This window comes from Elaeis guineensis, chromosome 11 (genome assembly GCF_000442705.2).
Source record: "Elaeis guineensis isolate ETL-2024a chromosome 11, EG11, whole genome shotgun sequence".
Lineage (NCBI taxonomy): Eukaryota > Viridiplantae > Streptophyta > Magnoliopsida > Arecales > Arecaceae > Elaeis > Elaeis guineensis.
In genome coordinates this window covers 121,913,274-121,980,736 of record NC_026003.2, presented here as the reverse complement: position 1 = coordinate 121,980,736, position 67,463 = coordinate 121,913,274, and the positions used below count along the sequence as shown (strand labels likewise).

General features: G+C 38.4%; 5 protein-coding genes across 10 annotated transcripts in view; 2 read left to right on the top strand and 3 right to left on the bottom strand.

Annotated features, from left to right (window-relative positions):
* The window catches only part of LOC105054475 (histone acetyltransferase HAC1), a 24,273-nt gene extending 21,684 nt beyond the window's left edge, over positions 1-2,589 (top strand). For 2 of the 3 annotated variants that reach the window (XM_073245907.1, XM_010935995.4), the window contains exons 15-16: positions 1,614-1,831; positions 1,944-2,589. In XM_073245907.1, coding sequence (XP_073102008.1) covers positions 1,614-1,831; positions 1,944-2,058 — 333 coding nt within the window. In that variant the 3' untranslated portion in view covers positions 2,059-2,589. Of the gene's footprint in view, positions 1-1,613; positions 1,832-1,943 lie in introns of those variants that run through there. The other variant, XR_012135438.1, reaches the window with a different exon arrangement.
* A 4,400-nt stretch (positions 2,590-6,989) lies between these two features.
* On the bottom strand, positions 6,990-27,326 carry LOC105054474 (casein kinase 1). Of its 3 annotated transcripts, none has more exons than XM_010935993.2 (14): positions 26,380-27,323; positions 26,227-26,267; positions 25,205-25,274; positions 24,970-25,118; positions 24,692-24,787; positions 22,175-22,245; positions 13,072-13,133; positions 12,918-12,981; positions 12,726-12,810; positions 12,452-12,578; positions 12,232-12,305; positions 12,079-12,142; positions 11,846-11,982; positions 6,990-7,706 (listed from the first exon to the last, which is right to left on the bottom strand). In XM_010935993.2, exons 1-14 carry the CDS (start codon positions 26,453-26,455, stop codon positions 7,404-7,406), a joined length of 1,419 nt encoding a protein of 472 aa, XP_010934295.1. In that variant the 5' UTR covers positions 26,456-27,323; the 3' UTR covers positions 6,990-7,403. The 3 variants fall into 3 exon arrangements, with proteins under 3 accessions (XP_010934295.1, XP_010934296.1, XP_073101507.1); XM_010935994.2 differs by having other exon boundaries at positions 12,079-12,139; XM_073245406.1 differs by having other exon boundaries at positions 7,609-9,105; positions 26,380-27,326.
* A 4,563-nt stretch (positions 27,327-31,889) lies between these two features.
* Positions 31,890-46,356, bottom strand: LOC105054473 (uncharacterized). 2 transcript variants are annotated; one of them, XM_029267381.2, is made up of 14 exons: positions 45,233-46,356; positions 43,367-43,541; positions 40,926-41,009; positions 40,616-40,857; positions 40,308-40,527; positions 38,847-38,926; positions 38,666-38,750; positions 37,586-37,717; positions 37,379-37,492; positions 37,238-37,285; positions 36,614-36,698; positions 34,365-34,418; positions 33,113-33,114; positions 31,890-32,402 (listed from the first exon to the last, which is right to left on the bottom strand). In XM_029267381.2, exons 1-14 carry the CDS (start codon positions 45,433-45,435, stop codon positions 32,304-32,306), a joined length of 1,623 nt encoding a protein of 540 aa, XP_029123214.1. In that variant the 5' UTR covers positions 45,436-46,356; the 3' UTR covers positions 31,890-32,303. The 2 variants fall into 2 exon arrangements, with proteins under 2 accessions (XP_029123214.1, XP_010934294.1); XM_010935992.4 differs by lacking the exon at positions 33,113-33,114 and having other exon boundaries at positions 31,890-32,417; positions 45,233-46,355.
* A 4,411-nt stretch (positions 46,357-50,767) lies between these two features.
* On the bottom strand, positions 50,768-62,508 carry LOC105054472 (uncharacterized protein At1g03900). Its single transcript, XM_010935990.4, has 4 exons — positions 62,257-62,508; positions 61,624-62,136; positions 51,727-52,005; positions 50,768-51,178 (listed from the first exon to the last, which is right to left on the bottom strand). Exons 2-4 carry the CDS (start codon positions 62,107-62,109, stop codon positions 51,113-51,115), a joined length of 831 nt encoding a protein of 276 aa, XP_010934292.1. The 5' UTR covers positions 62,110-62,136; positions 62,257-62,508; the 3' UTR covers positions 50,768-51,112.
* Positions 62,509-64,333: 1,825 nt separating this feature from the next.
* Positions 64,334-67,463, top strand: part of LOC105054471 (armadillo repeat-containing protein LFR) — a 7,196-nt gene continuing 4,066 nt past the window's right edge. The window contains exons 1-4 of the mRNA XM_010935989.4: positions 64,334-64,616; positions 65,955-66,124; positions 66,582-66,724; positions 66,828-67,075. Of these exons, the coding sequence (XP_010934291.1) occupies positions 64,442-64,616; positions 65,955-66,124; positions 66,582-66,724; positions 66,828-67,075 (736 nt within the window). The 5' untranslated portion in view covers positions 64,334-64,441. The remainder of the gene's footprint in view (positions 64,617-65,954; positions 66,125-66,581; positions 66,725-66,827; positions 67,076-67,463) is intronic.

The window sequence follows — 67,463 nt, the reverse complement described above, 5'->3', positions numbered from 1 at the left end:
AATGCTACCATATGACTACAAAAGAAGATTCAGCTAGCGATGATGATAGAAGACAATGAATGGTTTTTTGTCTATTGCCCCCACAAGCACAGGCTGCTTTCTTGTTTGCTGTTAATGTTAATTAATTGCTTGTGTTGCTAAAAAGATTTATTACCACACTCTTTATTTGAGAAAGAATATGCTTCAAACTACTTCACTGCAGTATATCTGTAAAACTTGCAGTATATTAGCTACTGATACGAGCTTGCTAATTCAGGCAGATATGCATGTTTTGACTAACACTGTTGAGCGAAAGCCTTCTGGTCCAGGTTCGCAATCTCAGTATTTCGTACCATATCAGTCAAGTACCAGTATGATATGGTACCAAACCGAATCATACCAATGCTGAATACGTAAATGCATACTGATTCAGTATTTTTTGGCTTTTTTTTTTTTAAAAATATGTTGAAGATTATTTTAAGATTTATGGATCTTTAATTTGTGATTTAGAGGATATTTATACTTTTTTTATGTCATATTTGGTCCGGATAGATCATAGGATTACTTAATGGATGCAATTATAATAATCAAACATAGGGAATACATATTTTAAACTTAAATATATGTGTATATATTAATTTGATTTGAATTTCAAAATACAAATCAATATCTAGTCCCCTATGGAATGTCTTTGCCGCTTGTAGGTTTTGGGATCTTGTTCATAGTTAGGGTGTTGGATATGATTCCTTGGTACTATGCATACCCTTGCATCTGGTGACCGGAGCCTCCTAGATAGCTACCCTAATATTGATCTTCTATCCGATACTATATTGGCTATCCCATTCCCATCCATGGGTGATCATGCTAAAAATACAACATTTTGGCATGATTGCTCCTAGTTTTACCAACTTTTTGCCTACTTTAGGCATCAAAATTAAAAAAAAAAAAAAAAAGAGAAAAATGAAGAGAAGGGAAGGGATTATACCTTTATACCTGAGTTGATTTGGATTTAGGCTCAATTGGCAAAAAGGCTGCGTTTCTTGAATTTTTCCTCACAAAATCTATTCCCTATTTGGAAAAAGAGAGAGAAGGGTGGCCTCCTCTCACCTTTATTATGGGGGTCTGAAAGGAGCTCTACTGCCACAAACCACTCTGAACCAAGTGGAACCGGGCTGTTCTGTTCAGTTAAAGACTGGTTCAGACCCTTTGCCAACCCAAACTGCCATTTGACCTGGAGCTACATTGGTTCGGGCTGGTTCTCCCCAAACCAGGTGATTTGGTTTAGTTTGGCATATGTTGGTTCTGGTACTTAAAACTAGATGAACAATGTATGTGTGTTGGCCTAAATCTTTCCCCTGGGTAGATGCACTGTTAGGTCCCGAGCACCTTAGAGGATGTCAGGTAGTCATGTTGCTTAGGTTCCAGTGTTGATGTTGAAGCATTGATTTCAGCTTGTGCAAATGCATATGATATGTGGTCCTTTTTCCATTGCATATTTGTCATCCATTATTTGAAAATTTTTCTGTCAACTGTTATTTTTCAGACTGACTGACATACTTTAGCTTATCATGAATTCTCAATATATATGTCCATGTGTCCCGTCCTCACCAAATTATTGGTGTTATGTGCTTCAGCTACGGAAAATGCTGGATCTTCTTGTGCATGCTTCCCAGTGCCGCTCTTCTAATTGCCCATACCCAAATTGCCGTAAAGTAAAAAGCCTTTTCCGTCATGGTATCCTATGCAAAACACGAGCCTCAGGAGGTTGCCAACTGTGTAAGAAAATGTGGTATCTCTTGCAAATTCATTCCCGAGCTTGTAAAGAATCGAATTGCCATGTGCCCCGGTGCAAGTATGTTGAAAAATTCCTTCATTGATTTCCTTGACATGATTGCATCAGAGTTCTTTTTTTTTTTTAATAAAACCAACTAAAATTCATCAACATGGACGTGTTTTCCATCCAGGGATTTGAAAGAACATATGAGGAGGCTGCAGCAACAGTCAGAATCCAGACGTAGAGCAGCAGTTATGGAGATGATGAGACAACGGGCCGCTGAAGTTTCAGGCAATGCAGGCTAACTTTATGATGCAGTAAGATTTTGTAGGTGAAAAATTGGATAGAGGTTGATGCCTTTGAGACACCGTGAGTAAATGGACCGTTCCATCAGGTGAAAGCTTGAATTGAGGATTCAGCAAATTCAGAGTCAGGCTAGTTGCCTGTTGTGGTTTGTTTGATTTCAAGGGGAGACTGGGATTTCCATCTTTTTGTTCTTGGTGACAGGAATGGAGCAGCCAGTCTGGTAGTTCATTTCGAAGCTAACCATTTTCGGCCAACCTGCAAAGGTTATTGATCAGTCCTGACCTGACAACGGTGATTCTTTGATTAGTCCTACATTATATTGCCATCCATCGGGGGATCGCATTTGTATTATAGATGCCCTAATTTGTTGAAATCTAGGAGGAAAGAAAATTGCTTCTTTATTTCAGTCCATGGTAGGGTGGAAGAAGGGGGTGGACAGCCCCAGCATTTGTCTAAAGTTGACCCCCTTCTGTAAATTTTTTTTTATATATGTGATTAGAAAATAAGTAGCAAGGTTCTCTTTGTGGTAATTTGGAGGACTGGCATTTGGTTGCACAGATGAAATATTTTTTTACAGCCACTTATAGCGCATTTTGCTTCTCAAAAGTGTTTTGGTTTACATCTGGAGTGGAAATTATGTTTCATTCCAACAACCCAACAATGATCGAGATTGAGTTAATCCCACTGATAATGGAGTGGAATTGGATCAAAACTCAAAATTCCAACTGCTAATGCCCGTTCCCTGACCTCTCTCTCTTCCCTTGGCTCCATATTGTCCCTTGTAGCTGCCCAACCATGACAACCATCTCAGCAGGGTCAGTTTGAGTCCCGACCCCTCCCTTCCCCTTTCCCTGCACTTTGTCGGCCGAAGGTACACCCTCTACCGTTAGAGCTACCATGGCAAAGTCAGTCTTAATCGCGTTGTTCGGGTGTTGTTCTTCCCATGCCAAGCAACTGTTGTTAGGCAGACCCTTTCTAGTTCTGATAGCAGGGAATCTCTCTCTCTAAGGAATCACGTAAAATTCTTTTTACAGGGCTTGGAAATTAAGTTTGTTTTTCGCTTTGCCTAGAATGCGTGACCGTAGTAGCAATATCATCATACATGACAGCCATAAAGTGTGCTTTTCCCCACGAAGCACAAGCCCCTCACTGCCGGATCTCCTTATGCGTTCCACGACAGCCAAAAAGTTTCAACACGGTAACTTTCCTCTCCATCGGGAGGCAATGCACTTGGAAGAAATACGTGATTCACGGTCACATCCTTGTCATGGCAAAGAACACGTGCTGACGTTGCCCTAATATCAAGCCCTCTTCAAATTATATATAAGCAATTTTCAGACAACAAAATGATAGGTGCGTGGTAGTCCATCTACTCATTTTTCCAATTCATCTTCTACTTCATCCAGCCTATGATTGCTAGACATGCTGCGAGATTCTTTATTCAATCTGATTGCTTGTAGAGTAGGGTGATGAAGGCTCAGTATGGGATTTGAAATCAGGGGTTTGAGATCCGGAGTGATCGTGGTTGCTTCATCATCTGAAGGGAGATCTATATCCCCACTCTCGAGGTGATGACTCAGGTTAGATGGCAAATTGGTGATGGAACTTCGGTTGATGTGAATCGAGATGTGTGGATTTTCAGGCTGCTCCTATCACGATGGCCGACCTATGTCAGCAGGGAGGTGGATGACCACATATGAGTTTGCGATTTGATTACGGCTGATAGCGGGGTTGGAGAACTCGGGATGTCATCTGTCTTTTTGGAGGCTTGTTGGTAGATAGGATTCTTGCCATTCCACTTCCTATCTATCGGAGCCATGACTTAAGGGTGCGGGGCCGGTCATGTTGCCCTAAGGTTTCTGCTAGAAACTTCGCTACGATAAGCAAACCAATTTCGGAGAGGAGGATTGAGGCTGTTTGAATCTGGCATGCAGTTGTCTCCCTCAGGATTAGACTTTCTCTTTAGAAGGTTGTCTGGGATCGACTACCTATTTGGACACTCCTCAGAGATAGAGACATGGAGCTTCCTACCACCTATCCGATTTGCGGACTGATGGATGAGTCGACTGAACATGCCTTGCTCCGTTGCCCAAGAGATGTCTGATTTGGGGGATGGCTGGGGGCCAGACCTGGGTAGGGCTGGAAGTGGGCCGGGCCAGGCCGGATTATACCTCTGTTCGAATCTGATTTGAAATATTTTTTCGGACTTCTGGCTAGGCTTAGGTCTGAAATTTTCTAAAGGATCCAGGCCCAAGCCCATCTGAGCTAGGTCCGAGCCTAACCCGAACCTAATTGGGCCAACCCACAACCCACACCATCCCTTAAAAAAATTTTGAAAAAAGTTCCTAAGTGACTAAGCCCTAACCTATTCTGGTGGCCAGCCACGACGTCGCCACCACCGCCACCACCTGCTCGATCGGCTCTGACTGTTGCGACCATGCCGAGGCTGATTGATGGCAGTGCTCCAAGATCCTCCACGATCACGTCGAAATCCAGAACAAGGGCCTTAGTGAGCACCACTTCCTGGAGAAATTGGAGGGCCTCGCGAAGGCCGCGACGAAGGAGGTGGTCGAGCGGTGCGGCGAACATGATGAGATCTGCCACAGCGAAGGGAAGTGGTGACGGGGGAGGGAAGCGGTGATGTGAGATCTACCGCAGCGAAGAGAAGCGGCTTGTTGATCTTCTTACTGGCGGCGAACAGATCCTTCTCCTCAGGGGCCTCCTCGACCTGATCCTTCTGCTGTTCATCAACGATGAGGGAAGCGGTGATGGGGGCGATGGTCGCGATGACCTCATCCCCAGCGGTGAGGGTCTCTGATAGGAGCTCGAAGAAGACCTTGAAGAGTCGAGGTGGGCACGACGATCAAGAGAGAGAGCCTTAGCACCGTCAGAGAAGATGAAGACGGCAATGGCCTAAACCGATGAGCATCATCGGAGAAGATGAAGACCATCAAGGGGGCTAGGGCATCGAATGGGGAAGAAGATGGAGTCGGAACTATCGAGCGCTCGAACAGTCGGGCTAACTCACAAAAATTAAGAAGGGTGGGTTGAACCTCGGGCTAGGCTCGGGCCGAAAATAAACGACTGAATTTGGACTGGGCTTGGACCGAGCCTGGGCTGGTTCAAAGGTCTGCCCAAGTCCGATACGAAAGCAAAATGGACCCTATTTTTTGGTCCGAGCTGAACATCGACTCGAAGCCGGCCCAGCCCGATGGGCCTCGGACCGGCCCGAGCCCATTTCCAGCCCTAGACCTGAGAGGCTGATAGTGGCCAATGGCTTTTGTCCTTTTTGGATCTGTCCACCAGAGTATGATCGAAGGGTTGTTCTGGGGTACAGGATGGCTTGCACCACCTATTAGATCTGGTTGTCCAGGAACAACTTGATTTTCAAAATCGAGATCGTGCCTGTACAGCGAGTGGTGGAGAGCTTGTTGCTTAACTGAGTAGTACTGCCGCTTTAATACTATCACCACGTCCCTTGATACCACGAGTTCCTCGGACTCCCTTGCTGTGCCTGCAGCAGCTCAGAGGACTTTTCATTTTCTAAGAGCCCCCACCCTCAAGATTTATCAAGGTCAACTTTGATGGTAGCGTCAGAGATGGCAGGGTGGTGCAAACTATATTATCTAGGGCCTGAACGTTAAGCTTTTGGCTACTGGAGGATCTTATATCTTCGATCCATCTGTTATTGGGACGGAGCTCCGCGCTACTTGGACAGACATCATTTGCACGAGATATGAGTTGCAAGCTGAGAGGATCTTCGTTGAGAGTGACTCGACCACGGTCATCGGTTGGATTCGAAATGAGGCGAAGCACCTAAAAATCCATCCACTACTCTATGATATCTAGAGGTCCCTTCGTCCACCATCGTGTCGTCTGTCCGATATGTATTCCGGAGGTGAAGAGCATCGCGGATTGGACTGCTCTTTTGTTGTCGAGCACATCGAAGATTGGATCTGCGTAAAGACGATGATTATCTTTGACTTTGTATGATATTTTATATTTTAAATTGTACTTATATTAAAATGATATGATGGCTTTTTGTACCTAAAAAAAAAAATCATCTTTTACTCCTTCGGTTGCCCTCTGCTCGCACACTATCGATATCATTGCCCATCACCACTTCATTGCGGGATGAGAGAGGAAGGGAGACATCGAGTTGGCTCCCAGGTTGCTGACGCCGCCACCGTATACCACACAGGTTTCCATGGTCACAGGCGCCGCCAAAAGAGGCTGATCGGATTCTACGATCTTCCGTTTAGCTGGCCCCCGTCCAATCCAACACCATCATTTTTTGTTTTTTTTGAGATTAAGAGGAACTCTCCAACCCCCTCAACTTCGGGCGAAGTTAGTGGGCGGGTTACGGATCGTGTCATGCATGGATAGACGGGCACACCGTTTCGTCAGGTTTGGGCTTCAATCACGGTGGATCACCGGGAACTTATTTCGGAAAATTTTCACTGGCTTCTCAAGATTGGAGAACATGTAATATCCGTAAAGGAGTTTGATGTACCACGCAAGTGGTTTTTGTCATCAAGGGATAACCATTTTGACATGCAAATTGGGCAGAGGCGAGATGAAAGATAGTAAAACAAGGAAATACATGAAGAACAGCCATGCCCCATTGTAAATAGCCGAGCATAGGGACAGAACAATAGTCCTACCAAAAACCAAGCAAAGAATTTAACGACGCAGTCTAGAAAGATAGGTTTAACCTTCAGATTAGAAGCATTAGAGCAAATGGGTTTGAGTCTCTAAGCAAGAAACTGTATTAAGCACAAAAATGTTTCTAAGCACAGCAGAATTTGCAGACCAGAAGCCCCCAGATTATTTGGCATTAAAAGAGAGAGACAAACCCGATCATTTGCACACGTTTCTCCAACAAAAACTCTTGGATATATTAGCTTTTAATGAAAAATAAAAGACCATGGGGCATAAACAGTACTTTATTTGAATAAGTCTCATATAAACAATTATCTTGCAGGAACACGCACATCCCTGTTTTAAGCCTACAACACAAGAAGGCCTGAGCAGCCCAGGATGAGAATATACTGTTCCTTGATCGATCCTTAAGAATAAGTAAGGACAATAGATTGCTAATTGAATTGCTCTTAAGCACCTTACCACCGTCAATTGGGAATTACCAAGGGTTTCAGGCAATGAATATACGCAAATGAGAATGAAATTTTGCCAATTAAGCAGATCTCATCCCAATGGGTAGAAAAGGATATGAACAGAGAATCAATTAGTATAAAATGGTCATGAAAATGTTGACGAAATGGCAAAGAATATCAAATTCTTTAAATGAGCAGCAAAGTTCTTTATCAGTTGACCTCTTTCCTCTTTACTTCCTCCGCTCACCACTGATCGAGAGGAACTCAAAGCTTCGGTGAGGAGGGTCATCACGGGAAACCCTTCCTGAAGAATTTCGAGCAAGTGATGAGACCCTGGCCTCTGGTCCAGAATGATGGAGTCTTTGGGTGGTGGATGGGCGGTTGCTAGTGCTGCTGGAGACCAACCGACATGTGCGACTGAATTGATCACTTGGATCTGCAGAAGAACTGGGCCGGCTACTTGAAATGACGGCCCTTTTTGATGTGCTGCCATTTCGAGAAGATGATGCACGGATTTTATCTGAATCATGGGCCTAATAGCCAAACCATATGTTGTCAATGACACACCCATTAAAAAACAAAATGCATTTAGAAATGACTTCCCTTTGTCATATAAGCAGAAACAGACAAAAAAAAAAAAAATCATGTGATTTCCCAGTAAAGAACTTAAGTCATCCACTAATGTGCTGTGATAATTCAAAGAAGCCTTGCGATAATTGTGAATGCGTTTCTAGACAAAATATCAAATCAACTTTTGATCGTGCCATTACCCAGCAGAAGAATGAAAGGAACAAAAACAGCTGGTTCTTTGAGGATAAAAACACATCAAGACTTGTAATGGAAGTGCTTCGATCCTTCATGATGCAAGAGGAGTTTGTGGATTTACCTGCAAAATTTTTGCAACTTGGCCTCTTAACTATCACTTCCAAACGAAAACTGGAACTCGACCACCTTCATATAGTGTCCATAGTTTACATTGATTAAGCTCCAGAGAATATCTGGACTGTCAGTTGAACTAATTAGAGCCAAGATTGGAGTTGTTTTCTTACTTTTCCTGCTCTTCTTGTTAAAAGTCATTTAAGGATTTCCCAACATACACCTTCTGGCACGTAAGATACAAATGGACATTTCTGTCACTGAATTGTTATACATTATAAGGCTATAGATTGGACATTGGTGTTGAGGGTTATCTTTGTCATCAGTGACATTTATACTTATGTGAGAAAGGGGTCTAATAATCAGCATATTTCCTTGGGAGAAGGCTGGACAAGCCACTGCTACAGTTGTGGTTGGTATTTTATCTCATTTTAAACTACATCATGTTGATGCAAATTGCCATGCTATGAAACGGAGAAACATTCCAGATAACATTATGTTTGAGAAGTAGTTTGAAGCATCTCGTGATAGTACTTGAATGTGACAACCAACACATAACTCTGAACAAATTTCAGCAAAGTTAAGTTTCTCAAAGTGCACCAAAACAACACCAAGCTTGTTCCGAGTCAAACACTGTCACACCTAACAAGTCACCGCTACCGTCCATCAACCACAAACACAAGTGGATTCTTTATAATCAGATTGGGCTTACTTTAGTTCAAGATCTTACAAATTAAGCAAGTCAGCTTGACCCTGACGATTCAAAAAAATTCTTGTGAACAAGGTTCCCACAGCCTTAACAATCCGTTACAACAGAAATGTAAAACAGGGTTCAATTAGAAGAGAAAGCTCATAACTAGATAAACAAAGACTCGAAAGTTCCTTGGTCACTACAATGGCAAGCCAACATTCAATACCCAGTGTACCAAACTTCACCAAGTGAACTTGGAAATCAGCTCAGTCAACTTGACTCAGCAGGTTTTCAAGTGGACCAGAGCCAAAAAACTTCCCCTTCATTAAACTGTCCTTGGGATAGATTTTGGATTATATGACTTGCTGAGCAACAAAAAAGTAAAATGAGTGGAGTGACTCAATGAGTCTCAAAGATAAAACAACCCAAATCTTATTTGATGCCAACTAAATAAATTATCACAAAGCCAAGTTGCCCGACCATCCTCTCTTAATTACTGCCACTCTGACGACCAACCCACCAAGCCAGGTAGGTGCTGACCTTTGCTCTTTCTAAATTGAAAAGAGGAAGAGGATTGACAAGAAAACAATAGATAGTCTTCACCACCAAACTCTTCCAATCCAACCAATGCTCCTCCACTACCATCCACCAGCTTCAGCTCGCCTCCTTGAAAAAAACAACAAGCCTCATTTTCCTCCCTCGTGAGCAAGCCCACCACACCCCCCCACCCACCCAGACCAGACACATTAACCTTGAGAAATCTTGCCAGACACATTAACCTTGACAAACCCTGGCACACAACATGCACATACCCACAAACACCCACACGCATGCACATTCATGCATACACCCACAAACACCCACACACTCAACACATGCCCACATGCACGCACATGCATGCACACACATGCACATGCATGTATATACACATGCATGCACGCAGGGCGACCACACATATACACACGTATGTGTGTATACATATATGGAGAGAGAGCACTAAAACCTAGTAGTGGGCCCAAATGCTTCTATCATGACCAATTCTTAACTCACGAAGAATAGAATAATATACAAAAAATCCTCACACTAATGAGTTCTGCTTAGCATCACGGACTTATTCTGAAAGCTTAAGCTTTTGGACTGAGTCCATGACAAGTGGTATTAGAGCCTAGCCCAATGTGCATCCCAACCCTTATTAGTCTTGTGGGCCCCTCACTGGGGGATACCAAGGTTGAGGAGGACCTGGCAGGGTCATGTAGGACCTATGCCATGGGTGGGGCCCCACTCTCGAGTAGGAGCCAACCATGATGAGGGCATCATGAGGTTAGGTGGGGAAGATTGTCATAACCCTACATAGACTAATAATAGGGGTGCCATATGGGTCTATTATCCCAGGCTGTTCCTCATCCCAACAGCTTAAGCTTTTCAGTTGTAAGTCCATAACATTAGGCATTCTTGTACCTTTTGGTTAAGTTGATACTAAAGTTGCATCAAGTTATTCCATGGGCAAATATAAGATAAACACAAGCCATGTTAGATTGACTGCATGGATTTACAACCCTGGTAATCATATATAAAAACATATATTAACACCTTAAGCATCCAATATTTGAAACTAAATTCCCTGCATGTCACTACAAAGAAAAGAGTCCAGCAGTGAAACATATTGCCAATGTGATCAAGGCAATAAATGGAACGCTGAGCTACATAGTATCATGTCCAAGTCCAAAAGTGCCAATACTTCCACACAACTAAATTTGGAGAGTTTGAAGAGTTAAGATACATATGTATTCATTCCAAGGGATTGAGATTTTTCTCACAAACATACAATAGTAGAAAGGAAAAGGTAGTCACTTGCAATCCATGTAGTATCTTCAAGGACAAAGTCAAAAAAAGGGTAGTTTATTGCATATAAATGTGTTAGTACTTGATACATGAAAAGAGCATGTTGCATAAACATCTTCCCTCAACTGGAAGCGTAAGTTGCACCAAATGACAGTGGAAAGAGTTGTTGCACATCTAGCACAAGAATTCCTAAATAAATATAAGATAGTGCTATCCTATGGCTCATAATTTTAGCAACACTCTTCAAAGAAAGAATCATATACAATCCTCCCATTTGTCGTATTAGATATTCCCTTAAAGATTACAATGAGGGGGAAAATCATACATCTCAAAAAGGTCATCAATAAGGTCAATTTTCAAATCCTATCATTTAATGATTAAAGAACCTTTTCAACATGCCCTAAGAGCATTCTTCAACATGAGATGAAAATAAGTTTCAATATTGTAACTTCATGGATTGCAAGGTTGTCCAAATCGGCTAGGCGATCCAAGGAGTTTAATCCTTTAGAGGCCTAGGCTGAAAACTTAGGTAGCAAAGAAAGCACATGAAAAATAAAAAAAATGAAAAAAAAATAATATGGTTTCATATATAGTCATATGTGGTCCATGAAAAACATATCAATGAAAATCATTTTGATAATGAGGAAGGTCGTCAACTACGTGAGTCGTGGGATAGAGAATTCTTTCACTTTAGTTTTACTTAATATTTTTTTCTATTAAGTGATTTAAAGTATTTAAAGCTTCTTGAGAAAACATAATATGTTTCTGGTATCAATCAGTATCATAAAGCACATGTTAAAATTTTTCCTAGAAACATAACATGGACTCCACTTCTTTCTCTCTTGACATGAACACTTTTTAAAACAAAAGGCAGAAAAAATTTAGTGACTTCAATAAATCAATGAACAAGGCACCAGGCACCTGCCTGGGTGCCAACCAAGTGCTTGGGCAGCAAGCTCACCTAAAGGCCTGGAATGCAATAGGTGCCTAGGTGGTTGGATCGTCAAAGTGCCAAGGTCAGACCACCTAGGCACTTCTGACAATCTTGATGGATTGCACATAAAGATGCTTGTAATAAGCTTAATGTACAACCATGCAGCATCTTTGGAACAAGCAAAAAAAGGAAGAATGAAAAATACCTGGATATTATAACTTTGCACAATAATTCTAGATAATCAAACATGAGGTACATGGGCAATTTTAGATTCAGGGAAGAATGAAAAATCTTAAAAGAAAAAAAAAACTCCAATTAATATGACTTACAGTCTCTTTGGGTGACAACAGTGAATCCTCTAAAGCTTTGTGCTTCGAATGGTCTCCATGACGACCAGAACCTGAACCATGTCTCCTGGCAAATGCTTCAACTGCACCAGAGAACCTATCACGAATCTCTTGCCCTACTGAAAAGCGAAGAAAGAAAGCTTAGTTTGTCAGACATCCCATGATCATCTGCTGGCCCTTCCCAGATAATAACTTTACCAGAATTAGAAAACAACCTGAAGTTCTTTCTGCCCTTTCCACAGATGGTCCAATAGCTCCACCTGTTCTTCCACTGGGCTGCTGAAAGTTAAGAAATTATGGAATATAAGCACATGAGAGCAGCAATATAGGCCAAACTCAGAACATGGAAGGTAACTTATAATACATACTCTCGCTCTAGGATTGGAACCAATCTGTGGATACTTCAATACTGTCCAGTCAAATACATAATCAAATTGATAACCTGTACAGTTCTTTTGTCAGGAGCCACATAGCATATTCTAGAAAAAGGCAGATAGAACTTGCAGTGACATCTTTTGATTTGACTGAGTAGAACTAACATTGGAGAAGGATTACAAAATCAAAACAAAACTTATTGATCAGACCCACCTTCTCGAATAAAGAGGTCACGGAAAAGTCTCTTCAAGTAAGAATAATCTGGCTTGTCCTCAAAACGCAATGACCGACAATAATGGAAGTATGAAATAAACTCTGATGGATATGATTTGCACAGCACCTGCATCACAATGTAGTGCAATATATCTTGTTAATCTCCCTGTAATTGCAACGAAATGTAATCATATGATCATCAAACTTAAGATCTTTAAATGCATTTGCTGTTCAAATTGAAAGATACAGAAAACATGAGAACATTTTAAAGTACCTCAACTGGAGTCAGCATTTTCTTTTCACTAATCTTATCATACTTCTGCTTTTTAGTGCCAGCTTTTAAACCCTGCCAGGGAAGGCTAAAGTGCAAATACCAAAAAAATAAAGAACATAAAATAAGCATAAAACTATAAGCATCCACTATCATGGCCAAAGAAGAAAATGAAACAGAAATTGTAAAACCAACCTTCCTCTTAAGAAATACATAAGCACATAACCAAGAGACTCCAAATCATCTCTCCTGCTTTGTTCTGCAGAAAAATGAGGAACAGACAGTTGCTGGATCAATGAAGGGCATGAAACCAGCAAACAGTTAAAATATGTGAGGCATGACAACTCACCAACTCCAAGATGAGTATTGACACTGGCATATCTTGCTGTTCCTGTAAGATTCTTGTTCTCCCTGTAAAACAGGATGTAATACGTCTTCAGTGAATGAACCAAAAGGCAAACATTTATTAATATGTGTCTCAAGAAAAATGACTTGGACATACAGATGTTTGAATGAAGGCATATTCTCAAAATTATTGTCAATGAGATAAGCACACATTAATTAACATGGTTGCCAGGGTACAACCATATGAAGGAAAAATAAAAACAGAGTTACGAGGAAGCATAAAACATTTTACATGTCCATATACATATACATGGCGTGAAACATATCATAAATATATATGCGCATGCATGCATACTGCGTACATATACACCGATACTTTTGCAAACATGGATTAAAAATACACAATGAGAATATCATAAGTATTAGTTTCCCAATAAAACAATAAAAGATGGCATTGGGACCATTTCAAGTTTTTAGAGAAACAAATTACCAGGAATAAAATGACAGTTTAATATAGTTCCATGCATAAGGGTGGCTATGGCAACGTGGCCCAAAATGAGACTCATACTTAAGGTAGTTATGTACTGGAGGCTCCAATCAAACCAAAGCACATGCAAATTTACTAGCAATAGGCCTGAGCTACCCCCCCTGCATGCAAAGTTTTCAGCCTGGTCCAAGTTGAGATCGTCATATTTAACAATCCAAATCAAGTGAAGCCATTCAAGAAACAAAACTGGGGCATCACTTCATGATTCTTGTGACTGTATATCCATTCAAGAAGCCATATATACAATTCATGCCTGCAGGCATGTGTGTGTGTGTAGAGAGAGAGAGAGAGAGAGAGAGAGATGAACCTAGCGACACACCTACACTTGGGTGTAGCCAAGTCTAGATCCATTTGCCTCACCCACCATTTGATCAACGTGCATCTTGAAAGCCATCAAACTGTCATTAACAGCAGCCAGGTCCAATGCACCAATGGGATGGGATGGGATATGCTGCCCATGCTCAAAGCCACACACCACCCTGGTACCCACTCGCCGCCCCTCTCTCTCTATCTCACTCTCTCTCTTTCTCCCTCTTTGGTCTTCATCTCCACCATCTCCTCTATTTCTTTCTCTGACCACCTCCTTCTTCCCTTGCTTTGAGGCCAAGATCCGATGCTCTGATGCACAGAGACAATGCCTAGAGCCGACACTTCATTCTCCTTCACCTCTCTACCATCTCCTCTGGTTTCTTCTCTAACCTTCTTCACCCACTGCAAGCCCCACGATCCATGGCTCCGATGCAACTCTAGTGCCAATGCCCAAAGCAGATGCTTTGTTCTCCTTCTTTCTATCTTCATCCTTGCCTTGATTTTTTTTTTTTCCTTTGACCTCCTTCCCTTGATGCAAGGCCTAGGATCTGCGACTCTAACGTGCAGAGGTAGCACCCAAAGCCAACAACTAGAGTCGATCATTCAGTCTCTTTCTTCCCCTATCTTTGGATTGGTCTTTAAAAGCATTGATGGATTGATGATATAGCATGATTGTTGTGTAAGGATTGGTCTTTAAAATATTGTTGCTAAATTATGCTATGGCATGGTTGGTCCCCAGTTTTGGTGGATTGAAGATATATGTAGAGCTGAACAAATAACCAAAACCCGAAGAAACCCACCTAATCCGACCCAATAAATATCAGTTTCGATCGGTTAAAAGACCCAAACCGAACCCAACCAATATAGTATTTCACACACTTACTTTTATTTTGGATGGCGTCATTTAGACTTCAATACTTCAATACTTCGTTTAGACTTCATTCTAAAGGTTTAGTCCTTTTTTGCATTAAATTGACAAAAAAAAAAAAGCAAATAAGCTTAAGTGGGCCAATATTGGATTTGAATCAACATTGGATCAACACTGAAGCTCAAACCGACACAGCCCACTTGAACCCACTGCAAACCGTTCACTTCGGTTTCAAACGGTTTATATATGATAAACGGTCGGCAGCGGATTGAATTTTCTTCAACCCGATTGGGTCCGGTCGGATGAAATTTTTCTCTCAACCCGACTAAACCCGACCCGTGCTCAGCCCTAGATATATGTGAGATGGATGTTGATCTTTACAAGTGAGTGATGGTTGTCTACGTTGTTCGTTTTGATTCTTTCCTAGTCAACAATGTGAATCATAGTTTATGATGTATACTGGATGATGTTTAATTTACAATGGGGATATTTTGCTTTTTTGCACTTGATATTTGCTTTTGTTTTGTATTGGATAATGGTGGAAGGGTAATTCAATACTTCCCCAACCAAGACTAAGGGCTTCTATTCTTCAAGTACCTCAAATTGTCCAACAATTCATTGTGCAAAATGAAAACCACACTTTCTATTATCTGTTTTTAATGAAGAGATGAAAATAATTTCTTACACCATCAAAAGATGCACATCAGAGTCTTGATCTTAAACCTGGCAGAAAGCAATCTAGCAATGAGGCAACCCTCATCTAACCGAGTGTGGCCTCGACTGTATCTATTTATTTCTGAGATGCTTGTAATTATTCCTGCAGACTAGGTGTTTATCATCTGCGGTTGAGTGTCTATCGTGGAACGATTGGTGTTTATTTCTACGACATCAGCATTTACCATTATTAGGGAGGCAGAAAATCAAAGAGCAAACCTGGAATTTTCTATTTATCGCCTGCACAGTTCATGTTTACTCCAAACCTGTTAGTGTTTATTTTTGAGCACTAAGTATTTGTTCCCTTTGAACTTTCTGATTATCCTTGTCGGTTGATGTTTGATACAAGGCAACCCTCACTTGACCAAGTGTGGCCAGAACTTTTTCTGTTTATTTCAGTGACATTTCTTTTTATTCCTGTAGAATAGGTGTTTATCATTTTAGGTTAAGCATTTATCATGGATAGATTAGTGTTTATTTCTGCAGCATCAGTGTTTACCATCGTGAGGAGGGCAGGAAGGCAGAGAGTAATCCTACAATTTTCTATTTATCTCTTACATGATGGGTATTTATTACCAACATGACAGTATTTAGTTTTGAGTGCTTACTGTATATTCCCTCCATATTTTCTGTTTATCCCTTTTTGTTGCTATTTACTATAAGGCAGCCCTCAGGTGACCGAGTGTGGCCAGAACATTTTCTACTTATTTCTATGGTTTTTGGCAGAGCTAAGTGTTTATCATTCGGGGTTAAGTATTTATCATGGATGCATTAGTGTTTATCACCATAGAGTTAGTACTTATCATGGTAGAAAAGGTAGAGAGCAATCCTGCAGTTTTCTGTCTATCGCTTACATAGTTTGTGTTTACCTCGGCCGGTTAGCATTTATTCTTAAGCACTTAGTATTTTTTTTCTCCAAACTTTCTGTTCATCCTTCTCCACTGCTGTTTAACTACAAGGCAACCCTCAACTAACCAAGTGTGACCTGAACTTCTTCTATTTTATTTACGTGACATTTGTTTTTATTTCCGCAAGCTAGGTGTTTCTCATTTGGGTTTAAGTGTTTAACATAGGTTAGTCTTATTCCTACACCATTAGTCTTTACCATGATGGGGAAGGCAGGAAGGCAGAGAGCAGAAATCAATTTTTTGTTTATCTCTAGCACTATTAGTGTTTACTCCTAGCCTGTAATTGTTTATTCATGAGCATTTAGCATTTATTCTCTTTAAATTTTCTCTCAATCCTTTTCCATTGCACGACTGCATCTTAAGTGCTTACCTAGGAGTGACACTCAAGAAGACCACAAATGAATTCACAACTTAAGAAGAAACATTAAGCATTGACCATCCAAGACATGATTCAACAAAATTACAATGTATCAATTACTATGCAAGACCCAAAAACATAAAATTTAGAATTACAGAGTGCCAATTGCCAATTTAGACAAGATCCAACGAAATTGGATGCATTTCATCTTGTATAATAGCGTAACTCATAAACAAAAAAATTAATTTTTGCTCTCTGCCTTTCCCACGATGGGAAACACTAATGTTGCAGGAACAAACACTAGCATGTCCATTACAAAAAGCCCAAATGGTCAACACCTAGTCTGTAGGAATAAACACAAATATCATAGAAATAAACATCAAAAGTTCTGGTTGTACTGGATCATGTGAGGACTGCCTTGAAGCAAACAAGAACGGAGAAGGATGAATAGTAAGTATGGAGAAAAAAAATATCAAGTATTTACAAATAAACACTAACCAACTACGAGTAAACACAAAATAAAAGCGATAAATAGAAAACTACAAGATTGTTCCCCACCTTCCTGCCTTTCCCACGATGTTAAACATAAACACTGCAGTAATAAGCACAAACATGTCCATGATCAACACTTAATCTCAAATGATAAACACCTAGTCTACACAAAAGTCTCAAAAATAAACAAAAGAAGTTCTGGCCACACTCCATGAGGTGAGGGTTGCCTGTAGTAAACAACAATAAAGAAGGATTAATTGTGTAAGAGATGAACTGAAACTTGCAGTATTGCTCTCTACTTTCCTGCCTTCCCGGCAATGGTAAACACTAATGCTACGGAAATAAACACTAACCCATTCATGGAAACACTTAACCCCAGATAATAAATGCTTAGTTTGTGTGAACAAACACAAATGTCCTACAAATAAAAAGATACTGGTCACACTCGATCAGGTTAGGGTTGTCTCATGGCAGGATTCCTCTTTACCAAATTTAAGATCAAAACTTTGATATTGTTCAACATACATCTTTTTGGCAATGTAAGAAAATTGTTTCACTTATTTATTATAAAAAAAAGAAAAAAAATTGTTTCCAAGGTTTGCCATCTTGAAACTAAACCCCGTACTGATACCATTCTATTACAATGTCGATACACGGTTCAGTATGGTACAAGACAGCGTACCAAGTGTCAGTACGGTACAAGACACCGTATCCATTTGCTACCAGCATGGTATGGTAGGCTCACTATCAAGCAATATGGCAGATTGTTTCCATTTTGCATGATAAACTACTAGACAATTAGAGTTACTTAAAAGATACAAGTCCTTAATCCTGATTGTGAAAGACTAAATTCTCTTTCCAAAATTATCCAAAACAAAATCAAAACAAATACGAGGTGCAAAAAAGCAAACCATCTAAATTAAACATCATCCAATATATATTATAAATTATGATTCACATCAATTGATAAGGAAAGAACCAAAGTGAAATCATAGACAATCATCACTCGCTTGTAAAGATCAACATCCAACTCACATATATCCTCAATCCACCATCCTTAGGAACAATCATGCCATAGCATAATTTAGCAATAACACTGTAAAGACCATTCCTTGCATACCAATCATGTCATATCCTCAATTTACCAAAGTTTATAAAGACCAATCTAGCGTTAGTTCTAGGTGTCGCCTCCACGCAGCGGATCCTGGGCCTCGCGGCAAGGGAAGGAGGTTGGAGAGAAAAAAAACCAAAGGGGATGGTGGAGATGGGAAGAAGAATGAAGCATCACCTCTGGGTGTTGGCTCTAGGCATTGCCTTTGCGCATGGGAGCCGAAGATCCTAGGCCTCATAACAAGGGAAGAAGGGGGTTAGAGAAAGAACAACAAAGACAATGGAGAGGGGAAGAGGGATAATGAAGCACGACCCTAGGCCTTGTCTTTGTGCATCCGAGTATTAGATCCTGGGTCTCGTAGTAGGCGAAGTCGTAGGAAAAAAAAATCAAGGAAGAGATGATGGAGAAGAAAACCAATGGAAGGCGAGAGATAGTTGGAACTACGATGGGGGATGGCCATTGGCAGGGTGCATCCGCGGGATGGGCGAGGGCGTGGGTGGTGCATCCCATCCCATTAAGTAATGCTTCTCCTTTTCTTTAGATGCAACAGACCTGGCCGCTACTAATAGCGGTTTGCTGGCTTCAGGATGTGAGCAGATCAAATGATGGGAGAGGTGACCAAGTCCGCACTTGGCTACTCTCAAGCGTAGCCAAGTCCATCACCCCCCCTTCCTTCTGTGTAAACATATGTGCATTGTATATACATACATATACATATGCATACACACACATATATGCATGTGAGTGATAGAGGACTCATACATTTTGCTGCTTTGCAGTTTTGCCTTGAACCAAACCAAAGAGGAGACCTGGCTCTAGTTACTGTTGTCAGTTGGTAGGCTCCCACCAGTGCTCTTAGAGGCCGAGGTCCATGTTAGAAGAAAATGCAGAGGTCCATCAATTTACTGAATTTAGGCAACAAAAAATTCAGGCATCAAGTAATTAGTTAGAAAAGGGGTTTGCTGTAAAGTTCTGAACTTTCTTATCATTTTCCTTTTCTGTATTGCATCACTCTAGAGCAAGGATTCAAATCCCATGGGATGGGGTCATCCAGGTTTCCAGTGGAATGGGATGCCCTGCATATTGGAACCTGGACTGTAGATGTCCCATCACATCCCAATCGTTTTCTTATTCCATCCTGGCACTTGGGCAATGCCCCAGTCAAACACTCGGGGCAATGGGATGCCATGTCATCCCACTTGCATTCAAAACCTTGCTCCTAATATATTTTGAGCAAGAAAGAGGCTTGTATTAACATAAGAATGGTATCAGGGGATTCTTTAAAAATAATTGCATTAAATTTTGCCAAGTAATTTACTCCTAATCAAGATCGCAATGCGGTTGACTGACCCTTGTTGCATAGCTTTATTCAGGTTATTTGAATGGAATGAATAAGTTGGGATCAAAATAGAGGAATAGGAGGATCAAGTCTGGATAAAACTATTCAACCATTTTGATCGAATAGCTTCATCTGACTTAAAGTGGAGTAAGTATCTAAAAGGTGCCTTTCAGCTTTTCTAAAACCCCAAAAGTACACCTTCCTTTAACATGCTTTATTGAGTTTATTCTGATGCCAAAATTGTTGCTTAGCAAAAATAAAGCCAAATAAGTGGGGTTTATTTAGGCTCATTCCAGTTTATTCACAAGCCAAAAGGGGCCTAAGTCACTGTAAGCCAGGTCAGTTAACTTCAAGTTGAAAGGTCAGAATTTCTTACCACGGTCCCAACCTAACAGACCCAGACACTGATGGTTAACACCTATTTGAAGCAAGGTTTTAAATACTGATACCGGACCCCATGCTAGTTGTCGGTCGGTATGGTACAATATCGTACTGTACGGTAACGTACCGTACCAATAATAAAAAAAATTAAAAAAAAAGTTCTACAACCAACAGAAAAAAAAAGGCAAACCGGGCCGAACCGGACTGAACTGTACCAAACTGATCGGTTCGGACCATTTTCGAAAATCCGGCAGGACCTGTCCCGATTCTCCGCCGATCCGGTTCGGCACGCCTCGAACCGTTCGGTTTGGAACGGTTCTGAAAACCATGATTTGAAGGGCTCCAACCAGACTTGACCCAAACTTTACCCATATTTTATCACCATGGGCCCTTTTTGGACTAATCTGATCTGACCTGAACTTAACCAACATAAATTGTGTTTGGGTTCCGAAATTTAGAGTTCAATGAGAGTTCAGTTTTAGTTTTAATTTTGCTTTCAGGTTGGGTTTGTTCTGGGTATTTTCTTGCTTGGGACGGGTATGGGCTGGACTTGAACAGTTGAACCCACCCAATCCAACAAAGCTGCAGTCATAAAATACCAGTATAGACAAAATGTGAGCAATCTATACATTCCATATATAATGGGAAGGACTTGGGAATTTAAAGACTTTGAAGCAGATGGTTCTACTGCTCTATACATATGACCTAACAATTCTATTTAATTGTTTCAGTGACTAAAAGCATCTAGATGCAAAATAGAGAATATTTGGATATAAAGATCCAAGAAAATACGATATAAACTTCCAAGAAGTAATAATCCATAGCAAATGATTTTCCCAGTGATGGAGAAAAGCAAACGAAATGCAAGGTGACTTTGTCTAAATTATTTTCTGGGAAAATCTGATAACCTGAAGCACCATCTTGACAGGGCTGTGCCAATATCAGGAAATTTCAGAGATAAATTGATTAGTTAAGATGATACATGATTATTGATGACTCACCATCCAACTTTAGGTTTAATTGTTCACATAAAGTGAACGTATGTTTGCCACTAAAATGTCCACACATCTTTATAAATCCCTCTTCAACACCTCTGCCATTCAATTTCTCCTCATTGAGATAACTTGCTATAGTGATGGTGAACACATACAATACAAGGAAATGTACAATGATGAACAGAATGCAAGAACAGTGCTGATAAACATATGTTAGTGGTTAGCCAGGTGAACAGAGTATAATAAGTGAAAAGTAGGGAATATGGGCTACTTATCTAGGAACAAATTGTACACCAACTTGCTGATTCACATACAATATATTGACTAAACCAATTGGTTCACTTTGTGAAGCAGGTTGAATGAAGGGCTGAATTGAAATACTCTACTATCAAGGAACAAGAAAGACGGCAGCTTCGAACCATATCACATCACTTCAAAGCGGGTTGAATTAGGGGATTAGTTGGCAAGTCTACTATCTAGGAACAAGCAAAAAATTAGGCTTGATGAGCCAGTAAAACCAATCTAGGAAATGACCCACCACCATGTCAATCAACAGATTATTAGCTGAAACCAGCAATCTACGTTTGACCAACTCTAACGAAGTGGTCACTTGTTCTTGGAGGATTTAAATGTTTTATCGGGTGAAGGAATATGCCTCTGTAATGACCATGCAGCTTAATCAATTCATCTCCAACATATAATCTAACTACTAGAGGAGGCTTGCTAGATATCTAAACTTCACAGAAGTTAGCTGAGTGAGAACTTAAGTAGCTAGGTACCTCCATTCAAAGGCTACAAATAGTGTATGAAAGAAGACACTATATTTTAGATCTCCTTCTCCAACATGTCATCTTGTGATTTTCCAAGTATGTAGCAACATATAAGCAGCACTTTTTCTTATTCCATAGTATCAAACGTGACCTTCTTAAATTAAACTACGAGTTGAATGACAAAATCATTTCAAGTTGAGCTCACAAATAAATATAACACTAAGCAAAAATTAACAAATAACAACTGGACTTAAATATTATATGCAGGAAAAGGCACTATTTAATCTGAAAGTGATACGAGAAGTCACTGTTCACCTGTAAGGTATGTGCTTATGAGTTTGAAGGTCTCTATATTTTTTTGCAAGACCATAATCAATAATATAAACCTGACATAAAGACAGAGCATCAAAATAGCAAAAAGTGATAGTTCTACATTTTGGATTTGAATATAACAAATGAAGTTTCATGGATCCAGCAGCACAAGCAATTGTAACATGGAATTAAGATGCACATGCAAAACTTTATACTCTCAATACATAATCTGAATACATAACAGGCAGTTAAAGAAATTCCCTGAATAAAAATACAGTTAAAGAAAAGCTGAACATGTCAAGGCAACAATGGGGAACCAGCATAATCTTATGCCTTTCTGTCTTAACATTTTTGACTTTCATTATCCACTTCTACCGGTCCATCATGAACAACAACATTAAAACAAGCAAATGCTGGTATTCTCTGATGGTTCTGTTATATGCTCAAGTTTCAAGAGCACTGTCTTTCCTGTAATCAACATTTTCCGCAAACAACAGATCAAGCAGCTATCAGACTAGGTTAACTGGAGTTCCTATGGGATTATAATATACCTGGCAAGGTTACAGTGATAAGGATGTGGCTGCCATTAGTAACTGACACAGACCAACCTGGCATTAATTGCTCCCATCATAGGATGCTCGGGCAATTAAGTAATCACATTACATGGTAGAGGATTAGCTTATATGGTTTTTCCCTGTTAAACATTTAAATTCCAGGAAGCACATGGCCTGGCCATTATAGGTGTGAAAGACAAAACCACAATAATACAAAGAGGGGTATCTACCTCAACCTGTGACAGAATCTTTATGTTACGAAATTTTCTAATTCAAAACATTCACAGCATCGTTTGTAATTGATGTCCAACACGACATGCAAGGAAAGCATCTTGCCAAACAGTATACATTAGTTCCCAATAGAGGAAACCATCTGCACAGATCTGACTGAGATGTAAATAATACATTTTCGAAATATTGAGTTTAATGGGATCCATGTAATACATAAATCGAACCAATCATACCTTTTCAGTTATTCCTTTCTGAAAACATGCCTTTCAAGCAACCCAAGATTGTTTCCTTTTGTAACATTAGAAACTACAGGAGGGTTCCCATGATTGATATTAGGTGACAATTAGGTTCTTGGCTCTTAACTTTGGAAAACATTTCCGCAAGGTTTAAAATATCGATGTTGAGCCTTCTTTAGGTTTTGTCTGTGTCTTGATGGCACCAAGAGATTACTAGATGCCATGGTCCCAACTCCTAGACGGTCTGGTCTCCCAGTACTATATTGCAACACCATTTCTTTTTAACTTTTTTTGTAAATAAGTATATGAGTGAATATATTTTTTTTGAGCGAATAATGCATAATATAGTGCCAGTATCGGTACTAGCACCCATGGTTTGAATAAAACCGAAAAATTGCCAACAAATATAAATGAAATATCACTTTGTGTGACAAATTCCAAGTCTCTTTCTTCAAGGTAGATACAATTTTATCATCTTGTTTTGTAACCCTAAACCATGAATGGGCAACATGGTAAGCTCTTCACCATGTGAAAGCTCATTTTTAATTGCACATTGGTGATAATTTGTGATTGGAAAATACTATGATATGCCAAGAGTACTATAATTAAGTACTCTAATGCCACTGTTGTTGATAATATATGTTCAGTCCATATTATATAAATATAAACTCATTCTTTTTAGCTATCGGTGAATATTAATTCTACTATTTGGAATACAACGAATTTACTGCAAATAATATCATATGCTAACAGCAAATGCCTCTTGAATATGCATAAACAACATCAGGCTGATGTGACCATGCGGCACACAGTTCCAAGCTATCTTTTCTTTTGGAGGATAGCACACAATTCCAAGCAGTCAAGGATATCAAACACAATGTCCCAGCAAAAACAAAAATTTAAGGAAATAGATCACCATCTCTGTTATGTAATTCAAACAAGAACCAGCATCTAGTAGCTATATATGATAAGAAATGAGGACATCAAGAAAAAAGACAGCATTCATTTTGTTATCCATTTAACTCCTATCCTGAAACCAATAAAGCATATATATCACAACATGTGAATACTACTCAATAACACCATTGACATGCTCAGAGAACATCTAATAAACAAAATCTACAAGCCAGCCTTTTAAATTAACACAATGGAAATATTGTTCAACTCTGAAGGTAACCAGAAGTCAAGACAACAAATGTTTCACATAAACCACAATGAATGGCTTGAAACACTGAACTGCTAAAATTCCATTTGATGATAAAGTCTAGTATAGAAAATACCTATGCAGCTATGCTACTTAAATACATAATCTATGAACATTTTTCTTGGCTACAAATCTCCTGAACATTTCAAGGATAAACCAATGCAAAAGAGTTTTTTTTTTTTTTTTTTAAAAAAATGCATCAACGATTTTTTCTTTAAATAGAAACTAATCTTATGGAAGTCAACCTTTTTCACATCAAATTGGTATAAATTGTAGGAATGATGTAGTTGCAAACCTGATTTGCTTTGCGACCTAAACCCATCAGGAAATTATCTGGCTTAATATCACGATGAAGAAAGCCCCTTGAGTGCATATACTCAACTCGGTTAAGCTGTTCGTTAACATAGATAGAGAACATAACTAAAGCACTCAAAATAACAAAGTAAATGTTGTTTCTAAGCAAGAATTTTCAATCAGTAGCCAAAGGTAAAAATTCTTCTCTCTGTTTTTTTATAAATAGTCATCTTCCTTAAGAATGTAAAGTGGTGAACAGTGAGAAAATCATGTACTCACTAATTGATCAGCAAGCATAAGTACTGTTTTCAATGATAACTTCCGGTTGCAGTAATTAAACAGATCTTCCAAGCTTGGTCCAAGAAGATCGATGACCATGACATTGTAATCTCCCTCCACACCAAACCACTTCAAGTGGGGAATTCCAGCTTCATTTAAATAGCATAAAACAAAGAAATTACCAAGACTGACCACATAAACAGATGAAATGCACATCTAGAGACTACTAACTTACTTCCACCCTGAAGAAGCATATACAATTTAGACTCATAATGAAGCTGGGGATGTTTTGTCTTCACAGATTCCTGATAATTTTAGTATACAAATGGAAATTAGAAATTCTTGGCATGGAAGATATAACATGTGAGTATCAAATATTTTATAGGCAGAATTTTGAACACATTTGACACAGAGACATAAATAAGGTTTGGCAATCATCTTGTGTTCTCCTATCCAGTTTCATTGTAATCCACATGATGCTACAGTATATGAATCCTATAACAATGTCAGGAACCCATATATAAAAATTTACCAAAAATCCATTTGCATAGATCACTTCTATTACATGTAATCTCAGGTTCTTCCTGCAAATTCAAAATTGCAAAGACCATTGTCCATGAACCAGACCACAGATACCTTCTCAACTTTTCATTCTACTTAAAGAACAAGACTTAATTATAAGCTCATGTTCTGGAGGGAATCCACAGGTTTTACTCTAAAGACTGGAAAGGAGAAGGGAAGAATTATTAGATCACAAATCAAGCCACATAGCTAAGCAGAGATAAGAACTTTCTTCTGAAAAATACAGTCAGAGCCTTATAGCTGAATACCAGGTCAATTACTTTTAAGAGGATATATGGGAGTAATTCTGATAATGCAGTACAATATGAAAGATGAAAAATAGATGTTGGCAAAGTTATCATAGTTGCCACACCACCCCCCCCACCCCCCAGCACCTGCCAAGTTGCTTGAATTCTACGATGAAAGACCTTTCGCCAAAACCAACAGAATGGTTCATTTTAGTAACAACATCACCATCTGATCTTGGAAAAAAATATGTAGCAGTTTACAAAGAAATTTAGTCATTCAATTACATGTTGTCATATTCTTGAATATATGATATATCATATTCTTGAACATATGATAAGTTACAGAAAAGTTCAGAGAAATTAATGGACAAACAAAAAGAAAAAAAAAATAAAAATACATCTAAACTTTGGATGACTTCAGATGTGGAAGAAGACTTTCAGCACATACCAATTTGATGGCCACTTCCTCTCCACTCTGTATATTAACACCTATGCCAGATCAACCCAACACAAATATTAAACTCTCTAGCCAAACTAAAACATAAAACACAGACAGCATCAAAGCAAATCAAGACAAGAAAGGATAAGCAATTAAAAGTACCTAGATAGAGCTCGCCAAATGAGCCACTCCCGATCTTCCTCCCGAGCTTAAACTTCCCCCCAATAACATGGTCCATGATAATTTATAAAATAAAAGACGAGATCCAAACAAGAAAACAGACAAACTACTGATCCAACACCACGAAAAAGCTGCTCCTTCTATACAAAGAATCCTCGAATACTTCAGAAGAATTTAAAAGAAAAAAGAAACCTTTCCGTCTACAACCCACCAGAGACCCCTTCAAGAACTCTTAACCTTCCACTGGAACCAAAAATAGAAGCATCAGATGCATGCTCATCCAATCCTCAAAGATTTACGACCACCCCAAGCCGGAATCACCACCAACGTGACTTCTCTCCTTGCATTTCCCAGATGTTAGGGGCCTACATTACCACCAAAGCGAAACCCTATGCCTCCACCCCAATCACCAGACGCTCCGCATTCCGATTCCCACACCGCCAGATTCCAGAATCCCATATCCAAATCGGTACCCTAAGCATCCCCACCGCGGAAGCCGCCGGTCCCTAGGAATCGATCCACATTACCGCGGAATCGAAGCGCATGCCACCGCCGCAATCGATTCCACCCGCACCGCCCCCGCCGCCCCCCCCCCCCCCCCCAACCCCACCCCACCCGCGCCCCACCCAATCCCGGGCCCGCGAAATCCAACACCAATCCTCGAGACGCGGAGCGGCGTCGCACCCTGAGATCGGATTGAAGGGAAAAGAGGGGAAATCGACTTCTCCAATCAAAAAGAAAGATCGAATGCAGCACCGAATCAAGAAAAACAAGGATTTTAGGGAGATTGCGGGGGACGGGGGGGTCCCAAATTCTACGAACGGTTAGCCAGAAACGAGAGAGAGGAGAGGAGAAGGGAGGAGACGGAGGCGGAAAAGGAGGATTAAGAGGAAAAGGATGTGATAATGCCCGAAAAGGGAAAAACGGCGGGTGGGGCTTTATTTTATATTTTGTTCTTTTATTTGTTTTGTTTAATATTTTTGTTTATGATATTTCTGCCTGCCCCTTTGCTTAATATACGCTCGATATAGAGCTGCCGTGATGCGAGAAAGGTATCGGTTGCACGTTGATAACATGGTAGTCCAAATCACCTAATTTTCACTAAAATTCGCTTGAAATAATTTACTCGAAAAGAATACGTTCCGGTGTTACAGGAAGCCAAATCAATTCTTGTGCTGTTACAAGAAGTTTTCACCTGCCCTGATTTGAAAAAAAAAAAAATTCAGCTATATGATTTGATGTTATATAGAAAAATGACAAACTAGAAATCTTAATATGAGGATACCAAAACAAAAAAAAGTATTAATGGGAGGATCTTTTCCAAAAGTTTATTGTGTGATAAATCTTTTTTCTTGTTTCCTCTAATTAAAAATATTTCTATATTATTCATCTAAGATAATTTATCTCATGCTTGAAAATAAAAAATAAATTATGATGCTAAATTATTTATCTTAAAAATACTTTTTCTTAATTTAAGCAAAAATTTCAATCATCCGGCAAACGCTAAATCAAAAAAAAAAAAAAAAAAAAGATGAACACCTAATGGTGAATCAAATACTGCAAAAAAGCTAGATAATCAAGATCCCAACAAAATTTTACATGACCACAGCCTGGATGTAGGCAAAACCAAATAATAGAATGAGCCTAAATTGATATCAACCAAGATTATAATTAATTTGCTAACCATTTGTGAATGATTTATCTTATCACTAAATTGTTGTCATTCTTAATATATTATTTTGGAGCATCTAACATAATACAAGATTCCTTTTCCTCATGGTACGGCCCATGTTTGTCGCACAGGCGCATATATTATTGAGCAGGTGTCCATGGACATGTTTGTAGCCATGCAACAATATGTCATGTTTGGCCCATCCATCACAAAACTATTAAACAAGGGTTGATGAAGTCAAAACTAAACCACAAGCACCCACTCAATTATTCATGCTGATAGCCATGTGCTTAGAGAATGTAATTATGGGAAATTGGCTCTACCAAACACTGACCAATTGAAAACAAACAGCTTAAAAAATGTAAGCAGTCTAATTGGACTAGTGATAAAGAACCATGCATGAACTGAGATAAGAGTGATAGTGAAGAAAGAAACTTGCAATGTGTATCAGTGAAATGCAAATATGGGATAAACTTGACAGGGTCTTCTGCGCACATTAAACAGACATCATTAGATCCAAGGCCAAAAAATTCAAAGGGAAAGAACAGTCTTCTGTCCTGTTCTTTTTCATCAGACATTCTTTTATCTCTGATACTGTAGTTATAACAAAATAGAAAGTCCTAAATGCTTGTGCATGCAGAAAGGGAAGGCATTCATCTTATTGGTCGGATTCAGATATATGTTTATGGTCAGAAGTCATTGAGTATAACCAAAAAAATGGTACAGGATTCAACAGCTATTGTTCAACAAATCTGATGGGCATAGATATACAGTCTGTGTAAGCTCAGCTCAACTGTTTGCAGTCAGCTGGTGTCACAAAAGAATGGTCACTGATAAAAAGCCAAGCTGATGCTAGTCTAAACATGCACAATTAAATACCTAATCTTTTTTGCATCTGCTTTCATGCATTGGTAGATGAGATCCATCATATATAGCCATATATATCTGTAATGCATCTCTCTCTCTCTTCTCCTCGTGTATGGCATTTCCTTCTAAATATGCTCCAAGTGTGAAAAGTTAAAAGCAAAATCTAATAAATGAACAAAAAAGCAATGACGTCAAGCAAATATGTTGTCAAAAATAATCAAGAAGACATAGACAACAAAAACAGATGGGTTTTACGGCCAATCATATATTGATTCTGAATCCTTTGACATCACCAAGCAAGGTCACATACAAATAGTAAGTAATTATTAGCAGAGGAGGCAGAGATGGAAATCAACATATGAAAGCACATAAACTACTGCATTAAAGAAATTCAGAATGCACATAAACTACTGCATCAATCATTTGTCGATGATCAGTATTCTTATGTGATAATGATTATCCATGAATCTAGACTGAATAGGTAGCTGTACAAGTATTCTGAAAAACATTGATTATCTTAGCTGAGGTTTGGCACAAGAAAGATGCCATCTTTTGCTCATTCTTGAGAATATATTTAAGCATTTTGAACAGATAAAACTCTGGCAATTGAAACCAGTCGTCTTACGTACTTTCCAGTCAATATCCTCATACACCAATACCAACTTGATGCTTGGATGCAACGTCAGGTTAAATTTGGAGCATCTTTTTCCCCTTGAATCTTACCAATAATCCCCAGATGAACACATCCCATCCTCGGACTGATAGAAGTGGTTCACATTCCCTCACAACCATCCCTCTCCCAACAATCTTCCCAGACTCTGAAGCAGCGTGGCAGTCCACACATTAAAGTTCTTTGTCACTCAGAGGGTAGTTCCTAGAGGAGCACTTACGATGCCTAGTGTTGCAGGCCTCTCACTATGACAACATAATTAATATCTCTTCTGCACTTTTCTGCTCTCTTTTTTAAAAGCCATGGAGCACATACTCCATCACTTATCTTACCATAAAATGGATGGGATTTATCATGTGGCACAAATGCATGTAGCTTGTTCTTTATTTCAACCCTGCTACAAGCTGGTTGCTTCCTCATCCCTTTATCCTTCATATCCATCCTCAACTTGGCTGCTTCTTTCCACGTACCAACAGCTGATTAAATAAACGTCATGAGAACATGAGATCCCAAAATCATGAGTTCCAGCTCTTTTTTTTTTTTTTTTTTTTTTTGCAGCTACTTATCCTCTAATTTATCATTTTTATGGATGCTACAAGCACCCAATAACATGGACCAGATGCTAGCAGTTGGTTTTGTGTGCATGGTGGAAACGAGCTTGTATGCCTCCCTAACTTCCTTGCTCAAAAATGAGACTGGCATAAACAATCTAAGCCCCACATCAAACAAGCCATTCTGCATGGATCCGGCAATTATAGACTCCACGAGAAGGCATCGGGTTGTCGTAGAAGATCAAATACTCGATGTGAATACTCCATTCTAGTGTACTTTACATGCATACAAACCAAGCTGCTCCCAATGAATACATCTCAATGAAACATGTGTCTATGGTCCATCCCCTTGAACGCACCCAAGGATTCAGCGAAGATAGGAAGCACGCTGGATAAAGTGAAAGAATTAGGCTTCAAACCAGCTACACCCATCTCCCTGACCATCTCAACAGAATCCTTATAGGTTCCATTCTTGGCACAGCTTGCAATTGAAAGGTTCCACGATACGACATCTCGTTCAGACATTTCATCGAACATGTTCCTCGCCTTGTCTAAAAAGAATCAAATTTGCGTCATTCTACGCAATTCTGCGTTCCAAATAAAAAGAATCACCAAAAGATTCCAACTTTCTAAAAATTACTGTCATCAAAATCTCGGCTGGACATCATGATGGATGAAACCAGGCCATTATTTGAATCGACCAACTTGCACACGAAACCATGAATCAAATCCCCGAACTTGGAGTCTCTCCGAGCAGGACATGAGAACGGAAGGGAGGGCGTTTCGGTCCGGAGGAGTCCCGGAGGCTCGCATCGGGACGAAGATAAATGGATTGCTGGAAGAGGCCATGGGCGAAGCAGCTTAGCGGATTGGGATCCAGTGGAGTAGATTTTCTCTCAAATCCGGTTGGGACTGGAGGTTTGGGATCCAATATCGCTGATTCCAATTTCCAACAATTTACTACCTCTAAATTGCTTGTTTGGAGACCCTAATCAATAAATCAAATTTTATTGTTTTGTATTATTTAAACTTTTGAATTTCTGACCACATCACTTCCAAATTATACGATTTTTAATGCATAAAAAGTTTAAATGAATAAATCATATCCCATAGCTTCGATTATTGATGTTGGATTCCATCTTTCAATGGAAACTCCTAATCTACCTTTTATAGACACGCGCACGTATATATATATATATATATAAAGCAGAGCACATGTTAGAATGCTAAAGAGAAATTTGATGATTCAAAAGCGCAGATGGAACTCCTGGATACGCGCTTTAATTATTTTTCTGCTATACATGATATTCTAGAGGGTAGGGGAAAAAATGAAGATTAGACCTCACTAGTAACAATCACAAATTAAACCACATTAGTCCCCATTTACAGATGCCTGATGTGAGAGGGCCATCTGGCCTCAAAAATGCCATTGGTTTTGAATGAAATTTCAATCCATGCGAAAAATGAGGTCTAATATTTCTGATATCTGAAATTCATATAGCTTTAAGAAGGTTGGTTGGAGCTCGGGCCAAGAAGGATAAATTTGTTCTTTCCAATACTGGAGTTGTCTTTGAACAGAATGTGGATATATTACTAGACCCTGGCATAAGTCCAAAACAAAATATTCTTGGTCAAACCGCCAATGTTGATTAAATCTGAAAAGTTGACCTAAACCATCTCAAATTTTTGCTTTTGGTGATCAAGATATAACACTTGTGACAATTTAGTCAAAATAACCAAATAGAGTGACAGCTCCAACTGGGTTTGCTGATAAAAATCTATTCCAATTTCCACATATAACGAGACAAGTACGTAGGACATTACACACATAAATTACAGATCGACAAAGAATACAGTAAAATTGATTGTGCCATGTAAAAAGACAAACCGATATTTACTCACAAGAACAAATTTTACAACATCCTGATCCATTACAGGAACATATGCCTCATGGACGAAGCATAACTCAACCTTCATCTTTAATTTCTTTACTTCCATGGTCATTTCATTTCGTGCGATAAAGCTTGGTCTCTTGTGTAAACAGATGCCTAAAGCAAGCCTCAGACGAGAAGCGCATTTATGAGATGCATGCATGGCTTTTGATGATAATTCTTTAAGTCCTTAGAGTCAGATGGTGCCATAGAGATCAACAAGACTTGTGGAGACGATGAGTTCTGGCTCTTTGAAGTTTAGAAGGTAAAAGACTGAGGAAGCTCTCTTGAACACGTTCCTCAGGGTTGATCCTCTGTCTCTGAAGATTCTGAGACAATTTTGGGAATGATAGGTCAGTGAAACAGGTGGTAGTAAACAAGACTTCTGGAACTGCTCTTAAAAAAACTCCCACAGTAATCTGAAAATTGAATCCTTGTGAGCATCGAAACTAATCTACTTTGCATCAATACCCAGTCACCAAAATGATCTTAGAATTCTCCCAGATAATAACTCATGCAAAGCAATGGCATAGGTCCATTACTGCCATGATTGCTAGTAGTAAATCAAAGACATCTTCATAGATATTACTCATGGCCTGAGTGCAAGACTCCATTCACAATCCAGAATCATTTTATCTCAGAATGCATTTCTACCTCCTCAATAATTCCTTCTTTTATGGGACTTAAAATTTAATAGATCAAATTAACTACAGCTAGGCAGGAAAGTGTAGCTACGAAGATGTGTGTTTTGTCAACTTGGTGCTGGTTGCCAAAATAGAGAGATGGAGACCATTTTTGTCAAAATATTTTTCTACATGTTTAATTTGAAGAAAAATATAGGATTTAGAAAAAATGCTTTTCATATGTTCTTAAAAATATAATAGTTGTTTTCCAAATAGTCAAACCAGAAATCAAAAGTTCAAGTTTCCCAAAGCATGGAGGTCAGGTTCTCCTCAAAGGAACCAACAGTTTTTCAGCAAATGAAGCTAGAAAGCTAATGTTGTGCTTGGCATTATTTACAAACTTCTGTTTTCATCTATTACTTATGTTACTCTTTGTTTTGTTTCTAATACTTTGAAAACAATAATACATTTTATAATCAGATTTGTTTTTCATTTTAAAATTAGTAAAAATCAAAGCATGCTTGTTGGTGGTGGTGACAACAGAGATGTGGGAGCAATAATGGTGCTGAGGCATGGTCATATTGGTGGCAACAACTATGGCAGGGAACATGGTGGCGAAGGCACCATTGGTGATGGTCATGCCAAGTAGCAGCAGGAGGCAGCAGCTGCAATGTGGTGTCAATCTTGATGGCAATGGCGGATGGAAGGTGCTAAACTGCTAAAAGCGGTGATAGTAGTGATAATGGTGATGGTGGCGGTGGATGGTGCGGCTGGTAGTGATAGCAATTACCATCGTGATTATTGTGGTAACTGCAGCATAGAAGATTGATGGTTGTGGCAGCTGGACGTTGCAGCCAAAGCGAGCGTGCTGATGGCAAGACTGGAGGGTGATGGTAGCCATGGTGGAAACAGGGGTGACATTAACCAGGACATTTTTTTTGTGGCAGTGGTGGTGGTGGCAGCTATCATTATAGTGGTGATGTAGGTGAGAGTAGTGGTGGCTGTGGCAATGTTGATCTCGATGAAAGTGGTGGTGGCAGTGGCAGTGAGAGTAGGGGTCGGTGGTGGTGGTGGTCATGGTTGTGATGACAGTTGTGACAATGAAGAGTTGGAGGCTATCTGATATCCTATTTTTCTGTTTTATACAATACTGAAAGTTGAAAAAAATTATTTTTAAAAATTAAATTCAAAAATTTAGAAATTATTTATGAGAAACAAACCCACCAGATGTTCTCAGCCTCAAAGTCTATTTTTCTGTTTTAAAAAGAGAAAAACAAGAAAAGGAAGTAGTACCAAGCAGGGTCTAGAATTTCCTTGTCCAAGCAAAATATTTTTTCCCCATTTGTTCCCAAACGTTCCCTTACAATCCAAGAGACCCTAAATAAGAAGCTCCTAAGAAAAATGGATTAATAGATCCCAAATATTAAAAAATAAATTGCTTCACCACGTTGTGCAATCAAAAGGAAAAAAATCATGGCAGCAAAAAGTTGGAGAAGGTGATCCCGATCCACTAATACATGCTTGAAGACCTTATGCTCAGTATATATGGCAGCAAAAAAGTTTGAGCTAGTTTTCCTTGAATGTGAATGGATGATTTAATCACCAGCAAGGGTGATAAATTATATATAAGATGTAAGGAAAAGTGGATGGTACCAAAGAGAGACTTGATAGTTGGCCTATTTGCTTTGCTCTTCTTCTTCAATTCAGCTGCGAGAGAGTGACATTTATTGGTTAGAGATACTGACAAGCACGCATATGTTGCTCTCACTTTAAAAATGAATTCAATTGCAACAGCATATACTGCTTCTCAAAAAAACTATCAATTGTCCACTAAATTGATGAGGAACAGAAGAATAATTTCTCAAGGGTTTTATTTTAAGGGGAAAAAAAAAAACTAAACAAAGTAGAAAGCCACATGCCTAGTGTGGTGTTGTTATTTGTTTGTATTCAATGCAGTGCATTTCTATAAAAGAAAGAAAAATAAAATAGGAGCTTAAAGAAGTAAACCACTGCTGAGCTGCCCTACTAGATGTAGTGCCATCGCTAATTGACAACTTCTTGACTGGTTAAAATTCCAGCAGGAACCTCAAAATGATAGGAAAACAACATGTTCTGGTCAGAATCAAAGACATTTTCTTAAATTCATCTTTTCAGGGGCTCTAGGATTCTATCTTCCAGCCAGCAAAACCTTTAATGATCATAGGTAGCTGGTAGTTAATCATTAGCCTGATAATTACAGAAATACCATCACAAATGGATACACAAGAAAAACCATCATGAACTCTCTTAATTGTAAACCTTTACTTTGAACATCCTCAACCTTCAAAGTATGATGTTCAAAATATCCCCAAATTGTTAAAGCGCTAATTAGAATATGACAATGAGATCATTTCCACCATTAGTTTCCATTTATTGATGCATTTTCATGATCTGGGCCTACACTGATTCTTTGGGAATTGGGACAAAGTAAAATCATCATCCACTTGATGGTTTCTTATGCTTCACTGCTGCCTTTTTCCTATGTTCCATCTTTCAATACCTATGTCAACTAAAGAATATGCTCTCTCTCTCTCTCTCTCTCTATCTCCGTCCCTCTCTCTCTTTCTTCCTTCATGAAGCGATTGTTAACCGGGTGAATGAATATCCCAAATAAATCAGCCTGATTTTGGTACTCAAATGCTTGCCCTGTTCATCCTTTCTAAATGAAGCCTATTCTCGTATTTAAATTCTTATCCTGTCCACCAGTCAGTTTTCAGAGACAAGTAGACTCTGTTTGGCAAGGGCATATTGTTTTTGAAAGAGAATAAAAAGTTGCTTCTAGCAGAGCCTGAGGCCGTAAAGTTAGGTCCAATAAAATTAATTACCGCTAGCCGAGTCATCGACAATAAGCATTGCATCCAAATGAATGAACTAAGTTAATCTTTTCTTGAGATTAAGTAATTAAATAATGAAGATAAGTAATGAGCCATCAAAGGCAAATCATTCAAGCTGTATGGGGCAGTGTACTTCTGTTCTGGAATGAAACAAGCAACATATACATGAGAAAAGAATTAAGATAATTTATTCTCATGTATATTTTGCTTGTTTCATTCCAGAGCAGAAGTATACTTTCCCATAAGAGTAGAGTGATTTCCCTTTGAACATTCCATAGTTCCTCTCCCAAACAAAGCACACAAATTAGCAGCATCAAGTGATTCCATAGCCAATTTCTTTGACTTTAACACAATTTTAAGCTATTATTCATTCTGCAGTTAAATTATTCTCCATTTTTCCTTGATTCCAAACTACCTATGAACAAACACATTTCAGACAGCAATCCTACTGCAGTCCAGACCATCAGTTAATAGGCCCTTTAGGCTCATTGATTCACTAAGAACATGCTGTAATGTTTAATCCTCTGTGCTAACTCTTGTATTTCTTTTTTCCTGTAGGAAAAAGGAGAACTGCCCCCTAAATTCCAGATTCAGGAAGGAAAAGCCCCAAGAATCAGCTTCATTGTAATCCGAGCCATGTAGGCATTGGATCACTATAATGTTTTTTCTTGTTACATACTTCATTTTGTCGTGCTTATACTCCCGATCATGGACTATCCAAATGCTGGAAAGGTAATATATCAATACTATAATCTGCAAAATTCTATAGAAACTATTACTCCCAAAATCTGATGGTAGGAACATTGCAATTAGGTGAACTTTCCAGGGCTTCCAGTCAGCATAGAGTCCTTGCACAGCAGGTTTGCAACTATTTTATCAGTAATAGCAAAAACAAAAATATATCAGAGCAAAACCCGACAGAAGCTGCACGATGAGGGGGAACAAAGTGAAGTGAAATATCTTCTTAAGCCAGGATAGTAAAGATATGCATAAAGCAAAATACTGTTCCAAAGATTAAAACTCACATACCTATCCCAGGCACTTCATGATCATTGACAATTTCGAAATTTTTGTACGTATAACCCATAAAATTCAAATCTTTTGAAGAAAGCATCTGAAGGAATTAAAGAGAAGTCATTATAAGCATTACTTGAAATATCAAAATGAATAATGTAAACAAAACATGAAGTTCAGCATCATTAAGCTTAACACATAAGCTATGTTTCAGCACCCAATATGATAATGAAGAGCTACCATTAATACTATCCATTTTGGGTACCATCAAACTGTGTAAATAAACTATTTTTGCAGTTGGATCCAATATTATATATTTATCTGCTAAACCTCTGACATGAGGGGGAAGCCCTAAGCATAATATTTCATAGTTCTGCAAGAAATCTTTTTCTAAGTTTGGACTTTACATTTATCAGATACTCTATGATCATCCCTAAGCCATTTTTTCATCCTTAAAATTGTGCATGCATATTGCACTTGTGATTTATATATTTCATGAATAATTTTCAGAATCATGAAGACTTGATTGAGTGAATGAATGAATGAATGTATAAGATATCTGATCCAAAAATAAGTTGAACAAAGACTGAAACAAAAAAATGCAAGCAGATAACAAAAACAACATCTGTAAATATTCACCTTTCTCCAAGGGCCTAACTTTGATGAAGTCTGAATGTGGTTCCCAGACTGCAACACACAAAGGTGAAAATGTATACAGTATACTGTATTTGGATTGTTTAAGACTATCAGAAAAATTAGCTGTTTAGATAGACGATCTACCTCTTCAAACTTTTCGAAGTTTTGGGTATCAAACTCATCCTTAACTTCAGGTATAAATGCTGCCTCCATTTGGTATAATCTGTCCCACTCAATGCCTTTAAACCAAGAGTGAGCCTAAATTCCAGAAAAATAAGGGTAAACACAAAGCCCTTTGGTAAAGACCCCTTCTGAGCAAGTCTAGAACTCAAAGAAAGCATGCACAACAACCTTTATTTCGCCTGCACCTTTTGTGCCAAGCCGTTGATCAACATTGCATAAGAGCTTACTGATAAGATCTTTTGCTTCTGCAGATAGCTTTGCTTCTTCTGGAAATTTTAGGTGTGTTCTCCAATTTACTATCTGTATGAATCAATAAAAATTGAAGCTCAAATAAATTTATTATGGAGAAGAAGGAGATTGTGTTAACAAAGACTTGTAAAGGTAAAATGATCTTTGATGTGCAAGAACTTTGTAAACAAACTTTTGATATAGTGATGCCACTACTAATAAAGGATATGTTAGAACACACAACAAAAAAAGGTAATTTCAGTAAGTAGAAAATCTTCCTAGAGCTGACATAGATAAGAGAATATAGACTCATATAGTGACGCCACTACTAATAAAGGATATGTTAGAACACACAACAAAAAAAAGTAATTTCAGTAACTAGAAAATGCTACTAGAGCTGACATAGATAAGAGAATATAGATTAGAACATGATATACATATACATGATGGATGGTTTCAAGGTAGGGCAACTATGCATGAGAGCACCACCAAAGTACTTAAGGTTTGCCATCTCGATACTGGATCCCATACCAGTAAAATCCTATCACACTGTCGGTACGTGGATTGGTCTGGTGTAATAGTGTCAGCACGTGGAGATACGGCATATACCGGTACGGTACGGTATGCCCCTCTACAGGGTGGTACAGCAAACCAGTCTATATCCATTTAAAGATTCAAGATTCAAACATTAGGATTTAGGACAGTTCATTTCAAGTGTCATATACATCTTCCACCTTGCAACATTTTTATTTCCAACATGCAATTCCACAGAAATATATTGAGCCACTGATGCAAGAGGTCTTTCATGAAAATCATGAGGAGTCAATGGGTAAAAATGATTTCTTGCTTGAAACCATTAGCACTCACAACAAAGTGAATAGGAGGCAATAAACTTTTCAGTGACTTGGTATATAAAACAACTATCAAGATACTTAAATGCAACAGATATTGAATCTTTTTTCAAAAGCAGAAGATATGAGCATCAATATTTTATATCTAGTAGTCTAAACTCAAATTTACCTTCCTACATGTTGCCAAAGGCTCATCAGAATAAAATGGAGGATAACCCACAAGCATTTCATACATGATGGCTCCAAGTGACCACCTATATAATAATACAAAAACATCATAATTTCTATCTTAAAGGCTTCAAGCAATGAAATATTCTGGAAGGAATAGAAAATGCCAAAATAAGTCCTACCAATCACATTCCATCCCATAACCTTTCTTCAGTAAAACTTCTGGAGCAATATAATCAGGTGTACCAACAGTAGAGTATGCCTGCAGTTTCCAGTGGCAATAATTTCAGGGAAACAAGATAATGTAGGAAAAGTCATATAGTAGGCACCCACAAAACCACAAAATTGCAAGGTTAGCAAGAACGTTTGAAAATAAACACAGCAATATGTACACAAATTTTACTACTTAACAATTTGGCAGCATGATTTCTGCTCTATCTATCTATCCCATATCTGGGAAAGATACTTTCCACATGGAGTGTTGATTCATGATGTGAATGACCATAAGCTGGAAAAGATATTTTTGGCACACAAAGTTGATACCAAATTAACCAATAAAGAAGTTTGAAGATGCAAAAGCTACGAATTTAATTTTATTTCCGACTTCTTTGCTGGACAATTAGCTAGCCACATGTGACTGGTCAGGGCCTCTATGTTTTGTTGATTAGCAGTGCTTGTTGGTCAAAGCCACTGCTAATCAACAAAAACCAGAAATCTGTAATGAGCACTCATGAAGATCAGATAATATACCATATTCATATTGTTAAATCTGTTTCATAAATTGCGGTGAATGTGATTGGTAATGGCTTGATCCAGTAATAAGTTAAATGCCACACTGTGCTGTTTGAAATTCGTGGTGTAAAAATAAATCTCTGGTCACTTAGAACTTGGATTTAGTAATTCAATTTTAAATCATTTGCTGATGTATTTCCGGATGGTAACTTGTGAGCACAACAAAGGCATACACTTAGAAGACTGGTGGACAGTAGCCACCTCCCTTCTTTCTATTCTCAGCAGCATCTCACATTTCTATGAAATTAAAAGATCAACATACAATAAATTTGTAATTAAATCATCAATAATCCAAATACTTTGAAAAATGAGAATATATGGGCCAATTATTTTCTTTGTACAAGTCTTAGAGTAAAATGAAGCATAGATTGATGCTATGATGCTTTCAATTAGTTGATAAAAAATTAATGAAATACATGTTTTCTGTCACGTATTCTGCATTTACGATTCGATGTGCATATGCATGGGCATTCTTACTTAAGTATGTAAGCATCTACCATATACATGAGCTCATAATACTGTTGATAGCATGTCTGCAATCAAAACGAACAAACTTTAACCAGCTATTAAAGAAGCATGCCTGGATAACTGTAATCAACAAGCCTTACCTTAAAACTTTGAATAACTATCTCTAGATAAGCAGATACATTAAAATGGCATGCACCATGTGGGAAAAAAGAGTAGAATTGCAAGTCATGGAAACAATTAGATAAATTTTATTTGTGATTTGCATGACAAAAGCCATGGAATCTCAACCTAGTCTTTAGCATGGCACCTATACTGCAGATTGTTTGATTGGAGAAGTTAATCGCCAAGCAATTAATCTAATTGCATGGTTGTAAGAAGTTTACCAATGTCCTTCTATTCCTCTGCCAATGTTCTAATTGTTCCTGTTGTGTGCGCTTTGGTAAAGAAGGACTTTGTAAAGAATCACTATCGCTCTTTCCTAAGGTAATTTCCTTTTCCTGTAAATCTGGAAAGTTACTGCAATCTAAAGGTTTACATAATCCAAAATCTGACACTTTCAGGTGACCATATTTGTCCAGCAACATATTATCAGGCTTGATATCCCTGAAAGACACAAAAGAAAAGGTTACTGCTAGTAAAAATCTTTAAAAGGCAAAGGCTCCAAAGTGTGTGCACTACAATTTAGACAAACCTGTGAATGTAGTTATGTTTGTGGATAGATTCAATAGCAAGAACTGCCTCACCAATATAAAATCTAGCCTCATCCTCAGTCAGTATATCCTTCCGCATAAGCAATGTCATCATGTCCCCACCAGGTAGGTACTCCATAATAAGATATAGATACTCATTATCTTGGAAGGAACAATAAAGTTTCACTATGCAATTGCTATCAACCTCCGCAAGAAGATTCCTTTCAGCTTTAACATGTTCAACCTGGAAGAATTTTTTAAATGAGTTTCTAAAGATGAATATTGAGAAATCATGTTCAAAATATGCCATACCTGGCCTCGTCGTAGCATCTCTGATTTCTTAAGCTTCTTCATTGCATATACATTACCAGTTGTCTTCTCACTACAGACCCTGACCTGCACTACAAAGTTTGCGTAAGATCAAGAGAACAATTTAAAGAGTCCAGATGGACACCTTATTATGAAAGATACAACAACAGTTAATCATGAACTGTAGCAGAAAGCTCATGCAGGCTCCTAAGCATGCGCATGCAGCAGTATTAACATAGGGTTCATTTTAGCACACGTCTCAAACTTCATACAAGGAAAAGAATCTTTTAACATGGAAAATACAGGAAACTAAACCATTACAAGTTGGTTTTCGGGAAACTAAACCAGTACAAATTGGTTTCTTATTCTAGTCATTATCCTGTAAGTACATAGACTACTGCCGATAAGATTAATTACTTTCCTTAACATCCAAAAAACCTGGAAAATACAGGGCAATGGGCATCACTCTTTGGTGATGGTTATGTAATTATACCCAATGAGATCAGCCTTTACAAACTGCATAACAGTACATTCATCTAACAGCCTCCAGTACATCATACATTAGAATATACACAAACAGTCAGATTAAGGATGGCAACGGATAGAGTTTGGATCGGATATTGTACTATCCATCCCCAAAGCCGAACTTAATACCCTATATCCAAACTCTACCCAATATCCGATCGGATAAGAAAAGAGATATCCATCCCCATACCCAATGGGTTCGGGGATACCCACCGGTAATCCATTTCCCCATATCCAACCTATACCCTCCCAATACCCATCCCATATCCAAAAGAATAAATAACCAAAATAATTTTATGCATATTATCAACCAAAACATAATTACCAATTCAACATAGAACATAATTTATAAGTCCAGATTTATAAAAATCAAACATGAAAATAGAATTACAATTCAACATAGAATATATAAACAATCAAAATAATTTTATGCATATTATCAATCAAAACAGACTTATAAACATATATATTCGGATATGGGTTCGGATATTACCCATACCTATAGGTTCCAGTCGGGGTCGGATTTGGATAGAAAACAGCACTACCCATATCCTACCAATGCCCGTGCTACTGTTTTCGAATTTTACCCAAATCCGAATCCAAACCTGGTCAAATCCTATTTGTCTAGTTTGACCGGGTTTGGGTAGGGTGCATACCCATCGAATCGGATCAATTTTGCCATCCCTAAGTCAGATATAGGAAAAGGAGTTGATCTTTATTACAGAAGATAATTCATATGGCATTAAGATATGAACAATATTAGTAAGCACAGTACATAATTGTTATATTGAATTTAAACGTATGTATTTATTCGGATATTGATGCCTGGGGAAACACATGATGCGCTGTGGTGACATGTAAATAGGGAAAGAAAGGGACAATGGTGAGGCTAAGAAGCACCCTAAAAGGGGAAAGATGGTCATTATAAAGGATCTAGCCATTTGCCCACTTGGTCAAACTGTGCCTGTAATATCACATTAGCATAAGCATGCATACATGAGAGAGAGAGAGAGAGAGAGAGAAAGAGGGGTAAGTTTATCCAAACATGACACACACACACACACACACACAGAGGTAAGTATGAACATCCAAAGAAGCACAGTAGAATTCCTTTTGGAAGATACAAATGACGGCATCACCATAGGACGATATAAAGTGAATTAACCGAAAGTGCAGATAAAAATCTATTCATTATACCTGAAAATATTTCAAAAAAATGCCAAGGGATAAAAACACAGTCATCAATCCAAATACTCTAACATGTATGGCACATTTGTCTTACTTGAGTGCATTGCCTTGGCATGTTGGCAACACATGCATGACTGTGCGAGTGCCAACACGTCAGCCTTCTGCTCATGTTCATAAAAGTATCACTATTATAAATTATTAATGATCCAACAAGATCATGCTTATTATAACTATACTCATATAAATAATTAACATCCATATAACTAGGAGATGGCACTAGACAAAGCCATCCGATATTTAACATGTGTGCAAGGATAACATACAAATCCCACCTTCTTACACATGTTGCTTTCATATTCATTTATTGTGCATGCATAACATGCTGCAGTTAATCTTGTACTAAATTAGCTGCTTTCATTCAAAATTACAACAGTCTATGCTACAATTTGTGAAAAAGGCTCCAATATATAGTAAAAGGCAAAAGAATCTTACAAAGAAATCCAGGCTCCATTCCTCTTTTCTGATTGCTCACTCCTAACATACTAAATTACTAATGAAATCTATTCTTGCATTTTTTGCAGCCAGTGGTTATGAGATAAAATGCTTAAAAAAGTAAATTTCTGTCAGAGCAAAAGAGAGTTTGATGAATTTCTAAGACAACAAAAGCAAAATAAGAACATCTAATATGCATGGTTTAGTCTCATATAATCTACACAAACAATGAAATATACCTCACCAAATGCACCTTTTCCAATCATTGTCAATAGTTCAAAATCATCAACTCCCATTTTATGCCTCTGAAGGCGCATGTATTCTGTTTCCTTTTTCTCCAAATGTTTTAGAATATTGTTGTGCTCTTCTTCAGACACATCAGCATCTGCTAGCTTCTTCTCCAAATTGTTACGTCTATATGAAACAGTATATTTAGTTAATCAGCTTATAACACAGGAAGCATATCTTAAAAAGCACATGGCTAATCAAAATTAGCGTATAATCTCTGCTCACACTTCTCATAGTATCCAGAAACAGTATGCTCTTGTCAACAAAAATTCAAGCTGCTAAAATATTATATGTAAATTTGCAATATTCAGCAATCAAACATTATTAAAATTTATACATTTAAAAAAAAAAAAAAAACCTTTACCATCCACATTACATCATGATCTACCTGAGCCATCTCAAGCCAAGTCAATGTCTTCTACCCCATAATTACATGTCCTGACTTGTACTGGCCTAAACTACTGAATCTTTACACTGTGAGTACCTTCTCTTGTTTTTTTTTATTTTTTTGTTCTATCATGTATGTGTCTTAAATATCATTAATAATTTAAAGGAAATGTGATGTGCTGATAGGTAATGTGCTGATACTTATAATAAGATAATACATATTACTTGACCATTTATTCTTTATTTATTTCCTGATTATTTTCTATCTTTACCTTCAAAGATAACCTTTACCCATAGTTTACTTTCTTCCTAAATTTTCTTTTGGTGGGAATGAATTAGAAATTTATCTTTCATGGAATTTTAATGCTGCCATCACATCTTTTGAAAATGCAACATATTTGGCTAATACATGTTTGTGATCACAAAAGCCCAAGCACAAGTTTTTATGATCAGGTAGGTGAACCAAATTGCTCTTTCATTGAAATGGAGGAATTTTAATTCAAACTTTTCAAATCAGCTCCTAGTTGTTCAAGAGATTACTCATTCCTAATTGGTATTTACAATTGAGAATAAACAATAAATAAAACTAGCTTGCTCTAAAATTTACAGGTTTCCAAAGAATAGCTCTTAGACTTTTGGGGCAATTGTAGGTTTCCAAAGAAGAAAACCATACATATCTTGAAAAACTGGTGGCTCATATGCAGCTTTCATGTCAATTCCCAATCAAAACAGAAATATGGTCCCGACATGTAAGCAAACCCCACATTGTTGCTCGTCCAAAGCCAGCACTCTTGCAAGCTAATTGGCTTCCCTTTATTAACTCTTGAGCCTTATCTTCACCTCATTTCTAACATGTCTTTAGTTAATAGACTACTTGACACATGTTACATCATTACATCCTTTGTCCATACAACACGTACATGAGAATAAATGTATTAGTATATGCTGACACAAATTTTCTTTAAAAAAATTGTTTGCTATTTTCCTTTCATAGCAAAACCTAAGTGGTAAGGACAAAAAAGCTTTCCTTCTGAAACTAAGATCATGAGGAAAGATCAATTCACCCCCCTCACCAAGGGCAAAATACAATAGAACGTAGAACTTTTAGGATTTTGAATAAGTATGTGCCAAAATGTGCTCTCACTAAGGTAATTAAAATATAACAGTTTGATTTCATGAAGCATTGCTAAAATATGATCAACAACAAGCATCTAAACAGAATACTCGATATATGTACTATCATTACTGAGTCCATTTGTCGATGGGTAGATCATGATTTTTGTTTAAGCTTGCAATTATATTTCCTCAACAATCATAGAATACTCAATATCCATGAGATTAGGTAACACAAAAAAAAAAAGGGCCATAATATTGATTATGTACATTTGCAAATAATAGATTAAAAAAATGAGAAGTCTTAGAAGTCATACCGCTCTTTACGCTCCTGCAGGTTCTTCATCTGCTCTTTGTAATGATTTTCTATATATTGCTTGGCAGCAGTAACCCTCTGCTTGGTAGCATTTGAAGGTGCTTCATCACTCCCTTCGTTCCCATTGGCTGTCGCTTCTTTCTTCTTTGCAGCAGATTTATCTCTAGGTTGAAACTTGTGAAACCAACTCCGTGCTGAATCCATCAGCTTTCACAAGAAAATGAATTCAGATATATGACACCGTTAAGAAAACAGTAGTGCCATAAAGACAAGAATTACGCTCTGCAGCAATGCAAATTAATTACGATGCTAATTCTGTTTCATCCGTCAAACCGAAGCTACACGAAAAAGAAACTCTATGCAATGGAGTATTTGCATATCAAAGAATTTAAATTCCAACCACAACCTGTGTTATTTCTTTATTCCCAATTACCAAGCAGAACCCAGTTCAGTTTCCAGGAAGAAAAAAAGGACCTTGAGCTGTCAAACCATCAAACCACGACTTCCCTTCTGAAATCTCCTATGGCCGGCGAGTCAAAGCTTGAATTTTGCGATACCAAATGCTCCAAATATTCCATCCAAATATCAAAAGTCCAAACTAAACTTTTAGCCAGTAAGTTTGAAATGCCAAACCGATTCGAAATGCCAATGCTACGGGGAACACCAAATCGTCGGAGCAAAACTACATCCGATACCAAGCACAAGCCCTTCCAGAAATCGAACACTAATACCGAATCAAATGAGAATCCAATCCAACACTCTATCCCGATCAAATCAACCAATCCATCCCACCAAACGCAACATACCAACCAAAATCACAGCATCAGATCAAATCATGCAAAAGAAAAAAGGGGGAAAACTGACGCAATCTCACACGTCCCAACAAGAAAGAAGACGAGGGACAAGAAATAGAGACAGGCAAACTTTGGAGGAATCCCTCCAAGATCGGAGAGGGATTCGGATCACCGCTCGATGGAGGATCACCCAATGGGAGAAGGGAGGAGGGCACCGATCCTAGGTAACCCCAGAAACAGCGCGCGGAGACCTCGGGGATCGCCACTCCCGCTCCATCGAACCCAACGGCCACTGGCCCCCCGCCCGTCCGTGACAACCGGATCCGTTTTCTTTACAAAAATTATTATTTCAATAAAATAAGCAAATGCGTTCACAAATAACCCCTGCTTTGCCTCAAAAAAACAAATTATCCCTGCTCAGGGTTTAAATTCGAAATAATAGCCGTTATATTGTTGTGATGCTATACGGTTCCGGAGGGGTTCTGTTACGTTTGATGTAAAATAACAGCTAACATTTGTTCTTTATTTGCTATAATTACATGATGGGAAGGATGGTGCTGATATTTGATATTGTACTTTTCTTAATTAAATAAGTAAAATTTTGAAAATTCAAATTCTTGTATAAATTTTCCTCTGAGAGGTGTTCATAACCCACGTAAGCGTTTTACCCACCACGGTGTGCCGAGGATGTACCAGAAAAATACCATGGAGCGCAGTGCTATTTTCAGATTTTATGACGTATTGCAGAACGGTAAAATTTAGAAATTCAATAAATCTAACTCAGTAAGTTTCTCTAAAACTGATAATCGTCAAATATGAATTCCCTAAACTTTGTTTTACATTTAGAAAGATGGAAATCATTGCTTGGTTCGTTTCCTACGGCCAACCTAGGGTGAATTTACCTTTCTTGGTGAACAATGTTGCTAGTTTGTGTACTTTTTAGGCAAACATGCTACTAGCTAATAAAAAAACACATATTAGAGAAGAATACATCATTCGAGGAATTTTTATTATTGAATTTAATGTATAATTTGTAATAGATGAGATGCAAAAATTATGTGGCAATCAACAAAACTCCATGATAGGATAGCTGCATGACAAAATATTTAGCAAAGCAAGCAAACAACCACGTTTTGAAATCTAAGAATTAAATTCAAGGTTTGGAGCCAAATGTCCCAGATAAGTTAAAATTATTAATTTATTTCAATAAAATGCATATCACCATAAATTGATCTCTTCTATATTATTTTTCCTTTTTTGTTTTTTAAGTCTTAACTAAGAGATGGGTGAGCTCCACTTTTGGAGGCTCTAATACTGATAATAATCGACTTCTAAATGTGAAATTACTTTGATGTGACCAAGGACCATGTAATGAGAGACATTCATCAAAACGTCTGTTGTGCGTGACAAACGATCCAAAGTGGAAAATAAGGGCCCTTGTTGTATTGCTTTCTTGTTTTCTATTTTTGTCGTAAAATATCCAAGAAAAAAATTAGCTTACCCTGAACAACATGCATGAGAAAACTCTTTTGTTTTATATAAATTCTCTAAAATCCTTCGGGCTTCTGTTAGCCAAGATTTTTGCTTCTAAAGAGGAGTGAAAATAAATGCAAGAAATAGGAGAAGGTTTGCATAAATGCTATCTTCAATATCAATTTCCACATGGTTTTTCATTGATTTTAGTGAAACAAAAACACAAAATCTAGGAAAAAGCAAAAGATCACCGTTTAATCAACCAATCTGACGTGGAATTGGTGATAGATGAGACCTCACTGATATTAGCAATTTGTGTGCATGCGACACCAACTCTCGATGGCCATACCAACCCAACGACGTCCGTGTCTGCACAAATTGGAAGTTAGAATGCTCTCAAAAAGAATCAGGAGTTTCTAGACAAAGCGTTAAGACAATCCGGGGCCTTTTCTAGCTCTCCTATGATAAGGCCGAGTGCGGTATGAACTCAATCACGAGCTTTAGGATATCACAAACTTATATGGGGCCGTAAGTGCATTGTGACTATTGATTATATATTGACTATTGATTACATATGTTTAGGGGACAATTGATTACATATGTTTAGGGGACATTTGATTCATGATTGCGATTGGAATGGATTAGAATGAAAATCATAATCGACATATCCCTGTGGCATTTGATTTATGATCGGAATTGAAATCGGAATCGAAGTGAGGATTTGAATCTTTCAGAAAGAATTCGATTTCGATTTCAAGGGATTGGATAATTTTCATTTATCTCAAAATCAGAATTAAAATAAGACTCTCATAATCAAATAGTTGGAATGAGAGTCATCCATTCTCTTTCCAGATACCAACTCCCCCAACCAAACACCCTCTTGTTTCATTCAGCATGCTTTATATGGTTTATGATAGACTAGTTATGTTTACATACAAGAATATTTTATTTTCATCATCGAAGTTTCAACCTTTTTTTCCTCATTTTCTTATATTTTTAAATTATTTTCAGAAATAAAATCTTATCTTCTATGATTCAATCTATGGGTCAACCTGATTCAATCCGACCTTCAAAATTTATCACTCGATTCCACTCTTAAAATCATTGCATGAGGATAGATTGGGGATCCTTGAGCAGACAGGACCCCTTACCTATCTTGGGATTCCCATCATAGGATGGAGACTCCGGAGGGCTGAGTGCAGGCCCATAGAGCAGAGGGTCCGTAAGCGCTTTGACGACTGGCAGGCCAACGCTCTTTCTATGATGGGCAGGATGATCCTGGTGAGATCGGTGCTGTGCTCCATCCCAATCTACTTCTTGACAAATACTGTGGTGCCATGCTCTTTTCTTAGGAATCTGGAGCAGTAATTCCGAAAATTCCTATGGAGCAGCCGATAGGAGGGCCAAGGTGTTCATTTACTTTTTTGGGATGTGGTTTGCCAGCTGATTCGAGATGGGGACCTTAAAATCCAATCTCTGCTGGTTAAGAGGGAGGCCATAATCTCCAAACATGAGGCTAGATTCCTCACCCAGCCTGATTATCTGTGGAGTCGTGTGATGAGGGCTCGTTACGGCAGCCGGAGCCAGAGGTCTCAAATCCAGAGTGAGTGCGGCTGCTCCTTTGTATGGAGAGAGATTTGTGCTCGTGCCCCTGATGTTGCGGCCCAGATCAGATGGCTGATTGGCGACGATACTTCGGTCAGCGTGAGCCAGGATGCTTGGATTTCTAGTGTACCTCTCTCTCATTGACCGACCTATGTCAGCATTGAGGTGGACGATTGCTTGCGGGTCTACGACTTTATCACTGATGATGGCAGAAGCTAGAGGATGCAGATGGTCACCCGTCCTTTGGAGGGTAGGTTGCTAATATGATCCTTGCCACTTTGATTCTTGTCTACCGGAGCCATGACATGAGGGTGTGGGGGTAATCGTGCTGCCCAAGGGTGCCTACTCGAGACCTAGTTGACATGCACGAACCTATGTCAGTGAGGAGGATTGATGTGGTGTGGATTTGAAGAGTGGATGCTCATTCCAGGGTTAGACTATTCCTCTAGAAGGTCGCTTAGGACCAGACTTCCGATGCGCACTCTTCTCAAAGACAGAGGTATGGAGGTTCGACCACTTGCCCGGTTTGCGGCTTGGAGGAGTCCACAGAGCATGCACTCCTTCGCTGCTCAAGAGCTGATCTTATTTGGAGGATGACGGGTGGCCAGCCATGGGGAGCGAGTAGCGGCACTTGGCTCCCTCCCTTTCTGGATGCTATCCGTCGGAGTGCGGGTGAGGGGCCATTCGGAGCCTGTCGATTGGTGTACATTGTCTATCAAATTTGACTGTCTAAGAATAGCCTCGTCTTTAAGGTTGAGGTTGTTTCTACCAGGCACGTTTTAGAGAGAGCTTACTGCTTAGCCATGGAGAACAGCCATTTCGACTCTGCTAGTTTAACCTTGGCTATTTCTAGTTCCTGGAGCTCTCCGACTGTGCTTGCAGCATCTCGGAGAATCCTTTTCATTTCTTGAGAGCCCCCACCCTCCAAGTTTGTCAAGATTAACTTCGATAACAGTATCAGAAATGATCACGATAGTTTGGGTTACGTTATTCGAGACCCTGATTCGAAGATGCTTGCCACAAGGGGTTCACCATTTTTTGAGCCGTCCGTTCTCGATGCTGAGCTCCGTATTGCATGGGCTGGAGTTATCTGTGCGATCCAGGAGTTGCGAACATAGAGAGTCATCATCGAGGGTGATTCAACGACCGTCATCAACTGAATTCGAGAGAGGGTCAGGTACCACGATGCCTATCTGCTCTTGAATGACATTTGAAGGGTCCTTAGTCACTGCATTAAGGTCTCTAGTCACCATGTGTTCAGGAAGGCCAATAATGCAGCGGCTAGGATGACTTCTTTTGTTGCTTAGCATTCTGACAACTGGATATGGCGCTATGTCGACATCCGCCCTCGAGCTCTAAAGGATATCTTATTTTTTGATTTTTTGGACTGTACTTGCACTAGACTAGAATGAACACCCGTTTGTACCCAAAAAAAAAAAAAAATTTCATTGCATGCGTATATGCTGGCATTTTGAAACAAATGGTTTTTTAACCATATTGCAAGAGCCAACTAATAAATAAAACTGAACTCTTCACAGAGAAAAAAGGAAAAAAAACAAAGAAAGAAAGAAAAAGAAAAGAAAAGAAAAGAAATCTAAACTATGAGGATAACATGTTGCATGATCTAATGAGGTTTTTCAATTATAATAATGGTGGAAAATCAGTTCTGGCAAATCCAAACCAGTATAAACTGACTTCGACAAAGTAATGTCTTACCGAGGTAAGTCACTGTTCACATGGACATAAACAAGACATGTTTTCATGGTCAGGAAAATTATTTACATCATATATCTTTAGTTTCCAATTCCTGTCACTTCAAAAAAGTAACATATTTTATAAAAATTATTTGAGTATATTGAGGAATGCAATTCCACCCATATACCATCTGTTTCTTTTCCCCGACAAAAAAAAAAAACAAAGGAAGAAGAAGCACTTGCACTCTGTTCCCTCGCAACATGTCTTCTCTCTCAGTTGATGGAAGACTGTGTGTAATGAATACTCCTGCGAACTCAAAATGCTGCCCAACCAGATGCAGTGCTCTTTGCTGATCCAGACCCACTTGAGGGTAGGCTTCTCTGCAAATCCAAAATGATAGAATCGCAAGTATGAGAACAGAAAAACTTTGAAACATAACGGATGAGTCAACAAACAATGTAATGAAGCCATAGATTTGTCAAAAAACCACCAGAGGTGATGTCAAAGGATGTTCACTTGGAACATTCCAGTTACATTAAACAAATTATCTTGAAAGACTAGTTTGCACAACAAAGTAGTCAAGCAAACACCAATCTGCAGGGGTGGAGAAGAGAATAATTGAGTTATCAGGAAGCCAAGTCCAGAGGTATTCCAAGATCTGTTAACCAGTGAAGGTTCTATAAACCAGCTTTGGTAAAGAATGCATGCTAATGCAAATATGTGTCAAAACCAAATGGGACTTGGTCTTTCACGTCCAAACATCCAACTACTACCTAACAAAATATAGTTGCGCATTATTACTTCATCACAAGATACAGTTCAGTTTCATGTGCACTCCACCACTGTCACAGGTGTGAATGCTGGCCCATCAATGCAGAAATGAACAAACAGAAAAACTTACATATATATGCAGAGGCTAGAAGCATACCTCAATTGCGGAAAGATCTGCAAAAGGATCAGCAGGATGCCTTGCTGAATCTTTGGGAGCCGTAAGTCCAGCACTGCCACCTGTCATCCTGGCAACTGCAGGGTCATTAGGTGGGGGTGGAAGAGGAGACCTGATCTTTCCAGCTGCACCAGGCGGTGGTGCAAGAAGTGTGCTTGCCTTTTGTTTGCCAGAAGCCCCTCCCAATAGGCCAGCAGCTGAAAGCATGCCACTTCCACTAGATGGCTTGTTCTTCACATTTATACGGATGGTTTCTCCTTCCTAAAGTTAAAATCCCTCAAGTGAGGGGGAAGAAAAGTATCATAAAACCAGAAATACAGGAAACAGCTAAGGTTATAGGCATTCTACTGCAAGGACAGTACAAAACCAACTCCATGGTTTTGTTAAACAGAAGGAGATGAATGAAAGGGGAGCTACGATATCATGATTACTGGGAGCATGGTTTTGGTACTGAAAACAGTCATACATTACTTGCAATCACAACTAAGATACCATTAACAAAAATAGAATTCAATAAACAAAAATAAGGATGCATGCTTAAAGAACCAGCAGAAGTCACAAAAACAGAAGCATCTTTATGTTTATGATAAAGTTCGAATATTAGTTTCATAAGATACTATTCAGAAGGCAACTTCTTTTGGGGCTGCTGGATGCAACAATCTTATTTTAAATGCTTATTGCAAGATATTAAAAAACATTTCATCATAGAATGGGAGAGGGTGAGCCTTTGCGCAGCAATAAGGTTGCTCTACTGTGACCCGAAGATCATGGTTTGAAGCACAGACACAGCATCTTAACATGCAGGAGTAAGGCTGCAGACATCTGACCCTTCCTAAACCCCACAATGGCAGGAGCCTCATGCAGTGGGTGGTTCCCATAAACATATGCCAAAATAATTCAACTACATCGATGCTAAAATAAATAAGGTATGGATGGCTAAGCCAGTTTTCTGATTGGTAGACACTTGGGCAAGACATAGAGTCTATGAAGCTTAAAAGCACAAGCAAATAAGCCATTCAAATAAATGCAAATCTAGGGTAACATCATATGAAATGATTAGGGGAAAACATATTGAAGGTGGCACAGGAGTTGGACCAATGTGACGAAAAAGTAATGGAGAACTAAAAGAGGTGGTATGCAACTGCAACAAAGATCAAAGGAGGCCCATATATGGAGTTATGCTTGAAACTAAGACGAACGAGAGCAAGAACAGACGGCAACAGAGATGGAACTTATAACAATGGATTTCAAAAGCTTGTAATGATACCGAAGCTGGTTCTTAAAAGGACTGGATGATAAATAAGGAAAACAAATTAGAATACACATACTTCACACTGCATGCACAGCTGTAACCAATATGTTTTGAATACTGACCATTTACAGAGAATTTGTGGATGTTGATGTTACTATATGGATAATGGAGTATGGACCATGGGCTGAGGCATCACATCCTAACAGCATGGTAGCTTGGCACAGGCATCGTACCATGTTGTACTTGCCCCTTCCTTTTCATGCACTCAGAAAATTGCATGTCAAGCACTAGGATGTAGTCAATATGTTTTAAATGTTGAATGCTGCTAAGGCACTCGCACAACATGCATCATGTCTTATTGTGCATGCTGAGCCGCACTTTGATCCATACATCTATCCAATTCAAGGTTGACCTAACCATATACTATATTATCACAATAACCATCATGCTTTATGAATGACTTCGTATGTATATACAGATAAGTTGTCATTTCCTAGCCATATCACATCCTATTTTCCGCAATTTGCTACAAGGGCACATTCCTCTCATGTTGCATTCATGTCCATGCTTTATAGACACGAAGCTAATCCCAAATAGCATCCTAAGATGCAAAGGTCATAATCAATGACATGGATCATTAACTTGCATACAAAGTTGTCAAAGGCTCAAGGTGCACAAAGATGCCAAGCTCTTGACGCTTAGGTGCAAGATGCAAAACAAGATGCGTGCCTTGGTAAGGTGAGGCATAAATATAAAAATACTAACATGGTTAAAAATGAAATCAATATATCAACACAACTAAGCATATAAAATGCATTAGGATTCAAATTTCTAATACAAAGCATATCGATCTAACTAAAAAGTAACAAACATTTATTATTAGAAGATCTATTTCTGATGGAAATAGAAGAAGAAGAAGAAGAACAGGAACAATAAGAAGAAGAAAAACAGAGGTGATGTGTTCGATTTTCTATCTGATGGCAGAAATGCAGCAGCAGCAGCAGCCTGGTCAGTTCCATGCCCTGTTTCTGATGGACAAAGTCCAGGCCATATTCCAAAGGGAAAAAAAAAGGGAGAGAAGAAAAGGAAGATGAGAAGAAGAAGAAGAAGATGATGGAAGAAGAATGCCAGGTGCCCTGCCCAAAACCCTATATCTGTCTGCTTCTATCTCTTTTCCATGATAGATTTTTTTTCCCTGACTCTCTTTTGGCCACTTGATCCCCAAAATCTCAATCAATGTGATATAATGGATTGTATGGATTAAATATAGCAAAAGCATGCTTTTCCATGCTTGGGCTTTTTCACTATGTGCAGATATGGCGTGTTTTTTAAGTGCCTTAATGAAGTCGCCTTGCCTTAAGGCATGCAAAGCATGAAGGTGGTGCCTTGATGCGCCTTGAGCCTTGGATGCACCTTTGACAACACTGATTGTATATTCACCAAAAACTAGCACCACAACTCTACCACCCATTATGTTCAATCCAATGTTTCAAGGTTTGGTTGAAACCTATCCTTTTTGACCAAAGTTGAAAGGAAACTGGGCCCAGGTTCAGGTATGACCAATGTCACTCTATTCTGGTGAGTAGGTTTCAGCTGGAACAGATCAAACTAGGCATAGATGCTTTTTAAATCATTGTCTTGGTGCTTGCTATCATAGTATGACCATTTCTTATTTGTTTAAGTACGTGACAATGTACTTCCATTTCTCAATAGTTTTTTATTGAGTTGACTTAGGGAATAGATATTAAAAATAACCCTTGATGTGTTGATTTTACAAATCTAAAATGAACAATTAAATACAATCAATTTACAAGAGTTACATGTATTCTGCAAAATATAATATTTCATAGCTACAAACACTTGACCAAATAACCTCCTAACCTCAAATATATGATAAAGAAATGACTAAATTCAATTATGAGTTCTACCAATAAAAGGCAAAAATATTGGAATGTGCTAAGCACTAAAAAGCAAAACAAGTGCAAAATAAAATAAATTTTCTAACAGCTTGAATTTAATAAGTAATATATATATATATATATATATATATATATATATAAAAGTAAAAAATATCAACATATTTCATGAATTTCACTTATATGCAATACAAAAGTTTTCAACTCGAGGCTGTCAAAATTACACAAATAAAGGGCCTATATAGCACAAATCTCTAAAATGTTATGCAATCACTTTTTTGGGTCTTTTTTTTTTTTTGAAATTTTTTTTTTTTTTGAAACACTTGGAGCAAAACTTCCAAAATTGCTACAACTACCACAGACCTAACCAAACTGAAAGCAAGCTGAATCTTCAAACCTTGCTCTATTTAATTCTTGGGTAACAGAACATAAAACTTTTTTTTTTTTCTGATTTCTAATCATATATGGTAGAATATAACAATATAGGTCCTCAGGTTAGATGGCCCACCATGTACTCTTAACTAACAGATTTGGCTCTGATTATATTGATAGATTGTGGCCTTCTCTCTCTCTCTACACACACACACACACATAAAACTTTTTTTTTTCCTGATTTATAATCATATATGGTAGAATATAACAATATAGGTCCTCAGGTTAGATGGCCCACCATGTACTCTTAACTAACAGATTTGGGCTCTGATTATATTGATTGATTGTGGCCTTATCTCTCTCTATCTCTCTACACACACACACACACACACACATCCACATAAACCAAATATATGATATAGTGCATCCCACATTCCCAAAATACTTTTATACCATATCTCTTTTTCATTTTAATCTTCTTTGATATTTCTTTTCAGCCAATAAATAAGTAAAATTGTAGAAAAGGAAAAAAACACACTCAGAAGAAAAACAACATTCACTAAAGGAACCTATTGTTGGGATTCGGGGTTTGAAGCATGCATATGTGTTTTAAAATTTAATTTTCTAAACACCGCAGCGGAGAATAAGATTAAAACAATTTTAATCTGAATTTTGCATGCATAAAAATATAAAGCCACATGGATCTATTTCATATGCTGAAATTGATATATGCTGAAATTTAGATTGTGATCAAATCACATACCTGTTTCGCAATCCCTTTCTTCGAATCTGGATCTGAAAAAGACGAAGCTCTCTGTTAGCCGCACAAGTATCCGACCTCTACGAGTATTTACTCGGGATTAGTCTGGAACAGTCCTCTATAATATGAATTTTGAATCTCCAAAATTCAGCCTGCTGAATCTGAACGAAGCCTGAATTGCGATCAACACTTGATCTTTCTCTTTGATCTTCTTCTTCTCCTCTTCTCTAGAGTTTCTCCTTGCTATGTGCTGCTACCAGATGCTAGAAACCAACAAGGAAGAGGCACTCAAACTCCTCTGGGCATGGAACATCTTGGGATGCGCATCCGCAGGGAAGAGCGTGTAGAACGCCCAAGAGAAGAGAAAAAAGGAGGAAGAGAGGGCGTGGGGAGAGCTTTTGGGTGTGAGGGGCTGCTAGTTTGGATTCTCTAGGGACCTTAGGAAAGGTCCTTTTAAATAGGCATAAGGATTGAATCCTATTCAATATCATAATACAAATCCTACTTGCATTAGGATTCCTATTAACTTAAGTTATCCAACTTACATTAGGAAGCCTATTAGGCGCCAACAATTGGAGCCTTTGCACCCATAATTAGACACCTCAAAATATACCCAAGAGATGCCCCATATGAAAACAAAAGGCCCTCTAATCAATGGACACGCCCAAATTGACCAGATCAAGGTGGCGCCCCATAATAATTATCAAGGAGATTCATAAGGGACTTGCACCCTTAATTTATGTAATCCATAACCTTAGACACCCAATAATTGAAGTCTCATTAATCTTATTCATGTAAGTTATTAGCAGGTAATTAAGTTAGAATTAACTTATCAAATAAGTAATCCCAATGAAAAGAGAAATTGGGTCCAACCATGTGCTAGCAAGGTTACCATGAACCCAATGGATTTCTCTAAATCCAATTGACACTTCATAAGCTCAATTACTTATTTCAGGTTTAATCTCTTTGTTGTGTGACCTCATAGATTCAATTCTATCTAATAGTGAGACATACAATGATCTCTATCATCGTATCATTGAAACTCTTTTCAATGGATCGAAATAATTTCACTTTAACTCAATAAGGATTGTCGATCCAAAACAACCCTAGTGAGCTCTTACAATTCACTAGTGACACCTAGCAGTATGTAGTGGCAACCCAGTAGAACTGAAATGAATCTCTAGGTGTAGTTAACGTGTGATTCAGTCCCTCTATCATGAGTCCCGACTAGATGGCAGGTCCATAGGACTACTCTCTTCTGTTAGGGTCGATAGATCCCATCTTGATGCACACCCCACTCCTACAGTGGACCAACTGTCGCCAACATCCACTACAAAGACTTCTTGAGACCCATGTTGATGTGTTAGTCAAACTCCAACAGCCTCACTGCGAGCAGTAGTGTCATCTCAGATCAAAATACCAGTCATACAACTGCAGCATCGAGAAAATCATTAACGAGTGAGCAGACGTCCATGTGACTTCTCGTGTTGGTCACGCTCAGTGCTAGTTGTTCTCTAACAACCACCTGTACTCTCGCTCTAGTATCTTTACACTGCAGACTCGAGATCCATCTGTCCGAAGGAAGCGATCCGTGCACTGATCTATCCGAATCAATCACTATCCCCATGATGATCCTATGATCAGAAGCAATTTAGGAATCAACCATCAATGACATATGCCTCAAATTCTCAACTCTTTGAGAATATATGTCATTATCTTGTTAATCTTTTGGATGATTTATGGACACATAGATATGAATGGTAATATAATTGCCCAATAAGTATAAAATCATGTCTTAGAGATATGAAATGTGTCAGCCAAGATTGACTTCTAGAGCATACATCCAACATCTATATAAGAAGAGTTTGATTGACACTCAACCTAATAGAATGAACAAGCTAGCTAAACAAAAATAAGAGTAACCATGAATAGTTAAGACAAGCTTGCCTGGTTAAGGTAAGCTAGCTAACACACACCAAGTTCATAAGTAAAGAAGAGACATGAGAGAGATAGAGAATCAAATATCTAACATTATTGGTTCATAATAGTTGGCTTGTACCACTATTGACTAATAGAACTGGTACGTTCTTGTTAACTAGTATTTGGCTAGTTCATGAGGACAATCAATCATTCTTTTCTGTAATGTACAAGGACAACTAATCTTTACCAGCCAGAACCAGTTGAGGTAACCAGTGAACCAGTAGTATCAACTAGTTCGAGCCAATATTCAAGCTCATGTGGGTTTCTTAAGCACTTTAAGACTCATCTAAGTGCCCCATTTGAGTTTATTGCAATATTCAAATATCCAACATTATTGGTTCATAATAGCTGGCTTGTACCCACATTGATTAATAGAACCAGTACTTTCTTGTTAACTAGTATTTGGCCAGTTTGTGAGGACAAGCAATCTTTCTTTTTTGTAATGTACAAGGACAACCAATCTTTACCAGCCAGAACCAGTTGGCTGACCAGTGAACCAGTAGTATCAACTAGTTCGAGCCAATATTCAAGCTTATGTGGGTTTACTTAAGCACTTTAAGACTCATCTAAGTACCCCATTTGAGTTTAATGCAATATTAGAAGTTGTACATGACTTTTGGAGAAATATATAGGTTTCTTATATCACAATGAAAACCTGATAAAGAGAAAAAAATAGAAGAAGAAAAAGGGTGGAAAAGAAGGATGTCTGGAGAATTCTTATATTAGTGATGATGTGACACTAGACTTGCATGTTGCTGGGTAACCGACTTATAAAAGAAAGAAAAACCAGACATAAGGTTTAATACCTCTGGCTATGTTTGCATTTCAATTTTCATCTGTTTTTTATTGTTTAATTCATATTTATTTTGTTACAGCATCCAAATCTATTCACAATATACCTGCAAATGTACCAGCTAGTAACCGTAAAGTACCATAAACGGGTCATGGATAGTATCAATGTTTAAACCATTATTACAAAGCACGAGGAAGTACAAAGAAGCCACCAAGATGTGAAGAGAATGTGATGGATCCCGGCCAAAAAATAGGCAAGAAATACTTACTGGAAGAGTGGATCCATCAATGTAATACAAGAACATAACATACAAAAATTGGTAAGTCATAAATCTTGGGGCATGAAAAATGACCTTGAAATTCAGCAGGTAGGAGGACAAGGAGACATTAAAATAAGCAGTAGGCATGCAAAAGAATCATCATAAGAGCCACTAGAGACATATCAAGGGTTTTATTTTGTGTTGTTTTAGGGGTCATTGCTTGGTGCAATGGAAAGAGGCTTGATTTGACAAATGCAATGGTACAGATTCGAGTCCTGGGACAGCCATTTTGTACAAAAAATGTCAAAGGTTAGGTTTGTTCCCAGTCTACCCTTCCCAAGATCCTGGATTGCCGGGACCATAACTAAGTAATGGCCCCTTTAAAATGCTCATGATACTAGCAAAAGGTGAGCTGTATAGAACTAGAGCTTAGCAGATAGTGTTAAGAGCAAGAAAGATGGTGAACTTCCAAGTGCGAGGGTGATTCTCTATCCATGTCCTGCAAGTTTCGTTACAATACCCAGGTATTTAAAGTAAAGGCACCCTATGGATGTTGAAAAGGACATCCAAAAACTAGAACATGAGCACGGAGCAGCAGCCAACACAGTATCAAAGCCAGATGTGGAAGCATGACATTATATGGCAAACTTGAGGTAGGGACACTTGTTGAAGCACTCTGTCTCCTTAGTGGCTTTAGCTCAAGGCTTAAGTGGTATTAAGAACAATTTAAGCTACCTTTTATTCCTAAAATGCTCACACTATACCAGTTGAACAGAGCAGGTATCTGGCCTATAGCTTGCAGCTTGCACATTATACATCAAAATGAAAGACTTATTGATCAATTTGGTTTGCCTACTAAGCATCCTAGAAGTCACAAAAAACTTGATGCATATGAGCTTGATTCAAGAGCACATATATCTAGATAAGTTCATGGTTGATGGCTATCTAAAAGTTGATGTCCAAATGAAGGATGGCCCCATTGGCTTCATCAAATACAAGCAAACTCAATAATTGATATCAGTCAAATAAAAGTAGAGTTTGAAGTGGAGAGGATCTTCAAATTAGAGATGATAAGATGGTTCGCCATGTCAGGCATGGTATGACGAGTCTAAATATTAACAAACCAATAATCCAAAGATATCCACTAGAATGTTGACAGGATATGACACAGAGACAGTTGTGAGATGCAATATTGTTAGATGGGCCAGACATGAGTTCAAATCAAAGCATGCAAATAAAAATGTTGAATGACAGTAGTGCAATTTGTGAACAAGGTGGACAAAGGAACCTTCAGATACTCAAAAAGGCCAAAAAGTGAGAACAAATAATAAAAGTGAGGCGAAATAAGTCTAAGCAGATCAAAAGATAAGGGATAATTAGATAAAGAGCATCATTCCAATGGAATGGAACAAAATTTGAAATGTTTCAAAATTCCATTGACAACAACATAAGGAAAGATGGGGAGATTATTTGGAGGAACAAAAAGAAGAAACAATGTGTGTGTGTGTGTACACACACAAAGAAACCTAACTCGATTTACAAGGAAAACCAAACTAGCCCCATATGTTTGCAGAGAAAAACTTACAGGAGGTACAACTTTAAATTATAGTGAATTAGGACAAAATTAACTCAGAAGATAACCATCTAGGTGGAGATCAGGATGATGGTAACATTGATAGCATGCTATGTGCCATCAATTTTAGTCAATAACCTCAATTTGAGGCATGACACTCGGTCTTCCTATTATAGTATGGCTTTAGTGAGGGCTAGAGCAGAGAGAGATGCTAGCAGGAATGTGCTTCTTGAAAACAAATTAAGAGAGGACAAAAAATATAAAATTGTGTACATTCAATGACTACCTACCATCTATATAATCGATTTCAGAACATGGCATACAACTACAAGCAAATTAATGAAGTAAAGATGATGAAGAAACCGCCATGTGACTATCTGGTGAGCACAATCATCATATCATTAAAAGGAATAGAAGGCTAAAAATCTTGATAAGGTCAGTACATTGGTGCAGCTGAATTCAATCCTTAACATAACCTAGTACTAAGGAAACTAAACAGACTGCAGATCAACAAGAATCATTAACAACAAGTATTAATGTGACACAAAGTGAACCACAAAGCTAAAATCCTATGACCTGACTTCGAATACCACCAAACCACAAAAAATTTGTTCTCTCACACAGACTATGAACAACAATAAGGATAAACAATCTGACCTATAGTTACTATCCACCATGCAAATTAATCTGCTAAAGCAAGATAGTTATGTCAAATACATCATCAAAGTAATGATCATGCAGTATTTCTCTTATTAAATTTAACACACCATGAATATACTTATGGTTCTATTGTAAAAATAAATACTTGAAAAGCTCAACGCGCAGTTTATGACAATAAAGCAACAAGAGAATCGGGGCAAACACTGAGACAGAGAACAAACATTGCTGCCACTTATCAATAAGCTACAGATCAAGAAGATTAAAGACCAATATAGTAATGCCCGATGAATATATAACCAATTCTACTTAAATACCTTTAGCCGATGATTCACTGCAGGATGGATATCAATGTGGCTTTCCTCGCTCTCCTCGCCCGTCTCCCTCTCATGCTCCCTCCTAACATACTTCTCGTGGTCAGACAGCGCCACATTGAAATCGAATGCCTCGTTGCGCTCATTGAAACCGAGGCCGATGAACGCGTGCTTGCCCTGCCCATCCTCGATCTTGAGCACGAAGTAGCGGGAGGAGTCGAGCACGGTCTCGACCGAGCTCTCCCGCTGGCCGGGGTGGACGAAGCAGGCGGCAAAGAGCTCGCCGGAGTTGGGATCCTCAAGTCGGATCTCGCAGCGCTCCCGGCAAGACACCACCCGGAGGCGGCCCGACCAGATCCTGTCGGACTGGAGCCACTCACCGCACTTGTACCCGCCGCTCGTGCTCCGGGGCGGGATCTTGTACACCGACACCTCCCTCACCACCAACAGCGTGTGCTCGAATGCCTCCTCCTCCTCGAAGGACGACATCGTCGATTACAGATCCAAGTCCCGCGCCTTTAATCGCAAGAGAGAACAAGAAAATATTAGCTGTACTGTTGTTCTACCAAAAGAAACATCATGGATCGAATTGGGGTTTTGTTTCAAGAATTGGACGGGTAGGACGTCGAATCTTACTGAAATTTGCGGGGTTTCTTTCCGAATTCGGCAAGATTTCGGTGGTTTATGAGGATAAAGAAGTGAATCTCGGAGGCGATTTGTGTGGGATTTCTCAGAAGAAAGAGGTCAAGGGAAGAACGGACTGATGATCTGTGAAGAATTAAGAGTTGCTGTGGAGCTCGTGAGGGATTTGAAAGCTTTTGGCCGGTGAAAAGTTACAGGGAGACGTGAGATTGAAGGGAGAGAGGGAGGCTGAGGGAGCGTGGGGGAGCGGAGAACGAAGTGGGAACCACATGAAATTACGAGTCTGTCCCGAGATTTCGATATCGCCGATCCCCGCTGTCACCGTTGTTTCACATATGTTACGGTGGAATTAACAGCCGTTACGTTCTTTGTAATGAAAAGTAACAAGCAACGAGCGGGGAAATTAAAAATCTCTCAAATTACTCAGTGATACAAGAAAATAGGCCCCCATATTACACGTAACATACTCCTTGTAGGGAGAATGAATTATATACAAATCCCAATTAGACATTGTATTAATATAGTACCATTTTGCAACACGAAAGTAGCTAGGTGGCCACCACCCTTTGACATTTTGGTCTCAAATATCTATTTTGGATTTTATTTAGATAAAATTGAGGGTTCAAATTTCAAAAGCTTAAAAATTTTTGCTTGTCTCACGGACGGTGAGACCTCTTCCATGGATCTCAAAAAAAAAAAAAAAAAAAAAATATATATATATATATATATATATATATAATTTTTTAAAAATTTATCAATTTTTTGAAAATATTTATTATTCATATAATTATTTTGGATGAGAATAATTAAATATATCAATATTTTTTTATTTTTGTTATTGATTCATTTAAGTGTTCTAATTCTTTCCTAATTTCCGATGGTTTTTTTTTCTTTTTGGTTTTGAATCCATGGCTTTCTTTGAATCGTATATTAATACTGTATTTGAAATTTTTTATTCATAAAATAAATATATAATATGTCCATGCTCATGGATATGTTCATATAAAATATATAATTATATTTAGTAAATGATAAATTTTTGTCAAATTATATTGTGATTTCTTTGTTTTCATTATCTTGATTTACAATAGTTTTGATGGCGATATTGGTGTATTTTAAAGCTAAATAGAAGTAAATATATTATTAAGTGAAACCAACTCGATGATAGCATTAATTAAAATTTTAAATTATAGAAGATGCAGCTCTTGATGATATTTGACTTGAGCAATAATAGTTTTTTGAAACTTTATCAAACATTTATCTATCATATTTATGGTATTAAGTTTCATTAAAAAATTGATGTGAGCAAGACTCTTAATTAACTAATAGCTAGAGAACTATAAAAAAACCTCTTACATACCATTTGTTGGAATTTCTTTTTGATGTGTTTAACAACCAATGAAATCATCAATATTTATTTTTTTTAAATATTAATCTTATCGAACAGTAATAATTTACTATTTTCATACATATTATGAAGTATAGCCGGTGACTAGACTCATTATATTCATAAAGAATCATTTAATCACTTGATAAGGGTCATCATCATTCATCCTTGTCCACGACCCCTCGCTACGTTTCTTCTATCATTTCATCCATATAATTTTTATTTATTCACATTTGCTAAAAACTGATTCATTAAATAAAGTTCTAAAAAAATATCTAATATTCATCTCGCTGGAAAAGATCGGATTTATTTAATTGCCGAATATATGCATTTAGAAAATTTTAAACAAATTTATCCTCGGGTCCAAAGATCGAGTTAAGCGACACACAAGTTTAATTAGATCGGTAAAATCGTTCGGAGACCTTCAAAATCTACGCCATTATCTAAGATGAAAATAGGTAAAATTTTTGGTTGCAAAGTCAAAAGTCAGGGAAAATGTTTGGCTCGCCAGCGCAGTCACGCAACCGGCCGGCACTGATCGGGGATCTCACGCGTGGCCCACCGGTCACCGTCAGCGCGCGAAGCTGTCAACTCTCGACGCCCCGCTCAGACCCAAACCGCACCTCGCTTATAAATACTCGGTTCGGATACAAATAAACCGGTTTATATTGGACTACGATGCGTACCGCATCTGATTCATACCCAACCCATCCACTGAAGCCCTAGAGGCGCCCTTTCCGGTCCATACTCCCCCAAATCAAACTCCTCGAGGTCGGAGGAGAGGGCGGAGAGATGCAGAAACGGGAACTCGGTAAGGCTGGGGGCTCCACCCCTACGCCAGCGAAGCGCGGCCGCCCGTTTGGAAGCACCACCGGAAGCGCCGCTTCTTCCGCCTTGGCCGGTGGTGATTCAGCTGCTCCAGCGTCACTCCTCGGTCCTTCTATCCAAGTCCCGGCCTCCTTCGCCGGTCAGCCGCTCCATGCATCTTCCTTCCTTCTCTCTTTCTAATCTCCCCTCTTTTGTTGTTCGAATGGGAGAGCTGGGTGTTGATTTTTTTTTTTTTTTGGTGCTCATCTTTTTCCTTGCCGTTCTTTACATTTTTCTGCAAGCAAATTATATAATTACCGGCAATTACCGAGCTTTTTCCATTCCAACACATTGCGACTCGACTAACTCCAAGTGTTTGTTATCTCTCTCTTGGAAGGTGGAATGAAATTCAGAGCTTTTGGGATTCCATTGTGTAATTTGGGGATGTTTTTGTACTGTGAAGAGGAGAGTGGAGGATTATTATTTGACTTATCTTATTATGGATTGCATTATTTTTTCATGTGTTTGTTGGAAATCTTAGAGGCAAAAATCGTAGTCGTTGATTATGTTAAATTTGGAAGCGGACGCAGTGTTCTACTTTATTTCAGTTTTTTTTTTTTTGTTCGATGTCATTGCAAGAAGTGAAGAAAGTGGGTCTCCTGGAACTGAAATCCATGTACGGGCACTTGTCACTTAGAAGACAACACTGAGACATCGCTGCAAATGTTTGTCTTCTTTCATATGGATGTCTTGAACTGCACTTGAATTGTTTGCTTTGGAATTTTTTACTGGAATAGAGATGCAAGATAACTATAATCTGCAATTTTTTTTTTTTTTAGCTGGCTGACTAAATAAAGGTGGCTGAGGTGGGATGACAAAGTAGGGCATGTGTAGAGGCTTTTATTCTCTGAGAAGTAACTTTGTCTAATAACGTTTGGAGGTTACTTCATGGTGCATACTGGTGGTGGTTATGGATACATGGGCTATAGGTTTCTAGTGGTTAACCAAACTCTTGGAGTTTGCACTTTCTTAAGTTACAACACTTTTGGCTTGATTTGTCTGGAAACAGGAAGGGAAAAAAACCATCGAATACTGTAGGGTATATCAACACTGTAGTTTTTCTTGTCTTCTATTTTGGTCTTCATTGAATGAAAACCGTGGGTCTTGTAGTTGGACTGTACCATTCCCTTGTTTTCTTGGTTACTTTTGCCTCATGTCTCCTTGTTGAAGGGACAGTACCTTTTTTCTTTCATTTTCTTCTCTATTTCTGGAATATTTCAGGTTACTATATGCGAGATCGTTGCTGCATATGTAGTGAGTTTTATGTAATGTTATACATTTAGCTGAATAACCTCTATACTGAACGGAAGTGGAATTTATGCATGTTAGCTTTTGACTGACTTGTTGATTACTGTGTTTGGAGTGAGCAGAAGTGGAATTAATAAATGCTAGCTTCTGACTCGCTTGTTGATTACTGTGCCTGTTTACTTCTCCTCAGATCAAAACAATAAGAGGATTGTTCTAGCTTTGCAAAGTGGATTAAAGAGTGAGCTGACATGGGCTTTGAACGCTCTGACATTGCTCTCTTTTAAAGAGAAGGATGACCTGCGTAGAGATGCAACACCTCTTGCCAAGATACCTGGACTACTAGATGCTCTCCTTCAAGTTGTAGGTGCTGTTATCTTTTGTTTATATTCTCCATTTCACCCAACCTTTTGTGTTATTTAATTCCTCCTGATGCATTTGCTGCATCATGCACTCGGATGCTTTAATTCCCATTACAAGTATTGGACAATTTGTCAACTACTAGCAGCTTCCTTAGCTAAAGTGACTTTTACTCGGTAGTTCTCATTTTGACAGAAATGCTGGGATTAGCCTAATTTCCCGATAAATCGTCCCAGTTCTGACCTGCATATGGTTCTTACATTTTGACAGATGCTTTGGAATTCTCCCTTCTTGAGTACTTTAAACATATTTCATGTCTTTGTATATGGTTTAAATATCATCAGAAAATTTTGCCAGAGCTTTAAGTTATATTTAAATTTTCTTCATAGATCTCTAATATACCTGTCACTTTCGAATGCATTTAGAGAATGTGATCATGTCAATTGATTTTATGTCACAGATTGATGACTGGCGCGATATAGCACTTCCTAGGGATTTTACAAAGCCAGCAAGGGTAAGAACATTAGGAGCAAATTCTGTGGTGACAGGTTTTGGGAACGAATATGAAGCATTAAGCAGTACTGATGCCTTATCCCAAGCTGGGTTTGTTACATTGTCTCTCCTGGCATTCTAACATATCATCATTAGACACCCTTAATTCATGTTAGTTATTTATAAGTTCAAAATTGGAATATTTTAATGGCAGTCCTGGAAGTGGTTCATCCAATACAGAGGCTTCTAGTCGCAAAAAGCAGCGGTCTGTGGAATGGTGGTTTGATGAAGATGGCTTATTTAATCTGGATGAAGAAGGACGAGCAGAAAAACAACAATGTGCTGTTGCTGCATCTAATATCATCCGCAACTTCTCTTTCATGCCAGATAATGAGGTTATTATGGCTCAACATAGGCATTGCTTGGAAACGGTATTTCAATGCATAGAAGATCACAACACAGGTGGGAAAAATGTTTTATTATATATCTGATTTCTTATTTGTTTGCATGCTTTTATGTGTTAAGATCTTTATTAGGTTCTTTTTTCTGTTCTCTTCCCATCATTTTTCAATTGTGCATGTTTCTATCATCTTTTCTGTTGATGGCGATGTATATGTTCATACTATTTACAGAGGCTTATTATAATATATTGAAGTTTATGGTATGACTTAAGTGCAGCAACAAGATGCCTTGGCCTTTTCTGAGTATCGAGGGTAGTGTTTCATTGCATGGGTCGTGCTGAACTGCTAGGTTACATTCATCAGTGACGTGTAACTACTAAATATGTTTAATTTTAAAGTGCATCTGAAGTATCAGAGTTAAAATAATAGCATTTTGAGGCAATAATATA

Bases quoted from the DNA above. Each gene is read 5' to 3' on its own strand.
- LOC105054473 (XM_029267381.2), bottom strand. From the start codon at position 45,435: ATGGATTCAGCACGGAGTTGGTTTCACAAGTTTCAACCTAGAGATAAA. The intron at 40,858-40,925 runs GTATGGCATATT...AAATTCTTCCAG, and splicing joins AGATGCTACGACGAGGCCAG to GTTGAACATGTTAAAGCTGA. The intron at 38,927-40,307 runs GTAAACTTCTTA...TGGAAACTGCAG, and splicing joins AGAGGAATAGAAGGACATTG to GCATACTCTACTGTTGGTAC.
- LOC105054474 (XM_010935993.2), bottom strand. From the start codon at position 26,455: ATGGACCATGTTATTGGGGGGAAGTTTAAGCTCGGGAGGAAGATCGGG. The intron at 12,982-13,071 runs GTGAGTTGTCAT...ATTTTTCTGCAG, and splicing joins CAATACTCATCTTGGAGTTG to AACAAAGCAGGAGAGATGAT. The intron at 12,811-12,917 runs GTTGGTTTTACA...TTTGCACTTTAG, and splicing joins ATGTATTTCTTAAGAGGAAG to CCTTCCCTGGCAGGGTTTAA.
- LOC105054472 (XM_010935990.4), bottom strand. From the start codon at position 62,109: ATGTCGTCCTTCGAGGAGGAGGAGGCATTCGAGCACACGCTGTTGGTG. The intron at 52,006-61,623 runs GTATTTAAGTAG...TTTTAACTTTAG, and splicing joins CAGTGAATCATCGGCTAAAG to GAAGGAGAAACCATCCGTAT. The intron at 51,179-51,726 runs GTATGCTTCTAG...TTGGATTTGCAG, and splicing joins CAGATCTTTCCGCAATTGAG to AGAAGCCTACCCTCAAGTGG.